At 32.7% G+C, this 62,188-nt stretch overlaps 7 protein-coding genes, 2 long non-coding RNA genes, 1 other non-coding gene and 1 pseudogene across 12 annotated transcripts; 6 read left to right on the forward strand and 5 right to left on the reverse strand.

The window, feature by feature from the left end:
• The first annotated feature begins 7,463 nt into the window (after positions 1 to 7,463).
• On the forward strand, positions 7,464 to 8,095 carry LOC18104494 (germin-like protein 9-3; annotated as a pseudogene).
• Positions 8,096 to 12,203: 4,108 nt separating this feature from the next.
• Positions 12,204 to 13,262, reverse strand: LOC18104495 (protein EPIDERMAL PATTERNING FACTOR 2). Its single transcript, XM_006376270.3, has 3 exons — positions 13,069 to 13,262; positions 12,838 to 12,902; positions 12,204 to 12,721 (listed from the first exon to the last, which is right to left on the reverse strand). Exons 1-3 carry the CDS (start codon positions 13,157 to 13,159, stop codon positions 12,527 to 12,529), a joined length of 351 nt encoding a protein of 116 aa, XP_006376332.1. The 5' UTR covers positions 13,160 to 13,262; the 3' UTR covers positions 12,204 to 12,526.
• A 4,319-nt stretch (positions 13,263 to 17,581) lies between these two features.
• On the forward strand, positions 17,582 to 20,131 carry LOC112323766 (uncharacterized). The gene is made up of 2 exons (XR_002977226.2): positions 17,582 to 17,700; positions 19,769 to 20,131. It is a non-coding gene; the product is annotated as an uncharacterized LOC112323766 (long non-coding RNA).
• On the forward strand, positions 17,690 to 19,574 carry LOC18104496 (transcription termination factor MTERF4, chloroplastic). The gene has a single exon (XM_006376271.3). It carries the CDS (start codon positions 17,787 to 17,789, stop codon positions 19,329 to 19,331), a length of 1,545 nt encoding a protein of 514 aa, XP_006376333.1. The 5' UTR covers positions 17,690 to 17,786; the 3' UTR covers positions 19,332 to 19,574.
• A 175-nt stretch (positions 20,132 to 20,306) lies between the features above and the next one.
• On the reverse strand, positions 20,307 to 20,790 carry LOC127904230 (uncharacterized). The gene is made up of 2 exons (XR_008057163.1): positions 20,698 to 20,790; positions 20,307 to 20,576 (listed from the first exon to the last, which is right to left on the reverse strand). It is a non-coding gene; the product is annotated as an uncharacterized LOC127904230 (long non-coding RNA).
• Positions 20,791 to 24,256: 3,466 nt separating this feature from the next.
• Positions 24,257 to 26,377, reverse strand: LOC18104497 (uncharacterized). Its single transcript, XM_006376272.3, has 5 exons — positions 26,211 to 26,377; positions 26,002 to 26,122; positions 25,812 to 25,915; positions 24,592 to 24,723; positions 24,257 to 24,499 (listed from the first exon to the last, which is right to left on the reverse strand). Exons 1-5 carry the CDS (start codon positions 26,211 to 26,213, stop codon positions 24,473 to 24,475), a joined length of 387 nt encoding a protein of 128 aa, XP_006376334.1. The 5' UTR covers positions 26,214 to 26,377; the 3' UTR covers positions 24,257 to 24,472.
• A 1,529-nt stretch (positions 26,378 to 27,906) lies between these two features.
• On the reverse strand, positions 27,907 to 32,689 carry LOC18104498 (uncharacterized). The gene is made up of 11 exons (XM_006376273.3): positions 32,413 to 32,689; positions 32,259 to 32,330; positions 31,865 to 31,984; positions 31,411 to 31,556; positions 31,181 to 31,328; positions 30,990 to 31,073; positions 30,685 to 30,800; positions 29,613 to 29,671; positions 28,785 to 28,875; positions 28,238 to 28,487; positions 27,907 to 28,026 (listed from the first exon to the last, which is right to left on the reverse strand). The coding sequence occupies exons 1-10, from the start codon at positions 32,519 to 32,521 to the stop codon at positions 28,260 to 28,262; spliced, it is 1,173 nt and encodes a 390-aa protein (XP_006376335.1). The 5' UTR covers positions 32,522 to 32,689; the 3' UTR covers positions 27,907 to 28,026; positions 28,238 to 28,259.
• A 609-nt stretch (positions 32,690 to 33,298) lies between these two features.
• Positions 33,299 to 34,284, forward strand: LOC18104499 (ATP synthase delta chain, chloroplastic). The gene has a single exon (XM_006376274.3). It carries the CDS (start codon positions 33,416 to 33,418, stop codon positions 34,166 to 34,168), a length of 753 nt encoding a protein of 250 aa, XP_006376336.1. The 5' UTR covers positions 33,299 to 33,415; the 3' UTR covers positions 34,169 to 34,284.
• Positions 34,285 to 39,759: 5,475 nt separating this feature from the next.
• LOC18104500 (uncharacterized) lies at positions 39,760 to 44,123 on the forward strand. 3 transcript variants are annotated; one of them, XM_024583683.2, is made up of 7 exons: positions 39,760 to 39,913; positions 40,027 to 40,125; positions 40,572 to 40,704; positions 40,826 to 40,929; positions 42,103 to 42,274; positions 42,393 to 42,533; positions 42,606 to 44,123. In XM_024583683.2, the coding sequence occupies exons 2-7, from the start codon at positions 40,076 to 40,078 to the stop codon at positions 43,779 to 43,781; spliced, it is 1,776 nt and encodes a 591-aa protein (XP_024439451.1). In that variant the 5' UTR covers positions 39,760 to 39,913; positions 40,027 to 40,075; the 3' UTR covers positions 43,782 to 44,123. The 3 variants fall into 3 exon arrangements, with proteins under 3 accessions (XP_024439451.1, XP_052302362.1, XP_052302363.1); XM_052446403.1 differs by lacking the exon at positions 39,760 to 39,913 and having other exon boundaries at positions 39,920 to 40,125; positions 42,606 to 42,636; positions 42,673 to 44,123; XM_052446402.1 differs by having other exon boundaries at positions 39,909 to 40,125.
• A 3,986-nt stretch (positions 44,124 to 48,109) lies between these two features.
• On the forward strand, positions 48,110 to 48,269 carry LOC112323922 (U1 spliceosomal RNA). Its single transcript, XR_002977467.1, has one exon. It is a non-coding gene; the product is annotated as a U1 spliceosomal RNA (small nuclear RNA).
• Positions 48,270 to 48,514: 245 nt separating this feature from the next.
• Positions 48,515 to 56,356, reverse strand: LOC18104501 (somatic embryogenesis receptor kinase 2). The gene is made up of 11 exons (XM_006376276.3): positions 55,801 to 56,356; positions 54,870 to 55,002; positions 54,672 to 54,743; positions 52,808 to 52,951; positions 51,368 to 51,439; positions 51,181 to 51,252; positions 50,986 to 51,098; positions 50,054 to 50,185; positions 49,638 to 49,979; positions 49,146 to 49,540; positions 48,515 to 49,045 (listed from the first exon to the last, which is right to left on the reverse strand). The coding sequence occupies exons 1-11, from the start codon at positions 55,892 to 55,894 to the stop codon at positions 48,731 to 48,733; spliced, it is 1,884 nt and encodes a 627-aa protein (XP_006376338.2). The 5' UTR covers positions 55,895 to 56,356; the 3' UTR covers positions 48,515 to 48,730.
• Between the last annotated feature and the right edge of the window lie 5,832 nt (positions 56,357 to 62,188).

Raw genomic sequence — 62,188 nt, forward strand, 5'->3', positions numbered from 1 at the left:
AAAAAATTACAGAGGGCTAACTCAATAGAATTAAATTGCAAAAAAAAAACAAAGAAAAACTAAGAAAAAAGATTAAAAAAATAAGAAAACACCAGCTTAAAAAAGAAAGAAAAGAAATTAAGTAAACTCGGACGAACCTTCTAAACCTGATATAATCTCTAAAACCTGCAACTTATGAAATCCTAGACCTAGGTGTAATTAAGAAGTTTCACTCTCAATAAATCTAATTTTAAAGGATAAAATCATAGAAAAATATTAATAAAAAAACTTGTAAAAAAAACAATAAAAACAATGAAGATAAAATTTGATAGAAAAAAACCAATGAGGATGAAATTTGTAACAAACAATAATTTAAAAAAATAATTTAAAGTAAAATAAATAGCAATTAAAAGAACGAGGACTAAATTTGAAAAAAAATCATAAAGGGAAATATTGAAAAATATTTGTAATTTAATAGATTATTTATATATTTAAAAATAATAAAGGGTGAAATTAAAAATATATATATAATATTATAAATTATTTATAAATTAAAAAATGATTAAAGACGGCTTTGTCGTTTATAACATGGACATACATTAGAGGCATTTTAGGAGGTTTTTATTACCATTTTTTTTTTAATAAAAAACTCATTTGACACCTTTCCTTTACATGAATTTAACCTTAAAAAAAATAAAAAAAATCTTGGTATGTACTTGGTAATGTTTGTGACTAGATAGAAAAATAGAGAGATAAGAATATATTTTTTTATATTTTATATTTTGAAAGTATATAAATTTATTTTTAAATACATATATATTTTATATCCTTATTTTTATTTCTAAATAAAGATTTATTTTACTATATTTGTCCCTTGTTCCAAATGGCAAAAGAAAAATCACAAAAGCATTGTAGTAAACTGACACGTATGAGATCTTTTCTTAATAATTTTTAATGCTATATGTAAAGTTTTGTTTGTCTCTGTAGTTATGCCGTGTTTTTTTTTAAAAACAATTTACTTTAAATTATTTTTATATATTTTAGATTATTTTAATATATTAATATTAAAAATAAATTTAAAACATAAAAAAATTATTTTAATATATTTACAATAAAAAATACTTTAAAAAAGCGTTATCACAGTATTAAATACTGCGCTTAAGGTGGACACAACCCAGCATCAGCAATTTTGTTCGGACTTTCCAATGATTAAAGTTATTGCTCTGCATGGCGCCGCGTGGCAGAAGGAGGGCATCAGAGTAATTGGAGATGTCAGCTAATCACAAAACTACCCCTTATTCCGTGGAGTAAGGGGAACCTTTTTGTGAGGGATGATTTGGCATGCTGTGATTGCAGGAGAGAGTAGACCATCGAAGGCGGGTCCGTGTATTAAACGTAACGCAATAATTGTCTCTCCATAGTGATTTCACTTAAATTTCAAACTTTCAAAAACAAAAAAATAAAAAAATAAAAAGATAGTGAAATTTCATTATTCATTATCCTTCCTGCTCGACATTCAATTTTTTTTAAAATAAATTATATTTTTTATTAGATTAATGATTCTAAATATGTTATGATTTCTCTTCAAAATTAACTTTTGAAATAATTTTTTAAAATAAATTATATTTTTTATTAGATAACCTATCACACTAAAATAATTATAAAAATATGAAATAATATAAAATATGAGAATGAGTTGTTTGTTATAAAATCTAATGCAATGTTTGTTTTTGCAAGAGTATCGTGATTTTGAAAAATATTTTTTTTTTATCTCAAATTAACTTTTTATATTTTTGAATTGTTTTGTTGTACTGATATCAAAAATAAAATTAAAAAATTAAAAAATGTATTATTTTAAAGTGTTTCTAATAAAAAAAATTTTTAAAAAATACAATGCAAAACATTATCTCATCCTCTATAATGGTAATCAAATTCAACTATTTAATGTAATACTTTTATAGTGAATTAGCTATATAATCTAATTCATAAATACTTGATTATTGGGAAAACTAATTTAATAATTTTTAATATGTTATGAAAAAAAAAAAAGTTTAAACTTTGAATTGCATACCAATCACATTGAAAATTGGCTCCTCTCAACGTAAGATGGCACAAGTGATGATGGGAAATTTTTGTTTTGTTCTTCAAATTTGCAATGTCCATTTATAATTTTACGAGGCTTGTCCCATCGAAGACCCACAAATGTCTCAAAATTTGAGAACATATCCCACAAGAGGCTAAACTTTTATTTTCTTGGTATATTCTCGTTTGTTTTACGTCTATTAGTGTTTCCTATTTTGATTGGCATAATTTGTTTTTACAATGTAAAAGTATTTTTTTTTGCTTTAAATTAAAGTTTTTTTTTATATTTTTAGATTATTTTGGCATAAAAATAAAAAAACATTATTTTGATGTATTTCCAAGCAAAATACATTTTAAAAAACAATAACTAACACAATATCATATGGAAGCATGTAAGCTGATCCAATTTGTTATTTAGTTAGTGTATGAAAATACGATTGAAATAATGTTTTTTTTAAATTTAATTTTTTATATTTTCATATCGTTTTGATGTACCGATGTCAAAATAATTTTTTTAAAAAAATATATATATATATTTTGATATATTTTTAAGTAAAAAATATTTTAAACCACAATTATAACCATATTTCTAAACACCCCGTGGAAGCCTGAAAATCTTTAAACTCGCAGTCTTTTTATGCAAGTTTCAACACAAAGATCTATTAAAGGATAATATAAACATTTGGAGTGGCTAAGAGCAAATGATTGAGCTTCATAATTATAAATACATGGCGTCTTATACATCAATAACACGAAGAGAAATACTCTCTATAATTTTTTCAAATTGGATATATATATATATATATATATATATATATATATATAATATTTGTTTGATATTTGAATTGTCGTTTTCACTTCCAGCTGTGGATTGCCGACTTGGGAATTCGTCCATTTGGAGCAATGCAAAATAATTCTCTCTCATGGAAAATCGAAGAGCATCATCCAAATCATTTTAATGTACAAAATAATAATAATAATAATGAATTTTGGACCTATAAATAAGTTAAACGTGGTCAATTGAATATCATATTCTTATTTGTCAAATGTCAACAAGGATAAGCTCATTTTCTCCTAACCCCGTTTAGAATTGTGTTCAAAAGTGTGTTTCTAAAATATGATTTTTTTAAAAAAAATTTATTTATTTATTTGAATCATTTTAATATGTTAATGTTAAAAATTAAAAAAAAATTATTTTAATATATTTTTAAATATAAAAAAATTTAAAAAACAATTGATTTCATATTCTCAAACAGTCAAATAACATGTCTTTAACTTCTTTTAAGAATCAATGACTTCTTAAACTTGAAAGTGAGAACAACCACCAATGAATCATAATTACAAGATTATTGATAATCTTAATTCTATGGGTATAATTTAACTGGTCAAATTCTAGATTTATTCCTTAAAGATTACTGTAGAGTATGAATTAAGCATAACAGTAAATTAATATGTAAAAATCTTGAAAGAGGAAAAAAATATAGAGATGGGATATTAATTTCCTTGCTAACACAAAGATCCAAAACATTGAGCTGCACAAACGTAATTTGTGAGTAGAAAATGTTATGAGATTTGATCATATTGAAAACTTTGTTCCAAAACTTTTTGGTGGTGGGATTTACTTACAGCCAGATTTTTATTATTGTTTTCTAGTATAATGTGGCCAAACTCATTATTTTGCAGTGTTCGATGGTGTTTGGCTACGCGACTGCGACTGTGTTTTAATTAAAACATAGTTTGCAGCAGTTTGGTAATGAAAAAAAAGTAAGTTATTGTTCATGGATCTCACATGTTTTTTACGTTCGGAACGCAGGTAATGAAAAGCAACGAATTCATGCTTTTCACTCACTATGCATGCTAATTGCACTGTTCACTGAACAGTGCAAGAGAATTGCACTGTTCACAATGAACAGTCCAATTCACTTGCACTGTGTTTGCACTGTTCACGGTTTTTTTTTCTTTTCTTTTTCTCTTCAGTGTGTTAAATTTTTTAACATTTTTTTTTAAAAAAAACACTAGTTTAAAGTGAATTAAATTAACTCGCACTATGATGTGAACAATATTTTTTTCCCCAAAAACTAGTATAGAGTGAATTAAATTCACTCGCACTGTAATATCAATTTTATACCTGATAATATTTTATCTACGCTCAAAAAATTATGAAAATTGTAGTTCTTATCGGATGAATTTTGTACGTAATGGAATTATAAATAGTTTAATGGAATAATAAAAAATATTTTATATAATTTTTTTTTTATTTCTTGTTGTAATAGGAGTAATTAATTCTACAATATTTAAATTTAAAACCATCAATATTAATATATATATTTTTAAAATTATTTTATAACCTCAATTTCAAAAGCATTCTTAACCAAACACATTAAACTATTTTTTCTTCAACCTCAATTTCAACCACAGTTTTATCCAAACACCTATTTTTTCAAACCAACCTCAACTAAAAGTACTTTTTATAAAACAATTTTTTTCAAACCACAACCACAACAGTTACCGCAATACCAAACACACCCGCATCACAAGCTTCACCACCATGCATGGATGGAAATAACTTTTCTCACAATTCTTCCTTTTCCCTCCCATTTTCTTTCCTTCCAAGGAGTAATATTAAACTCGTGGTTTCTATCACACAAGGAATTTAATTAGTGGACAAAGTAAACTTTAAGTTGTGAAAGAAGAACATGGCTACCACCTGCCATACGAGCACTTGAACATGGTAGATTCTTAACCTAATATTTGGTATTTTAGAGAGAGAGGTGTTCTCGAAGAGTAATAGGCAGCCAAGGACATGAAATAAAGAAAACGTTCAAAGTCTTTATCTTTCAGTCGGCACATCTCTGCATAGACCAACATTCATGCATGCTTGGTATCATTCTTGGTTTGAAAATTAGCTAGGTAGCCTCACTTTGAATCGGCTAGCTAGCTGTAAAATAGCTAGCATATATAAAACTCTTCAAAGAAGACAACAACATCCTCTTAAAATTTCGAGATTTGAGATTATGAGAAAAATTAAAGGTGTTTATGAAGTTTTGAATAAGTTTTTTAAAATAAGACACTCTTCAATACTTAAGTTAGTAAATATATGAGTGAAATAAAAAATATATAATAACGAGAATAAACTAATAAAAATAAAGCATCAATGTTATTATTTTTGAAATAAAAAAATAATATAACGGTAATGATGGAAATAGTCTTCTAAGATGAATAGCGAGAAAGATCAAGAAAAAAGAAAGGGGCGTTAGCCACAACAATATGCAACATGTAAAATATTATATGATTAGGAAAGACAAATTCTAACTCTAATTTCTTATAAAATTTAGCTCTGATGCAATGTCAAAAACAAAAATTTTATAACGAATATCTATAATGATTTTATTAATATATCAAGTGAGTATATATATACAATAAGACCTTTGTGATTTACAGGGATAATTTAAAATAACTAGAAGATTCTTCTAGAGATATTATTGAGATGTATTATCCATATATATAAAAGATATATTGAGCATATTCATTGACTTGTTTCAACATTTACATGCCCTAATTTCATAATGGTAATTATTCCTTGAATCCAAAAGAGAGTATTTTTCTTTACATATTTTTCTTTTCATACTATTATTGTATTCTCCACATAATTAAATCTCATGTATAATATTTTGACCTGGTAATTAATTAATTCAAATGACTAATAAATTTAATCAATAGTTTTCCATTAGTCTATCTCCGATTATTCATCATTGGCTCCTGTTTCTTGAGCTTATTTATTTTTTATTTATCAAAGAGCTTGAAATTGAGAAATTAAAAACAAAATTGAGTATCCAAATTTGAATTCATTCCGTTGTATTAAAAAAAATTAAATTTTAGTCAATTTGAATTGTCAATGTTTTTTTTTTCCTGTTCATCCTTGCACAAGTCCACGCTAATCTTCCATGTATCATTCTAATTAGAAATTATCAGACGTCTCCGAAGAGACGAAAAAAGAAAAGAAAAGAAAAGAGAGACGATGTTGAGGGAAATAAAAAAGCTAATTCCTATCTCATTACATGAAAAACGAGTTCCATTTCAAACTCATTCAACGGTGCTATTCTCCATTCCACCCGAAAAGTCTTGGACAAAAAGGATTCAAAGTGCAACGATGTGGAAATTTTCACGCCGGCCGGCCTCTAGGCTCTCGGAATTCTAGCAAAGCAAAATGCAGATCTCCCATGCAATTTCCAGATATTCAAGAACTTGACCTTTCGCTGCCGAATACCCTCTTTTCAACATGCGAGGATGGGAGGGAGGTTCACTCCCGTAAGCCATCTACAAAGCAAAATGTGAAACAAGGCAGGCTCAATGGGAACGGCTGCAGCCCGCTGTTCATCATCCACACGTGACATTTAATAATAGTTGTGTTTTAAAGTATTTTTATATTAAAATAATATATTTTTTAAAAATTATTTTTGATAATAGCAAAATAAAATAATTTAAAAATATAAAAAAATATATTTTTAAAATTTTACACGATATCTATTCAAATCGCAATACTAACGGTGGAGAAACCTCAAGGCAAGCAGCCGGCACTGCTAACAAGAAGATCCAAACTTTGCTGCAGATAGGGTGTCTTTGCCGTCTGTTTAAAGTCAATGGTGGGCAATAATAACGTTTTGAAGAGCTCATGAGGCATTCATATCGTTGGACATATCTGTGTCCAGCGATTGGATTCGCATCCCATCGTTCTTTGAAAATTAAAATCACTTCTGTGTATAGAGAAATAAATCATGACAAGATCCAAAGGTCAAGATGTAATCCATGAAAAAGTGGATCTAAAAGTAGTGCTTGTAACTATCAAGAAAACCCAATTGAAAATAGGAGGTGGACTGTGTGTTTTGCTTCATGGGCTAGGCAGATATAGCATCTACAAGCTTTACTGTTGACCCAAAATGTTCAAGAGAATTTTGTGTTGTTTCCTCCAAAAAACCCAAGGAAGGTGAAGGAGCAGGCCTCGTACAGCTAAGGCCACTCTAAAACACTGGATTGCCTGTCCAAGTGGTTGGCCCAGCGTAGGCCTTCCTTTCTTTTTTCTTTTTGTTGATTCCCTGCAGGCTGCAGCAACAATGTGTGCCGGCATCTAAACAAGTAATACGATAGAGTGGGAAAATGGAAAATCTTTTTTTTTTTTATAATTTTTTTTCTTGACATTTAACTAGCATATCAAACTGCAATGAATAAAGAAAATCAAAGCATTGACTACAATAACAATGGCATTGTAATGCTCATCAACTGAGTTGTTTTTATCCAACTAGTGTCCTCCCAAGAACATCTATATATATATAATAAATCTTTCAAAACCAAGAACATCATCCAAGAACACCATATCAGACTGTAGAAGCTCTGCTCTCTTCATCATGGCCTCAGCTTCTTCCACCCTCGTTTTTTTCTCATTGCTAGTAATCCCATTTGCCGTTGTCCAAATAGCAATGGCGGGAGACCCAGACATTGTTTCAGACTTCTTAATCCCACCAAATGTAACCACATTTGATGGATCATTCTTCACGTTCACTGGCATGCGTGCCCTTGTTGGTGCACAGCCACCTTCAGCTCTCAAGGTCTCGAAAGTAAGCGCAGCTGAGTTCCCTTCTCTTATAGGTCAGAGTGTCTCGTATGCAGTTCTTCAATTCCCGGCTGGCACTACTAATCCACCTCTCACGTTCACCCTCGCTCAGCTGAGCTCCTTTTCCTTGCTGATGGTTCTCTTCAAGTAGGGTTTGTTGACACAACCAACAAGCTCTTCACGCAGACTCTACAAGCTGGAGACATGTTCATATTCCCAAAGGGGCTCGTCCACTTCCAATACAACGCTGATGCTCAGAATACAGCTCTGGCGATTTCTGCTTTTGGAAGTGCTAGTGCAGGGACCGTATCACTTCCTACCACCCTTTTCGCCACGAGCATTGACGATAACATCTTGGCCTTGGCCTTCAAGACTGATGTTGCCACCATTCAAGCTCTCAAGGCTGGTCTTGCACCCAAGATTTGAGGATGGGCTTCATTACCATTCTTTCCTTGTTATTCCTCTTATATATTGTATTGATGATTTGTATTGAATAATCGCCCCAATAGTCCAGGAAGCCGGTGCATGTTCCTTTGTTCTTTGCTATATTATATATATCGTTTGTCTCAATTTCTTGTTTAATTGTAATAATTATTCTCCATAACCCATTTTTTGAATCTTCACTGGAAATGTAAAGTTCGTATCTTAGAAAATATTAACCAAAGACGTAATGATGCTGCTAATGATCACGATATTAACCAGATATCCTTTCTTTAATGCCCATGCATGTCGTTCACTCCTTCACCTCCACAATCACCACTAGTGATTGGAATCGGCAACTTAAATTGGTCCATAACAGTCTCCACCCATTCTTCCTCCACCGTTAACAGTTCCAACATCAATAGACCCGACGACAGCTAAAAAGGAAGAAACAAAATCGGCCCAGCCGTGGTGGAGAGAATCAAATCTAAAGAGGGGAAATTAAACCGATTGTGTTTGGGTGTTTTCTTTTATTTGCATGTAACAGGCAACACCCATCACTGGTATAGGACAGACAAGGAGAAGAAGAGCAGCCCGATCCAGCCAACCATCATCTTCTCTAGCCGCCAGAGCGTCGGTTCATGCCCCACCAGCCACGGCGGCGTCTGATCTCCATGCGCCAGTACTGTTTCAATATTCTCATTATATCTTAGTAGCTATTTTTAATAAGGTACAGAAGTTAAATAAACTCCGATAGTAAAATTATAAGAAAATTAAAATTTAAGTATTTTAAAATATATAGTTTAAATAAAAATTTATGTATAATCAAATATTTTAAAATACATGATTCAAATATAAATTTATATATAATTTTAGTAATTTTTTATTAACTAATAAATAATAAATTTAAAATAAATAATTTACTGATGTGGAAGCAATTCAATTCAAGAACCAACTCAGCAAACCTGACGATTTGAAAAGCATCGGTGCCAAACTTCACTTCATCAAATATAGAGTTGATAGTGGCATTTTTACCAACACCTGTCTTTCGAAGAATCATAATTGTACAAAGCATCTAGGTGGTGGTCCAGTGGTAAGAGCTTGGGATTAAGAGGTTTGCTCCCTCTGTGGTCTCAGGTTCGAGCCCTATGATTGCTCATATGATGGTCATTGGAAGCTTACATGGTCATTAACTTCAAGGCCTATGCTGGCCCGGACATCCATGTTAAACTAAAAAAAAATAATCATAATTGTACAAGAGAAATCAAGGGGTTTCTGTCCGGCAACCTCAAGATGCTCTATCATGGCACTGGCATGATCAAAACCAGCAACACGACCACCATTTCTACCTCGCAGTTGCTCAGCTAATCTCAGTCTGTATAAAACCTGTGCAACAACAACATTATGGGGAGTCTGCCAAAGTCTATGTGCAAGCAGCAAAAATTTGACCCTAATCATCTGAAGTTTTCCACGCGTCTCATCAAACTCTTCTGATTCCCTGTTTGTAGGATTTTCAATCTGTTGGGGTTGCATATGAGAAACAGTTCCATTAGCACGAAGTTGCGGGGTTGCCCTGGGTGCAGGTTTCAATAGTGGTGCAGCACGCCTAAGGCCAGCTGGACGAGAAGGTGAGGAGGCTGCACTCAGAGACTTTGCAGATGAAGATGCAATCTCAGGCGTTGCTGGTGTTAGTCTGCTATTGCTAGGGTTGAGATTTGAGAATCAGAGAATGTGAGATGAAGAGTTAAGAATTTTTGTTAATTTTGTCAAACTTGGTAAATTCGATCCGAGTTTACCGAATTTGACCGATTTTAATCGAGTTAGACCGAGTTTGCTGGTTTTCAAGTGTTTTACTCAATTTCACATGTTATATATAATTTACGAGTCAACTTGCGAATTTGACAACCATAATTTCAGACGCTTTTTAGAAGGTGTTATATAAATTTAGATGATTTTGTGTTTGTTATTGTACAAATTGAATAGGGATAATTGTAAATATGTGTGAGTGATTAGTGAAAAGGATGGTGGGTGTGTGTGTGTGTGTGTGTGTGTGTGTGTGTGTGTGTGTGTGTGAGTGTGTGTGAGTGAGAGAGAGAGAGAGAGAGAGAGAGAGAGAGAGAGAGAGAGATGTTTTTTATTTTTAGCAAATAAAAAAATCCAAAAAATTTTAACCATAAAAAAATTTGCATTATGGCCAAGAAAAAAAAAACTAAAAAAATGTGTCTTTTGCATAATTTATTTTTTTTGGTTAAATATTATGTTCACCAAAAATAAATTATTTTGTTTGTTTTAACATAAAAATATATATTTGTGTTTTTGGTATTGAAATAAAAAAATTATGTTTTTATTTGTATGTTATCAAACCCATTAAAAATTTGACTCAAATAAAATGGTTTATTAGGCCTATATATATATATATATATATATATATATATAAAGAGCCAAAGCAAGCTTTTTCCTGTGCGGGTACAATATTGTTTGTTTGTGATATTTTTGAGTGCAATATCTATTTTAAAATTCAATTCAAGATTGCTTGATAAGTAAATTTATGAAGAGTATTGATTTTTGATATTTACAGTTGTTAATATAAATCATGATATTTATTAATATTAGAGTTAGAAATATCAACCCCAATATTTATTAATATTATAGTTGAAAATATCAGTTTTAATATTTAATGTCAGAGTTAGAATACTATAAGCAAACTATAATACCATAAAATGTTTTAAGAATGATAATATTTTTTTTTCTTTTAGTGTGAACAATCCTATACCAAGATATTAAATATTTGTTTTTTTTTAAAATATCATCGTAATGTCGGTTGTGACAGAACAATTTGTTGAACTGTTAGTGAACCAAGAGGGTTGGAAGCTTATGCCATTACGTGAGAAAAGTACTTCTTTAATGTCAAAACAGTTCTACAACACACACGCGCACACCAAGGTAATTCATGTGGAGATGTTAGAACTTAGAACCAGATCAAGCCAAGATTGTCATGCCAGGATTGAACAGTTCTTTACAAGCAAGAATGTGTTGGAATAATGAATGTTGTTCTGTAAGAGTTAATAATTACTGCCTGATGAGCAGAATTGTTGCAAGGTGAATTATTTTGTCCAGGTTGTGGCATTCAATGCCGTTCTGGAGTGCCCCAGTTCAAATGGAAGAGGCTGACGCGGTTCCTCTCGAGATCCCCAATGAACAGTCTATTCCTAAACTTTTTTTTTTTTTTTAATGTTAGTCCATTTAAGTCCAACAAACGAAAAGCTAGTTAAAGAATCATTTCAATTATTTAAATTATTAAATAAAATTTTTTGATATAATTTATATTATTTTTTAATACATTTCTTCTGTAAAAAAATTTTAAACTTGAAACTTGCACAAACTTATACTATTTTATGTTTAATTTTTATTAAATTAATAAGGATTGTAAGATTCGAACTCGTGACTGCTTGGTCATCAAAGTTCTACTAATATATCAAAAATTAATTATCTTAATCCAATAACTTAAATTATTAGATAAAATTTCATAATATAATTTAAATTACTACAAGGAAGGTGTCTCTTGTGTTTTTCTTGTCGTTTTTAAGAGGATTAATGAAAATCCTAGAATCTTCCCTGTTTAGGGCTGATTACTGCCCAAGAAGTTCAAAATATTCTTGATCCATAAATTCTGTAGAACATATATGAGTAGTAATTTCTCATTCTGTCACCTTTTCTTCCTTCAATATCACTTTCTTTCTTTTTGAATAAAAAAAGATTTGAACTTGAAATTATGAGAGAAAGGGGGGTTGATACGGGTGTTAATTGAAATTTGGATAATGTTTGAGAATGCAGTTGAAATTGTGTTTTTTAAAATTTTAATTTTTTTATTTTAAATTAATTATTTTTTATATTTTTAAATCGTTTTAATGTAATAATATAAAAAATTATTTTAAAAAATAAAAAAATATATATTATTTTAATACATTTTTAAATAAAAAAAATATTTTAAATAGTAATCCCGGCCTCACTTTCAAACGCTATACACGCTAACACTGCTTTGCAATCGCGACAAATTATACATTTGGGTTGCTTAGTATGCATACACAGGTAAACATAGAGAGACGAAAGGAGCAACCAAAACACAATTCCACTAGTCGATTGTTGAGGAGAAAACACATAACAAAATCTGAAATATTCTACCATTCAAGCTAGCAAAACCTCATGATTCCACTATTTACACGTCTTTCTCCTCCTAAATCTTTTCCAACTCCCTTTCGAAATGCACATAGATAACTTCATGGCGTACGTAATTAGGGCCAACACTAGTACTTTACGTCAGAACATCCACGCTCATAAACCAGACCTAGCTAGCTACTAGATTACTACTGGAGTGCTAACGTCCTCCATTAATTATATTAATGAGCTAGCAATAGCTAGTGCATGCTTTTGAAGCAATCATGCTGAAGGCACATGGTAGTATTTCCCTTTACACATGCACCTGTAAACAATAGGACAAGATTCTGCAACGGAGCACTTGAAGCTCACCATCACCCTCTTGCATGGAGTGCAAGGTCCACAGGCATGAGAGCAGTCTGGCAAGCTTGATCCTGTCGGATATAGTTCCATTCCTAGCTCTTCTCTTGCTGCTTCCTACACATATTGTACATTGCCAGAAGATCACACAAATTATAATACCCTTGTTCACCATAAATAAATTTACTTAACAACGTTGACAAGTTAACCTTAAAAACATCCAGAAAACAAACCTTGGGGAAATCATGAGCCTCATCACCATTTGAAGCACCTTCTTTGCTGTAGCTGGACTTGGTATCTACCAAAATAGTTGAAAATAAATATAGAGATCATGCTTGTAATAACTTTCATGTTCCTATCCTACGATGATAGCATTTTGGAAGTGAAAATAAGACTTAAGAGTCATTTTGCTCTGAAACCAATTGAAGATCGAGAGAAGAAATGGTCGATTAAGGTGCACTTACAATGATGAGGCCGGAGGCTTTTACCAACCATGAAAACCATAAAAATAAGCATAAGAAGCAAAGATTTGTGGGCTCCAACTAAGAACTTCATTGCTTCCTTCTGGGAAACTTGATCAAGAAATACTTAAATCCTAAAAAAGGAAAAGAAATGTGAGAGAAGAGATCTTGCAAGAAAGAAGTTGCTGAGTGGAGTTGACAAGTGAGTAGCTGAATATATAAATTTTACAAGGAGGGAAAGGGGTCGGTTTTAAATGTAAATGGAAGTACACCTGATACACTTCACATGATCCACGGCTATCTTAATTATGAAGGTTTCACATGTTTTGGTGAGTTCATGAAAATAAATCAAAACACACACACACACACACACACACACACATCAAAGCTTTAAATGAACATTCAACAGAAGTATATTTAAAATCATAAGTACAGTTTGAATACTGCATTCAATTCTCAACACATGAAACAGCTGCACATCTGGATGGTCAACTAGTATTACTGACCATTGTCTGGATAGTCAACTAATATTGCCGTCCATTTCTTTTTTTATTATGCAAAATGTTCTATAGCTGCATTGGTACTTGCCTAAACACCCACAAAAAAATTGCAAACGGGCCCCAAAGAAGGAAAAAAGAAACTGGGAGGGAAATTCAGCAAAATAGTTGTCATGAATTAGGCCAACAAATCGTTAACATGACAAAATCTCTCTACAAATTAAGCCAAGCAAGTGATTTATTAATGAAATAAAAGCCAATTATTCCTCGTAAGGGTTCAGAAACTACATATCTAGAGGACCAGCATTCATTTATGTGCCTGAGATAGTAACAAGAGATTGACCAGAAAGAGAAGAATTATGGATCTAGGTGGGCAAATCATGACACAACATTCATTTGAATGTGTTCTTTTATGCGCATTTACTATATTTGAGTGAACAATACCACTTGGTACTCTAGCTTTAAATTGGCTAGTTCACGTGTAACAGTAAAAAAATATATAGAAGAGAAGTTCCTATTCCTATTCACAGACGTGAAGGACTACTGTGAAGGCCTGCCATAAACGTGAAGGTCAGGCCTGGGGCTTAAATGAACTTGTTTTACTCTTTTCCCTGCGCCTTCATGGATAATTGTCGTCTCCTTCTTTATTGTTGTTCCCGTGTATCCCATCGTTGCAGCCACACAAGTACTGTGCATGAGGAATGACTGGCTGCTGCTGATAGCATGGGTGTGCTGACATGGTAAAACTGATCCCGTGTAATAAATATTAATAGTAATACTAATATTAAGAATATTAATAATGATGATAATAATAATAATAATCATAATAATATTAATAATAATACTAATATTAAGAATAATACTAATATACTAATACTAATAATAATGTTTAATTTTACATTTTAAATCAAATCTATGATTTCTTTTCAATAACAATAATTTTTTTCTTCAAATTTTTATAATAATTATATTAATAATATTAACAATAATGAAAAAAATAATTTTTATAATATTAATAATAATATTATGTGATGTTAGACCTAGACACAACCCTTTTCAAACCTAAGTAACTTGGGTCTGGCCATGTAACTTGGGTCTAGCCATGCTTGACCCAAGTTCCTTGGACATGACATCATTTTCCAGACCCAAGGTATTTTGGTCTGGAATCCCTGCGAGACCTTAGTTTTCGGGGTGTGGCCATGCCAAACCCAAGTGTAATCTTATTAGCCAGACCCTAAAAAACCTGAACGGACCATTTTGTTCCCAATCATTCTTTCAATGCTAAATATATCATACGAAAAAGATAACCTCACCCCCAACTGCATACCTAGCAAGTTTCTTTGGTAATGACAATCACATCATTACACTGCTCCAATCAACAATGACATGTGTCTTGGTGAACAGTAAAAGGATGAATAGTAAAAACTCCACACCATTTAGCTTTTGTTATAATAATTAATTGAAAATGCATTATCTAGTGAGATAAAATTTAGTGTGAAACCTCCGCGAATGGCACAAGTACCTTGAAGCAAGGCAAGCCATGACCACTTATCATTGTAGATATTTCAAATATATCCTTAAATATTTAAAATCATTATATTGGTTTCTCAAAAATATTTAATTAGATTAGAATTGAATTATTGGTTTCAGTAGTTATCAATAGGATCAAAGATCCTTCCAATAAACCATCTAGGTGATGGCACAGTGGTAAAAACTTGGGACCAAGAGGTTTGCTTTCTCTGTGGTCTCAGGTTCGAGTCCTGTGGTTGCTCATATGATGACCACTGGAGGCTTACATGGTCGTTAACTTCAGGGCCCGTGGGATTTGTCGAGGTGCGCGCAAGCTGACCCGGACACCCATGTTAACTAAAAAAAAAAAGATACTTCCAATAAGGATAGACATTATCGAGTAGCACTTTTTAATAAGAGAAACAGACTTTGAATTTTGTTGAGGTATATTGGAATTAGTTTTTAAACGATTTTGTATCATTAATTCATTGGAAGGAGATAGAAATGAGCAAAACAAGTATGAAGAAAAATATCTCGAAGATCGCTTTTTTTTTTTTTTTTTACAATTCCCTATTATCATATTCATTTTTACTATTCTTTTATACACACACAGATGAAATGAGTCATGGAACAATTTCAGAGATTACAAAGGAAACTTCGAGGATGTTTGGGGGGGGGGGGGGGGGGGGGGGGGGAGGTATGGTTGTTTTTTTTCAAAAAGCTACCACACTTCTTCCTAAAAAGCATGTATTTTTTGCTTTTAGAAAGTATGGTGTGTGCTTTAAAAGAATGGTACCTTAAAAAAAAACCTGACATACCTCCCACCCAAACACTCCCTTCAAACTCATATTTGTCATGGGTTGAAAACGAGAATTAAACTCTATGAGATCTAATCTCTCATAGTTCCATAGTAGCTTAAAGGTAGAGGGGCCAACTATTCTATTCGTAGTAATATAGGGATTAGATTGTTTTTTCATTAATTCCAATTTTATTTGTTAATAAAAATTAAGAAAATAAAAAAATACATTTTTATTTTTTTTATTCAGATAAAAAATTTATTATTTATTAAAAAACTATCATTAAAAAACCATATTATTAATAAGTATCAATTTAATTATCCCATCCCCCAAGTTGATATTCTAGTTCCTCCTCATTTACCATTAAAGATGGAGAGAAATTCTAAAATGAAATTAAAAAATGAACTCATGAAATTATAGAATATCTCATCTACAGTTTTAAATGAGAGAAAGAATTGAGGAATTCTTTTTTCGACTCAGGCTTTTCTACTCTATTCGTTGCTTTTCTTTTTATTACTTTGAAAGAAGCTTCAACCACTTGAATTTTTTATATTTCTTTTCATTTCTCATCAAACAAATTAATAGCATTTTTAAAAAAAAAAAATTAATCCTAGCTATTCTGAGCATTATTGTAAAGAATTTCATTGTTATTATTTAAACAAGAATGAAACGTAATCTTGCGTATTGGTAAAATTAAATATATAATTATTGGGATAATTATTAAATAATACACACTACCAACCTAGTCCTGAAAAATTTCTAAATTATTTAACTTAGAAGGACCAGGACCATGGAGAAAATATGATAATTTTAGACATAGTTTTAAAAACTAACTTGAAGGACCAGAACCATGAAGAAAATATGATAGTTTTAGACATAGTTTTAAAAACTAACTTTGGAGAGAGTCGATTCAAAAAAATATTTTTTTAAATAATGTTGTTTTAAAAAAAAAATTTGAAAAAAGAAAGAGGTAACAGATTGTGTCAGGTCAAGCCCGGGTTGATCAAGTCAAATGTTTTTATATTTGAAAGTATTTTAAGTGTGAATAATTAAATTTTAGATGAAATTTAATCTTTAAAAATTATATAAAAGCAAATCAGAGATTAACCTCTCTTATTTGTTGTTCTAAATAAAAATAATAATATTAAAATAAGTTTATTTAAAATACCTATCCACGCATAGTTTTTTAAAGACTTTTGAATGAATAAATATGAATAGGATAATATGGAAATAAAATAAATTGAATTTTATATTTAAAAACTATAAATTTAACTTATTTATTAATTAAATTTAAATTAAATATTAAAATTGAATTCAATTGGAGTAAAAAATTAATACCAAATAGCTTATAAAAAACTTATCACTAGGAAATGATTTACAATGAAATGTTTTAAGGAATGATTTTAGAAATGTTGGATGGCATTGAAAATAAAATATGTTGTAAGCTCTTTGTTTTATTTTTTAATTCTCAACATTAGAATTTAAATTTGATTTTTTTATTTAATCACATAATTTGTTTGTGTTGTGTGTGCTCGTTATTGATTTCAAGTTTTTTCCTGTTTTATGACTTCAAGCAATAATTAAAATTCAAATTATTTTATGCCATCTCAAAACTTTTACAAGACAACAGCTCAAACGACAGGTCGTTTACTTTCCCCAGAAGCCCATCAAACTTAAAATCCAAACTCTTAGCCCAGAATACACTGGCAGACTGGCTTCCCCCTCCTCCTCCCTTCACAATTCCTCATTTCTCAGTGCACAAACAGCAGCAGCAGCAGCAGCAGCACAACAACAACAATCAAGTTTAAAGCTTTGAACTTCTCTTTAGTAAGGTAATCCTCCCACTCTTCTCGTTTCAATACAAAAATCATCAAAAGAAGCAATTCAAGGACAACCCTGTTCCATTTTATTAATAACTATGAGCTTTTCATTGCTTAGAAGAAGAAAGTTTCTAGTTCTATGCACTAACCCTATTTCCCCACAAAAATTTTACACAAATCCCGCATTAATATCCAAAACCCAACAAAACCCATGTCCCCAAAACCCTCTCACACAAAACCCTCTCGGGGTTTTACAATTTTATGCCCTATTTTCAACACAAGCTTCTAAATTCCATGAATATGAGATGCCTTCAGTTACTTGGGGTGTAGTTCAAGGTAAAAAAGAGAAGCTTGTTAATCGTGTTATAATTTGTGATTATCTTAAGGGTTTAGGGATAATTCCTGATGAATTGGAAAGTTTAGAACTTCCATCAACTGTTGAGGTTATGAAGGAGCGTGTTGAGTTCTTGCAGAGAATGGGATTGACTATTGATGATATTAATGAGTACCCTTTAATGTTAGGTTGTAGTGTGAGGAAAAACATTATACCAGTGTTGGGTTATTTGGAAAAGATTGGTATTAGTAGGTCTAAACTTGGGGAGTTTGTTAAGAGTTATCCACAGGTGTTGCATGCGAGTGTAGTAGTTGAGTTGCAGCCTGTTATTAAGTTTCTTCGGGGGTTGGATGTTGACAAGCTGGATATTGGATATGTTTTGCAGAAGTATCCAGAGCTTCTTGGGTTTAAGCTTGAAGGGACAATGAGTACTTCCGTGGCATATTTAGTTAGCATTGGTGTTAGTCCTAGAGATATTGGACCAATGGTAACGCAATATCCGTACTTATTGGGGATGAGAGTGGGGACTATGATTAAGCCGTTGGTTGATTATTTGGTTTCTTTAGGTCTGCCAAAGAAGATAGTGGCTCGGATGTTGGAGAAAAGGCCATATGTACTTGGATATGATCTTCAAGAGACTGTTAAGCCAAATGTGGATTGTTTGATTAGTTTTGGGATTAGGAGGGAAGTACTCGCTTCCATTGTAGCACAGTATCCACCAATTCTGGGTTTGCCTCTGAAAGCTAAGCTCTCTTCTCAGCAATATTTCTTTAACTTGAAACTGAAGATTGATCCTGAAAGGTTTGCCAGAGTGATAGAGAAAATGCCACAAATTGTTAGCCTTAACCAAAATGTGATTATGAAACCTGTTCAGTTCCTTTTGGAGCGGGCAATCCCATCTGAGGATGTTGCTACGATGGTTATAAAATGCCCACAGTTACTTGCATTGAGAGTTCCACTCATGAAGAACAGCTATTACTTTTTCAAGAGTGAAATGGGAAGGCCATTGAAGGAGCTCGTGGAATTCCCAGAATATTTTACTTATAGCTTGGAATCTAGAATAAAGCCCAGGTACGAGATGCTGAAAAGCAAGGGGATCAGGTCTTCACTTAATTGGTTCCTCAATTGTAGTGATAAAAGATTTGAGGAGAGGTTAGAAGGCGATTATATTGAATCAGAGAGTCTTGGCCCATCATTTTGTATGGGTGGGAAGTTAGAACTACCAGGGTGTGAGATTCTGTCAGATGAGGAAGACGAGATCGATGATGATGAAGATGAAGTACTTTTCAGGCGCACTGTTTCTCTTTAATTTTTTTTTTGTTATGTCAGTGAATCATATTCAAATCAAATCAATGACATGGGTATCAAGTGATGCTAGTGTTTTCCCCCATTATCATTATTTCTGCAGTGTTTCCAGTTTGAATTTTCAACGGGTCAATTTTCTTTTTGTACTGCAATTAGGCTTACAGGAATACTTATGAAATCACGGGGTTTGCTCATATTGTGCCACTCAAACCATGCATCAAATATATTTCTATGCTTCATTGCTCAATGACTAAAAATATTGAATTCTGATTACTGAGTAGGTGAACAGAGTAGGCTGTTGCTGTCATATATGTTTCACTATAGCTGCTTTAATTTTGCCAGCATATTCCTGTATAATATAGCTAATGGTCTTTGGTGATATTATTATGACTATACATTACAATCTTCATTTACTCGTTTATTTGAACCCAAATTGCTTAGTGATGACAGGAAGCTGTACATAAAGCTGCCATGCCATGTGAAGCTTCTGCTTTAATCAGTCATCGTGGCACTTTGTATTCTGAAATTGAATCTGTTTACTTGTGGATGTCATTCGCATTTGGAGATTAGTTGGTATTTCATCTTGCTACCAATTACTTGTTTAATGCTTGCGTTGCATTAGTATTTTAGGGGAAATGCACTTTCCTTTAGGGAAATTTGTACTACTCTGCAATTCGAGGGCAATTGCAAACATGAAAAGTGCATATATTTCGTAGGCTGATGAGTGCAGGTGCAGGCTTGGATGCTCATTTGTTGTTAAGTTGAAGGATTTTCTATGTAAATTTGGTGTTCTTATTTTATTTTTCTGTGCCTATATAGTTAGTTACCTTCTATTTGTGTCAGTTGCTTTCCATGATCAAGAATGTTATCCGCAAATTTTTTCACTTGTGATATGGTCATTTTAATCAAATAACTCGCTTACATCTCTTGCTTGATTGAGATGTTCATCCGATGTTTTTCATGACAAATACCTAATATCTTCATAGTAATAGGTTCTGGTGATTATTAATTTATTGCATTAAGTTGGTGCGCAAGCGCGCACACAGAGACCAGTTTGATTCCATTAGGCATGAGATCAACAGAGGTGAGCACAAGCACAGGTGACACTGTCAAGGCATTCGTGGCCATAGAGTGTAATGTACTGCTTTGCAACACAGAGATCCATGCATGTTTCAAAACTGCAATCTGGTTCGGGCAGCACAAATTCGTCGCGACAAATCTCTTCCTGTCTCTTTATGGATGAGCCCCTCTGTAAAATGTCAAAGAAAAAATGGCTACATATGTCAGCTTTGCTAAGATGAAAAATCCTAGTGACCTAAATTGTTCAATGTTTGAAGTTTAAAGTATGTGTTAAGGCAGCTGCAGGAGACCTGAAACAAAAGCATGCACAAGCAGAACCCCGACGACGAAAGAAATGGTCTTCCTCATCATCAAAGTGATGGTCACAGACTGCTTAATCCCTTTAAAGCAGGAATGCAATTTATAAGAACACATTATGAGCAAATTTATTGAAGCCGTCTAATTAATTGCAAGTGTTCAATGCAATCTGAATGGGGTGATGATCAAGTCCCACAAGACACTTCTTTTGCTGCATAAGACCATAAATCACAAACTTGTGTTCGAATTGCTGTAAGACACAAATCCCATTATTTTTTTGTTTAATTATTTGTAATATTGTAATTGTTAAGATTTTTTAAGGTTAAGTTGATTTTTAAATTAGAAAAGTATTTTAGGCCATGTTTGTTTGCTGGAAAGTAGTTTTTTTTTTTAAAGTGAATTCCGGAAAAGTGAATTATTTTCTGATGTTTGATAGTGTAATGGAAAATAAGTTGGAAAATACTTTCCAGTGTTTGGTTATGTTATGGAAAATGAGCTGGAAAATAACTTATTAATGTTTTATTTTTTTAAAATTTATTAAAATAATGAGGAACAAATCTTACAAATTGAAAAGTTGAATGAGAATAAAATTGAAAAAAAAATATAATTTCATAAATTATCTCAAATAAAATAAATAATAATCAAAATAATAGAGATCAAATCTAAAAAATAAAAAAAATTGAAAGATAAAGAAATTAAAATAATAATAATTAATATTTCATAAATTATTTCAAATAAAATAAGTAACAATCAAAAGAATGAGGACCAAATTTGATAAATAAAAAATTTCAATTAAAAAATAATAAGGGAAAAGCAAATAATAATTATAAAAATGAGGATCAAAATTAATATAAAAATTAAATTCTAAGGGATGAATTGAAAAACAAATATTCAAAACAATATATATATATATATATATATATATATATATATATATATATATATATATATATATATCAATCAAAAGTTTGAGGATCAAATTTGATATAATCAGCAAATAATATGACATTTCTAAATTTTTCACAACTTCCAGAAAGTGTTTTCCGCCCAAAATAAGAAAAACACTTTCCTGAAAACCAAGTCAAATTTACATTTGACTAGAAAGTGTTTTTCGTTGATCGGAAAGTGTTTTCCGTTGACCAACTTTTTTAATGACAAACAAACATAGAAAAGTTTGAAAAGTGATTTTTTAAAAAACAAACTCGATCTTAGTTGTAATTTTAGGATTTCATTTAGCTTTTGTGCACTGTAAAATTAGGTTTTATAGTTTTTTATTTAAGAAAAGGTTACAAGAGACTTCTTGCATATAATTGAAGAGGTGTTGTGTAGAGGTGCCTTTCATCTTAGGTGTTACAAGCACGACGATGTCTAAGTCATCAAGTACATAAGAAGAAATCCCCGAGTTGTCAAATAGGACCTCAACCATTTCTTTCTTTATAGTTTCTATTAGTATATTCTTGTGCATTTCACTGAGAGTTGATTTAAAAAAAAAAATATTAAGAGCATAGAAATTTTTTTAATAATATTATTAAATTTAATCAAGTACTTCAATCTTAAAACTTGTTAATTTGACTCCTTACTCGGCTCGAGTTTTGAATTAAACCGTGTGGGAAATGATCCAAAATGAATTATTTAATTTAATGGGTTCAAAGACAATTTAAATAATCGGTAAAAATATTGCATAGTTTTTTAAAAAAACTTTAAGACAATAATTGTTTTTATATTAAGACGATGCCAGATTAGATCGATCTTGATCACCTTACAACCTGAGTTATGAAATTTAATAGGTTTAATAAATTTATTGTTTTTGTAAATTATTTTTGTTTAATTTTATAATAATGCTAGATGTTTTTAAAATCGAGCATCAACCTAAAAAAAATTATTTAAGATCATGATAACATTATAGAAAGTAAAAAAAATAAACCATGAATTCTATTTCTCAATCAATCTAATATTGAATAAGAGTGAAATAAAAAAAACTATTAGAAAAATTAAAGGACCAGAAATTAAAAAAAAAACATTTTAGGTTTGATGGGTGAACCCACTAAACCCGTGAATTGGGTAACCGGGTCAACACGTCAAACCCGCAAACCGGATAATGGACTTCATTGGAATTAATAACTTATTTTTTTCCTTCTAAAGTATTGTTTATTTAACTACATGATAACAAAAATAGACAATTGTAAAATCAAGCGTCAAACAAATACTGTGACTTTTTTTAAAAACTATGATAACCTTATAGAAAGTGAAACAAAATAAATTATGAAACTTAATTCTCAATTAGTCTAAAATTAATGAAATCGAAAAAAATAAATTTATAACAAACAAAAAAAGAAAAGAAAAGTTAAACTCGTATAGACCCTTGGACTTTCTAAAATTTAGTAACATGTTTTTTTCCAAACTATTTTTTTAATTATATAATAAAAATAAAAATAGACAATCATATAATCGAGTTCAATTAGAAAAAAAAAATACCGTGCTAAACCCATAAACCGGGACAACCAGAGTTACCTTACTAAACTCACAAAACGGTTCATCGACTCCACAAAGTTTATTAAACTAGTTTTTTTTAAAAAAAAATTATTTAACTAAATTTTTTAAAAAATATATGTTGGGTGGTAGGATTTTTTTTCGATATCGAACCCGTGGACATGGCTAAAGAGGTGCCTTTCATCTTAGGTGGACATGGCTAAAGAGGTGCTTTTCATCTTAGGTGTTGTGTAGAGCTGAAGGTGGTATTGAGACGTCATTAATTTGAGTGATTAGGAGTTTCACAGGAAGTCGTAAATGTTGTAGTAACTTTGTGGTGGGCACAAATGCGACGAGAGAGAAGTCCTCAAAGATTGACCTCGTGGCATAACCAATGTCAGAATTATTCATTCAAACTCATGTAGGCATCATGCTTCTGTGAAGAAACTTACTTAATTCACAGTCTAATTTTGATAAAATCCCATTCTTCAATGAGAGTTTCTTGACGAAAGAATTCATTAGATGGTGGAAACTTATCTTTAATTGAAAAAAAATCTCTAGCTGTCAAAAGTTAACGTTTGCAACGTGCAAACCTAGTTATGATAGTAAAAACTGGTGGTAAATCTGAGATTTTCATCGTGACATTGCAAGAAAGTATTTCAAGAATAAAGGAGCAGTTTCCTGTTTAATCTCTTCGTATAATATAGATAGCAACATGGTATACGACCATGAACATAAATCAATCAGTCTATGAGAGCTCATTAAAAAAAATGAAGGGCAGAAGCAAGAGAACATGAACAAACACGAATTCATGTCTCAGCGTGATTTGAAGCCATCGCACATTTGACCATTGAGATCAAGATTGAAGAACAAATGGACCCTAACTCGAATTCACCAAATAGCTCTCAGAGCAATACTTTCTATCAGAATTACCTCTCAGTTTGAACATTTTTGGTGCGCAATTGGATACCACATTTTACTTTCCAAACCAAATATCCTCACATGACAAATGCCACATTTCGTAATATTAGTATTTGGCTTTCATGGCACAAACCATTCACTGTAAAAAACTCCATGACAAGATTTAAACCACAACAAACAAACTACTCATATTGAACATTATATAATTGGTCCCAAGTCACAGAGTGAAAAAAACACAAGATAACAGGCCCTTAAAAAAGTCAAAAACATTATTTGTTCATGGCAACAGGGCACAACTTCATCAGTCAAAGCCTCCAAAGTAGCAAACCACCAATGGTCCAAGAGGCCCATCACACCGAAATTGCATTCCGTACTATTTCAGATCAAAAGTTTCTCAATGGCATCCTGAATTTTAAAAGGGAGAGAAAAGAATTATGAGCTGAATTCAACAAGGTTAACACTACATGAATTCCAGAAACGTACACAAGGCAAAATACCTTGAGTTGTTGAATTTGGGTTTTCAATTGACTCCCCTCATTTGTCGTCACAGAACAAGCAATAACAGGCCTTGTGACACCACATGCTCGGCCAAGTGCTTGCTTTGAAGGTACAAATACATAGGGCACATTCTGCCAATTCAAAAAAAAAAAAAAAGTTAGTTTGCTCTGTGCCTCCACAAAGTCAATTACAAAATGAATAGAAAAGGAGCACAGGCAAAAAACAACATTAATTTCATGCCTTTGACATAAAGAGTAATCTAGGATAATTCCCAAGCATCCTTTCATAGTTGAAAAAGAAAAGAGTTGAAATCCAATCTCTAATATCACAAGTCAATGAACCAAGCTCTGTGAAGTCAACTTCTACTTTAATCATGTGACAAAGAGAACTAAGTCATGTACATACTTCTTTCAAGGTAGAATTGTAGGGTATTTATGAAGGATTTCACGTAGCATGGAACTTGGGTTATAGTCAGCTTATGCTTGAGGTGGGTTCTAGCATGGTGTTACATGTGATTTTGGGCAGGGATGATGCTATTACAAACAGCTATCCTTTCTTATGCAGTATAAGACTCCTAGCAAATGCTGCACATTTATTGTGAAGCTAATTCAGTAGCAGACTGGCTAGCAGCTTTTGTATATGACTTGCAGTTAGACATTACAATTCTAAAGATGTCTTAGCTTTATGTGGAGTGATATAAGTTGGTTTATGTTCCCCCACTTAAGTACCAGCTAGTACTTTGCTTTATATATCCTTTGTAACCAGAAAAGAAAGAAAGTTGTGTGAAATTCTATAAATAAGTACGACCTAAACTTGGGAGTTTAGAATAGGAGTTTCAAGCCTGCGTAAGAAATTCAAAGGCAGAATAGCTTGGTCTTAAAAAAAGTTACAAAACCATAATCCAATCCAATGAAATTCATTCATCCTAAATCAAATTTATTCAGATTACTGAATTGAAGTCGGTATGATTGAAGACGAGTATATATGTGAACTTGTCATATATAACCAATAAAGGCATCCAGAACTAAATTAGTGACAAAACCAGTTGTATAGCAATAACCAGAAAAAATAAAAACAAAAAACCAAATAAATAAGCATAAATCCCTAAAACTACATTCTCTTAATATTGTCACAAATACAACAAACCAATCCACAACACGACAGAAACTCAAACAAAAAAACCATCAACAAAAAGTAAAAAGAAAAAAGAAAAGATAACCTTGTCTTCAGCAAGCAAAGGAAGATGGAGAAGGATCTCAAGTGGTTCAGTATCAGCAGCCATCACAACAAACTCAGAGATACCTCTGTTAAGTGTCTTAGTAGCTGAAAATCAAAACTTTATTAAAACCCCATATTTTATATTAGCCAAAAAAAAAAACACATTAACTGCTCCTTTTGACAAAACTAACCTTCATTGGCTCCTTTCTTGAGTTGCTTGTAGTTAGCAGCTTGTTGAACAAGGTCCAGTATTGTTATTGACAACTGGGCATCTGCAAGCGGGTATGCTTTTGGATTCACTGCCTCTACTGTCTGCAAAACCAAAAAACCAAAGTGAAACCTTTCATAGAAAACAAAACTAAATCCTATGCGCTGCTAAGGAGAAAGAGAGAGAGGATACCATTTTTAGGTTTAGGGTTTCTCAATCAAGGATGGAGACTTTCTCTGCTTTTGGTGAATGTAAAGCACGGAGGAGGCTAGGGTTTTTCTTTGGGGGTTTTCGTAGTTCTATTTATGAGAAGTAGAGGCGGTACAGGGTGCTGTATTAAATTGGGGAAACCTCTTATTTAGTCCTTGATGTATACATTTACTCTTATTCAAGTCCCAAAATAAAGATATTTTTCAATTCAGCTCATACTTCTCAATCTGTCCCAATCTGTTAATATTTCCATCTGGATTGCATATTTTATGCAATAAAAGGACTTATTTTTAAATATAATTTACATAAAAACTAAAATCGATTGACAGGAAGATCCAATTGAGAAACATCTAAGAGTTTTTGGACCTAATTGATAAAAATATTTATTTTAGAGTCAATTGAGATCTGGGTAATACGTTAGGGGTAATTTGAGGTTTCTTCTGTATATAATGTCTTTGTCGATGTGGCTAAATCTAGACCATTAGTTTTCAGAGAATAGCCTTGGCCGTTGGATTGTTAAGTTAATGAAACAGCGACAAGTTCTCTAATTTGACTTTTTTTCCCCCAAGATTAATGATAGCATTGCGGAATTGAAGTGTTGGGAAAAGAGTTTGCCATTGGTTTGATTTATGCAAGAGCGTGTTTGTTTCTAGGTTGGAAAAGTGTATTAAAAAAATATTAAATTTTTTATTTTATTTTATTTTTGGTGTTTTTAAATTGTTTTAACGTTAAAAATAAAAAAAATTATTTTAATATATTTTTAGATTAAAGGTAAACATCCAGTAATTAAAATTTTAAGAAAATTGATGAAGGATTAAATCTTAATTTTATGAAAAAGATTCCCAAAGCTAAAAGATATGCTTTTGAAATCAGAAAAAAATATATTTAATTTTAATTGATATATGAATAGATCTTTTATAATTGATTAAAAAAATTATATAAAACATGAGTGAAGAAATTGGTGATTATTTACCATAACTTATGATTAATTAGCTATTGTAGTCGATATTAGTTTTAAACTATTTTTTTAATTTTGTTGTCACATGATTTATTGAACCTCTTTTTTCAAAATGTATTTTTTATTTTTACTTTAGGCTTGATTTTTTTTTTCTGAAAAATGAGTTTTTTGCATTCTTCCAATATATATTTTTTATTCTTCAACTTATATTTAAAGATTTGGAGTTTTAAGGGCATTGTAGTTATAGATATGTTTGGTAAAAACACCAAAAAAATATTAATTTAAAACAAATAAAAAAATAAAATATAATAATTTTTAAAAAATACACTTTAAAAACACAAAAACATCAATATTTTTTTATTTCAATAATGAATCCACGGCTAAAAATAAAATATACATCACCAAAATTATAAATTTACTATTTTTGCTCATGTTTTTTTTTTTTAGAGGATTATACCGCCAAAATTATAAATTTACTATTTTTGCTCATGTTTTTTTTTTTTAGAGGATTATACCGCCAAAATTATAAATTTACTATTTTTGCTCATGTTTTTTTTTTTTTTAGAGGATTATACCGCACAACAAGCAGCATAAAAGTATAAGCAAAAAACAAACACCCTAAATAACCCATATTTTGACTTCTCAACTTTTCTTTTTTTTATTTTTTTTCTTTTAAAAAAACGAAACTAGGATTTGATACATAACTAAAGTCTATTATCCTTTTCTTTCTCTAGGGAATGCTCTAACAATTAAAATCTAGAATTCCCATTAAAACTTGAAAGAGTGGGGCAAGGATTTAAAATTTGGAAGAGGATTATCCTCAATTTTACAATCCAAGGCCTTATATTTTTTTTTTTTTTTGATTTACGTGGGGTGTCCGGGCCAGCTTACGCGCACCACGACTATTCCCCACGGCCCACTGGACATCCTGCAAGCCCAGGAGCAGGTAAGGCACCGCGGGGGTGACAGGCGTGCACATAGAGGGTCGAACCCGGGACGGGGGCGGAACAAGTCACACGGTTGACCACAGCAGCTAGACCCTCAAGTGCGCCTTATATTGATACTACCATGGCTTACTTAAACTCTGCAATCTCAAACACTCTTGCGGTTCCATCACTTGAACCCGAGACAAGATAATCTTGATTAGCAGATATAGACAGGGATTGAACGGCATCAGCGTGGCCACTAAATATTCTTATGCAATCACCAGAGAGACTATCCCACAGTCTTACTTTCCCATCCACACAACCTGTAGCCACGTATCTTGATGCACCAAGCCATGCCAGACATGTAACTCCATCCTGTCCAGAAGTTCAATTTGTGAGATATGGAATCTTGATGCCATTGTAACAAGCCAAAACATCATTAGACGATAACTAAAATGTTGATCAATTACAACTGCTGCATACGTGAAGTGCTGGCTTTTGTTAATTCATCGTCTTATTCTCTCAACTTTATGTTTCTAGGGCTAATTGCAACTTTGATCTTTATGAGCTGAGAAATTATGATTTATTCGGAGGGCTTCTACATGAAACTGGTCATCAATTGAGATATGCCGGATAATACTAAAATGAAACAAAAACAAAACTCAAACGGACCTTGTGTTCACATGAGGCACGGGGCAAAGAATGCTGCAGGTCCCAGATGATAAGCTTTTGATCCAAGCCTCCTGTAGCAGCCCAAGGGGAGCTGCCATGCACATGGTATACAATACAAGAGTGTTAAACTAGGTTACACGAGATTTCACAGAATTTGATTATCTTTTTTATTCCCCCGCCTGCCTTCTTTTATGATGGGAGAAGCTTAAGATTATCGGAAGTTGACTCTTAAATATGCAAAACACAACTTAGAAACAATGGTCAGTCCAAATCCGGAAACTTCAAGAAAAAGCAGGCGCGTCTCAATTTGAAGATAATCTTCCAGATAAAAACAGAGACTATTACTTGTACAAGTTGGTCACCAAAGCAAATGTTATTCTCTTTAGAAAGCCTGGCAACATACAATCAACTTTTTTTCTAGTGCACCAAAGCCTTGCTAATGTCTGCGTATGTACTTCCTAGTTTCACTAAATAATTGTTTTTGCTAACATTAAAGTACGTACGATTTCTCCTAGTTCCTACCACATGATTTCCTGTTGTCACACCCACAAAAAGAGAGAGAGAGAGAGAGAGAGAGAGAGACAAACAAACACTGAGAACTTGTTTGGTATGGCAGACACAACACCATTTCCAAAAAATTAGAAATATTTTTTTCTTGCTTCAAATTAAATTTTTTTTAGTGTTTTTTTATCGTATTGATGTGCTGATATCAAAAATAAGTTTTAAAACATGAAAAAAATATTATTTTAATACATTTTAAGCGAAAAGCACTTTGAAAAGCAACATTTACCATACTCCTAAACAGGCATTGAGAAAGATTGTTTCTACCTTGGTGCAAGCCCGACACATTCAACGGAATCCGAGTGAGAAACTAGAGAACTAACCACCTGTTACAGGGAAAAAGTCTATTAAAGAGGCTACCAGTCTGATCAAATCATATAAGCAAACATGTGGAAAGCAATTGCATTGGCAGGTATATCCAAACATTACAAAAAAAAAATGCAACAGAAAATGTCCCAGATTATGACAACATAAAAAGAGGATAGAAATTGAAAATCCATCCAAATGCTGATAGAAACACCAGAACCAAGATATCCCTGATTCCAAATCCTCTGGGCTAAAAGGTAGCTAAAGTTATGCCAGATATGCCATATGACAGGGTAAGCATAACCCACAATTCAATAGTGCCCATAGCAGAATGAAGATTTAAACCAAGATTTTAGCTCTATTCAACCCCACACCTTAGCTTTATTCAGACCTTTCCAATAAATCTAAAGAAGAATAGAACTTGAGCACATATTAACCACACAACTTGCTTAATTGCTTCAAACTTGAAAGAATCTCAATAAAAAGACCCAAGGCAAGATCTTCTAAGAACAGATGAATTTCTGGGAAATTGTACTAGCATTCAGCTTCCAGACATTAACCTCTCTGGTGCCAAAGACAACTTTTAAGAATGTCGGCCCTTTTGTCAAAGATTGGATAACTATTGCTTCTTCATTCATTCAATAACTTAATTTTAATCCAACATGCTGAATTTCATATGACAGAATAAAGAATCCTTAAATGCTAAAACATAAAACCCCCCATGCTAAAGCTTGCTAATATTTCAGTAGTTGCTGAAGTGAAGTTTCAATATTAAATCCATCTTTAAATTTTATTGGAGATTATGTTTTCTATCATTCCTCCCACTATAGCACAGAAGGCTTTCCAGATACCTCAATAAAGACCCGGAAAAAAGGCTTAAAAGGAGCATGCCAATGCACAACATGTCAAAGAACCAAAGACACTGACGGCAAAGGTAAACAGTTAAATAGGTCACAACCAAGTTATCTAGCCAAAATTGAGAACAATAACTAAAATAAACCACAACATTATGAAGTGCAAGAAGAAAACAAACCCTGCCAGTAGTAATGTTCACGATGTGGACGGAGTTGTCCTTTGAACCAGTAATAGCAAGAGTAGAATCTGAGCTCAATGCCAAGCACGTCAGTCCATCAGTGTGATATGGATGACCTGAAGAGCAGAGTTGTCAGCAATGCCAAACAACCCCCCCCAAAGCAAGCTCCTTTAATTTTTATGTAGTTATTTTTAAGGTAAGGTAGAATTTGAATACGTCCTTTATTGATGTCAACTATATTTATGTAATGACCAGATAAATAAGCTTATTCAAAACATGAAACGGAGCAGGATATAAATGAATACCTCTCACAACATGTATGTTTTCACCACTTTTAGGATTCCATATCCTCAAGGATGCATCATCAGAACCAGTACAGATTGTTTTACCTGAAGCAGGCAGATAGGGAGAAAAAAGATGAAAGAAATAGATCCAATGCAAGCTAAATCTAAAGGTCTTCAGAAAAAAAATAACAATATAAGGAGTTGTTTAATACCATCAGGAGTAAAATCACCACAGGTAACACTTGCTTCATGTCCTGCAAATGAATTAAGATAGGCACCTTTGTCAGCATTCCACATCCAAACAGTTTTGTCCTCGGAACCAGCCAACACCAGATGCCCTTTTGGATGCCATCTGACCCACTGAGAAACCACAAAGTTGATACCCAGACTCAGACATAAAACAGAATAAATCGGTGCAAGTAAATTCAGTAAGCAAATTCACCTCAATGCCCTCATCAGGACCTTCGAGTACACATTTAAGGTTTCCCGACGAAGCATCCCAAATTTGGACAATCCCATCAAACCCTCCAGATGCAAGCAACTGTCCATCACTACTAAATGTTAAACTAGACACAGATTCCTTATGACCTGTCAAAAAATTTCTAAAACGTTAACCTAGAAGGACACAATATCAAAATCACCCACATATAATAACCACAGAAAAAGACCTCGCTTCATTGACAGGCACTATAGCACGTATCAAGACCAACAAGTACAAAAATCTTAAAGCCCTTTTTTTTTCAATGAATTAGAGATCATCATTAATTAAAAAATAAAAAGCAGGTTACTCAATCGTGCTACAAAGAAACAGAAATAAACTAATAACAATAAAAAACAAATCCATGAATGGAGCAGTTACTAAATAGAAAAGATTCCAACGGCTACAAAGATCATACCTTTGAGCTCAGCAGCCCAATCTCCAAGACCAATCTTCCAAAGAAACCCTTTGTCATCTCCTCCACCAGTCGCCACTAGCAAAGGGTCTGCTGGACTGCAGGCAACTGTATAGAGTTCACCTACATACAAAAAAAAAAAAAACAGAAACAACGATACTTCATTACTTTCCTTAATCCAACAAATTAAAACAGAATAAATACATTTTTAGCTATTATTTCATAATCGTTTAGTTGATTACAAAAAAGAATTAATTACTTTTTCGTTTTTAGTTTCATTTAATTCGTATACTTCTCTAAATCCAAATAATAGAATTGGGTTTCTTTTTTATTTTGAAAATTAATTAATTTCATTATAAAAAGAGATGGAGACTTCAAAGGGAAAAAAAAAACCTACTGGTATGACCGGTAAATATGTGCATAGAATCATCCGTGTCGTCGTTGTCGTCGTCATCCGCATCAGGAAGGTCTACAAATTCGTGAATTATTTATCAATCCAATATAAAATAACAATAACTTGATTAATAAAATAATGATAATTTAATCAATACCTTCTTCATCGACGGTGACTTCGTGGATGATATCGGAATCATCAAGGAAAACTTCGCCTTGATCGTCTTCGTCGTCGTCGTCGTTAAATGATCGATTTGGACCGTTCATTTTTCGCCTTTTTTAATTATTTATTTTAATTTCCGTGTATGGCGATGCCTTAGCGTTTGCTAGAGAGGAGAAGAATGAGAGGTTTTAGCTAGGGTTTTGCTCTTGTATCTGTAACTGCAGTTGCTCATTGAAATGGCGCGTGCAGCTACAGCAATCATGTGTTTCTGTTTTTTTTTCCCTTGATTTTCACACGTGTGTGGGTTAGTTCTTTAATCTTTTGAGTGATGTCTAATTGTCGCCTTGTTTTTTATTTATCTTGAAAAAGAAGAAATATTCCATGGCTTTTTTGGAATATAAATGCCAAAATTATAGATTTTCTCTGATATTTAGAGCTTGAAAATCCCAAACAAATATGTATTTTGAATATAAACAAAAATTCAAATCCAAAATTTGTAGAAAAATAGCCATTTTAATCAAATTAAAGAGATAAATCTAAAAATTTAATACATGTTAGTTCAAAACATCTACGAATTTAGATGATATAAAATGATTATTGATTTTTTTATTAAAATAACATATTTAAATTTAATTAATCTCATTAAAAATTTCTCATATAGACATCTCTCTTTTTGTTTCAAATAAAAAAAATCGTTGGTTAATATATATATAATCCACAAGTGACACATTATTATTATTATTATTATTATTATTATTATTATTATTAAAGTCACGCCACAGAAAATAAATAGGTCACTCAATCTCTATTAGCCCATCAGCGTGATCCACACGTCAAACTCCATTATCCTCTGTGTACGCAGATAAGTGGCTTATTCTCTACCTAAGAAGATAACCCCCGCTGCTTCCACCACCCCCCATTCCACTCTCAAACCCCCCCATTCTCTCCAAAAACAATCTCCGCCCCTCTCCTCTATCTCTCCGCCACTGTTAATTACCATGGCATCAGCACTCCAAAATGCCGCCGTTTCACTCCAATCCAAAATCCCACCATCAGCCAGGCTGCCAACAAACTTCACCTCCCCGAAACCTCTCAACCTCTCCTTCTCCGCCACTTTCCCTTCCCTCAACCTCTCCACCACAACCACCCTCCGCCTCCGTGGTGGCTCGGCCTTGGGGACCAAAATGTCAGCAGCAGCAGCGGGAAGTTACGCTGCAGCGCTAGCTGACGTGGCAAAATCCAACAACACATTAGATGCTACCTCGTCTGACATGGGCAAAGTAGACAAACTTTTTTCAGACACAGCAGTCTATGACTTCTTTGCTAACCCGACAGTAGACACAGAAAAGAAACGACAAATGGTTGATGAGTTTGCCAAGTCCTCACCTCTCCAACCCCATACAGTAAACTTCGTTAATATACTTATAGATGCAAAGAGGATTGATTTGGTTAAAGATATAGTGAAAGAATTTGAGATGGTTTACAATAGCTTGACAGATACAGAGCTTGCTGTGGTGAGTTCAGTGGTGCCTTTGGAGTCGCAACATTTGGCACAGATAGCAAAACAAGTGCAGAAACTGACAGGAGCTAAGAATGTAAGGGTTAAGCCAGTGATTGACCCCAGTTTGGTTGCTGGGTTTACTGTAAGGTATGGAAATTCAGGGTCCAAGTTGATTGATATGAGTGTGAAGAAACAGTTGGAGGAGATTGCTGCTCAGCTTGATTTAAGTGATATTGAACTTGCTGCTTAATTTTTGGACCTTTTTTTTTGTTTTGTTAATTCTTTTGTGGTAAATTATGTGGGGAGGGGGTTGGATTTAATTGTTGTGGCATGGATTTTGGAATAGAGTTGCTATTTGGAATTGTATTTCAATGTCTCTGTATCTTTTTATGCTTTTTTTTTTTTTTTGAATAATTGGAGGGTATTTTTTGATGTTTTGAGCAGAGGATTTGAATCGTATTTATGAAAATAGACGGTCAATTTAGTGATCTATCTGTGTTGAGTTTATTTTGAATATGATTTTTTTTATCTAAAACGATATTTCTTTTAGTTTTTTTATTAAAAACTTAAACAATAAAAAAATGGATTAATCTACTTATTTGTGAATTAATTATGGTGGATCTTATAACTATAATTTAAATTTGAATACCTAGCTTTAAATGCATATTAATAGAAATTGTGTTTTAAAATATTTTCCGGTGAGAAATAAATTAAAATAATATTATTTTTATTTGTAAATTTTTTTTATATCAGTATATCAAAACTATTAAAAATCACAAAAAAAAATAAAATAATTCAACCGCAATGCCAAAAGACCCTAAATCTTTAATGCTTTTTAGTATGTGTTTGGCAATTGTAGAAGTTTTTGCATTTATTTTTTAAAAAATATAAGTTAAAAAAAACTATAAATTATAAATTTTTCTTATCCAAAATTTCAAAAGATAATTTGTGATTGTATGTTTAAAAAACACTATAAATAACTTTTTAATATTAAGTTACTGTGTATGATATATTTTTTTTTAAATTATTGTTTATATTAGCATATCATAGTTATTAAAAAAATAAAAAAATTATTAATTTAATTTTTTTTAATTACATTTTCGAAACTATTCAAAAGTAGGTATAAATCACAATTTCAAATAGTTAAATATGTTTGATCAAGAGTGTATTGTGGCGCAATATAACTCTTAAAAAACATGAAATTCATGTTTTATATAAGGTGTGTTACGTGGCGCATCTCGCATACAAATATATTCTTATAATAAATTTTAATACTGAGGGTTGTTTGGGCAGCTAGAGCATCTAAATGTGTAAAAATATAATTTTATTTTTTTTATATAAAAAAAAAACCTTATACATGGATACTACAGAGAATTAAAGTAAATGGATAGTGAAAGATTGGATGGAGCATGCAGCCCATGCTCCACCATGCGAGGGAAGTTATCGCGCTCTACTTGAAAGTATAAATTCCTCCGTTATCAGAATACCATCATTGTTGGAGGGGTTGAAAGCGGCCCGAGAAGGGCTTTTATGAGAGGCGTCGCATGCTGACGGACAAATAACCGTATCAATTCGATGATCTTCTTTTTATTTTGTTTGTTATTGGAATAGCTGTTATGATTATAATTTTAAAAAAAATATTTTTATAAAAAATATTTTTAGTTGAAATTGGTTTGAAAAAATATATATTTGGTTAAAACTGTGATTGAAATTGAGGTTGAACAAAAAATAATTTAATGTGTTTGGTTGAAAAAATGATTTTCAAATTGAGATTATAAAAGTAATTAAAAAATATATATAAAAATATTGATGATTTTTAATTTAAATATTATAGATTTAACTACTACTATTATATCATGAAATAAATAATATTTTATATAAAATATTTTTTATTGTTCCATTAAACTATCTACAATTCCATTACGTACAAAATTCATCCGACAAGAACTACAATTTTCATGATTTTTTGAACGTGCAATAAAATTAGGTAAAATATTATTAAGAATAAAATTGAGATTATAGTACAAGTAAATTTAATTCACCTTAAACTAATTTTTAAAAAAAACAAAAAAAATTATTGTTCACGTTCACGTGAACAGTGCGAGTGAAATCAATTCACTGCACTGGTTTTTTGAAAGAAAAAAACTGTTCACGTGAACAGTGCGAGTAAATTAAAATTCACTGCACTGGTTTTTCGAAAGAAAAAAAAAACTGTTCACTTTAATGAACAGTGCGACAGTGGAGCATGACTCCACTGTTCAGTGATTCCTCCCCCACGAGAAGCAGTAAAATTGTGCTTCTGCAAAACCTGCGGCATAACCATATTTTTGGTGAATCCTACCAGCATAAACCTTGTTTTTTCTTTAACCAAACGGTAATATCTATGGCTGCGGGTGAACCTCATCCACAACCACATTACCAAAGGGCCTCTCTCTCTCTCTCTCTTGTGTTCTCACACTGATTCTAAAATAGCAAGGTGGCTGTCATTTTGTTTATAAAATCTCTCATCAACCAAACACTTTAAAACAAAAACAAACCTTAAAATCTCTCAAGACTTCCACTCGCTTTTTTCCCTCTCTTTGACAGCTCCCAAACCCAAAATGCATTAACAAGAAACACCCACATGAAAATCCTGTCTCCCCCACTCCACTTTTGACTTGAAAATTGTGACCCAAAACCTAAAATTTAAACCCTTTAAAATGCAAAGAAAACATATAGGCCAGATGGGTTCTGTGCCGTGAAGGTAGAGAAAACACGAAAACATGACAACTAGCTCATTATATTCACCTACACCACCACCATATTAATGTGATTTTTGTTTTCTAATCCCACCATTAACTTTCGATCATTACTACATAAACCAATATCAATATCATTAATCATCATTATTTTATTATTAATATAATCATTATTTTATCATCATTTTCTCATAATTTTATGCCATCACCTCGCTTTTATAATCATTAACGCTATTATTATCACCTTATTATTAAATAGCTATCATTTTATCACTATCAGCACTAGCACGACAACTATTGTCATATGATAATCTATAACCATAATATAAGAGGATTTTAAAAAAGTTTTAAATTTGGATAAAAAATCCAACTAAATCCTTCTTTTCTTCTCAAAATTATAAACCAAATTGAATAAGAGAAGAACTCATTTTAGTTTTATATTTGTTAAAATGATTAAGTTCACTTTAAATTAAAGAGCTTTTAGTTGGGCTATTTTGATTTAATAGTTCTTTAGTTTATACTAAGTTTTTTTTTATTTAATTCAATTTGGTAAATTGAACCAAATTTTCTTCAAAATTTCCTAGTTGAATTGTTTCAAGTCGGTTTTTATCCATATTTCTGAATAATCGGTTAATTTGCTCGCCCATAACACCAAAGTCCTTGAATGAAATCCATCCTTTTGAAGTCATTCAAGGAAACTACGAAAGGATTGGTGTTGTTGTCAATAACTTTGTATGTGATTGCATTTAAGTTTGGAGATGCAACTGGTTCTGTTTTGGGATGTCCAATTTCTCCACCATGCAGCTGAAACGTCTAATGTTAGGCAGGGAGGATTGCTACCTTAGTTCTATTTCGTGTTGTATTTGTTACCGTGATAAATGTTGCGTTTTAAAATATATTTTATTTAAAAATATATTAAAATAATATTTTTTTATTTTTTTAAAAATTTATTTTAGATATAATATATAAAAACAATCCAAGAATTAAAAAAAATGATATAAGATAAAATCAAAATCAAAATATTTAAAAAACACAGTTAGTACAAATTAACTCCCTAATTCACCCTTGTTAGGTGACACCTTCTTGGAACCAGCTGAATTAAAAAGGAGTTGTGAATCTCAGCACAATGACCATAGACCTTGTTTGATGGCTGCATATGCTCTTTGTTTTTTGTTTTTTCTTTTTAATTGTAAGAGTTTGGATCAATTTATATATATTTCAATTAATCTTTTAAATTCTAAAATTAAATATTAAATAAATTTTTAATAACTCAAAAATTTATATAGTAATCAAACTAATAATTTTTACGTAGCAAGTAGCAAATTCATAGCCTCCAGCTGCATATGCTCTTTGTTGTTATCACGAAAATTTTTTCTTTTAAAAAAAAACAAAATGACATTGTTTTAGTAAAAAAAATAAACAAAAGTCAATGGGTTGTAACCGGGTTTTTGACCGGGTCGTTGAGTCAACCCGCCCGGTCAGCTAGGTCACACCGAGTTTTTTCTTTTCATGTTTTTTCTTCAATCAGGCCCCGTTCCAGTCCCGGGTCGACCCGCGCGGGCCGGGCCGGATTTTAAAACTATAGTAATAATATATAAAATTAGTACGAAATGAAATGAAGTATGGTATTTTGAAGAGTGCATGTATTATTATACTCCAAAGCATTTCTAAGAAAATCCATGGAGTTCGGCTAGATTATGGGTTTTTGTGAGATTGTGGGTTTACGATTGGAGATGGTGGCTGTAAAGGGTAAAACAAAAAAAAGAGTATAAAATTTAGGATATAAATAGTAATTTTTAAAAGTAGAACATGTAATCCTGATATGTACTACACTGTAATATAACAGGGGTTATTAATTTTCCCTTTGTAATTATATACACATTTCATATAAGAAATAATTCCAGTGAAATTATATAAATTTTTACAAAATTTTAGGACTTTACATAACGTCAAGTAAAAGGTTATATAAGTTCAATTTACCAATAAGTTATGTGGTAATCTACGAACATGTTTGGAAGTGTAATTACGGTTATTTTTTAAAATGTTTTTCGTGTCGGAATGTATCAAAATAATATTTTTTATTTTTTAAAAATTATTTTTAAGATCAGCGCATCAAAACGATCCAAAACATATAAAAAAAATTAATTTTTAACAAAAAAAATGAATTTTTGTGGAACGCGGTTTGCACCGCGTTCCCAAACGGTGAAAAATTATCAAATATTTGATAATATATATATTATATTTTAAATTAGGGTACCTATATCACTCTTTTTATATATTTTTTTAAAATATTATCAAATATTTGATTTTTCTTTTATTTTAGTTTTCTTAAAAGATATTTCATAATTATTTTTTGAATGTCCAAGTTTTTGTTCTTGAAAAGTAGTTTATAATCATAATTTATTTTTTTATATTATTATCATCATCATCATGTAAATCTTAATTATATTATAAATGAATTATTGAATTTCTATTTTGATTTCAATGTCATTCTAAATAAATCTTATAATCAGTAAAATTAAGAAATAAAACAGAACTCATATTAGATATTCATAATGGCAGCATATTTTTTTTTTTTTAAGATTATGGTGTTCATATCATGATTTAACATATACATTAACAAATGGATTGTTCATAATGTATAATAATATTAATTATAAGATGAGCTAGTCAATTGATTAAAGTTAAAAATCGAAAAAGTTCAAGGACTTAATAATATTATTTACTATATTTTTATTTCCTAGTGTCATTACATGGCCCACTGAATTAGGGCTTAGATACATAATGCAAAAAATTTCTATTATGAGTACTTGACCGACGAGGCAGCTTCACCGGAAGCACTTAAAGCCGTGTTTGGTCCCACATGAAGAGGATATTTAATGTCTTTTTTTTAAATATTTTTTATTTAAAAATATATTAAAATAATATATATTTTTTATTTTTTTTATAATTATTTTTTATATTAATACATCAATATAAAAATATTAATTATAAAAAAAATTAAATTTTACCCAAACCCTTTTAAAACATAATATCAAACAAGGGCGAAACATCGATAATATCTTTTTTCTCCGGCAATAATTAAGGGGTTGTTTGGAAAAGTTACAGATGTGTTTTAAAAATATGTTTTATTAAAAAAAAAAGAATCATAGAAATCTTACATCTTAAGCAAAAACTAAATAAAAAACGACAGAACTCATTTGTGTATATATATAATAATAATTAAACTAGTTGTCTTCTCTTTTCCAGCGGAGCAGGTATTTTGTTAATTGTTTGATGATTCCTTATCCCCTACCTTTTCTTCCTTTTGAAATTCAAGATTTCTTTTCTTCTTTTGCTATATTATCTAACAGAAACAATTTCTCTACAGTTATAATTATTGATCTGATCTCTGTTATTCTTATTCAAAATAAGAAATCATGTCGATGATCGATTCCTTCTTCAACAAAGGCTTTAAAGCCGCTAAATGGTAATTGATTTCTATCTTCCTCTACTTTGTTTTTCTCTTTTTTGGATTTGGAATTCTGGGTTTTGTTTGGTTTCTGAGAAAATGACGATATTAGTAATAAAAAAATTCAAAATTTAACCGTGATGAAATTCAATGTACAATCTATTTTGAATTTGTTGTTCTTTGGATAAATTAAAGAAATATGGACTGCACAAAATTTTTCTTTTTTCATATTTTACTGGTTATTAGCAAAAAAAAAAAAGTTATCAATTAAGGATTTGGGTATTTGTCTCTTGTGCTGTAGATATTTTGTTTATTAAAAAGTAAATAGAATTCATCGAGAATTTGGAGTGTTCGTACTTTTTTTGAGTTATGTTTTGATTAAATGCTATCATTACTTATTGTTTTTGGGGTTTAAAGTTTTGATGAGGATTGTTGTTTTTTCAACTTGTTTTGCTTGTACACAGTAAAACCCTGTTGAAGTTGACGATACCTAGGATAAAGTTGTTGAGGAACAGGAGAGATATTCAGATGAAGCATATGCGTCGAGACATTGCTAAGCTTCTTGAAACTGGTCAAGAAGCTACTGCTCGCATTCGGGTTTGCTACTTTCTTATTAATATCATCTTTTATAGTATGAACTAGCTTTGCCTGTTTTTAGTCTTTTTAAGGTACCTGCAGAAGGAATGATCTTACGGTGTTGTTGATATTTCCATTTCAGGTAGAACACATAATAAGAGAGGAGAATATGATGGCTGCTCAAGAGATCATTGAATTATTCAGTGAGCTTATTTCTGTGCGCCTTCCGATTATTGAAACACAAAGGTTATTCCTCGCATTACATTATCTGGCTTGCACTATGTTTATTTCTCCCGGTTTGTTAATTCACTTTCCCTTTGGATTCTTGTCTTATGTATGGCGCCTTTTGCAATTAGTGACCGGAAACTAATAGGGACAAATTTAGATAGTTTGTTTTCGTTAATATTTCATGTGCTGAACTAGAGATATATTTCCATCTGCACATGAATTTTATAGGTTTGTTAACAGTGCATCATAGCTATGAAAGTTTTGTAGGTATTATTGCTTGTGTTTTCTTCAAGTAGCAGGCTTAAAAAAAACTACTGACCTTCCCTGAAAACCAGAGAACCAAAAGGCTGAGGAAATGGAAGGTGGAAGAAGTAGTCAATGAACAAACTACTGATATTCATATCTATACATGCAAAAAGACTAGAGAAGCACAAACTTGGGATGGTTTTTAATGTTTTAACCTTTCTTAAGTTTTAACATACTACATCATAATGATGGATGTTTTTTTAGTCCTCTGGGCTGCCCTGCTCTAACTCTGGAGAGTCGCCATTTCTTGGTCTAGGAAGAAATCGTGATTACTTTCCAGACTTGTTTTGGCTAGAGCAGTGCCAGTCAATGATCTTTTATATTTTTTCTTTACCTTAGAAACTCTAGGCCTTTGTCTAAATGTGGCATTTGACATAATTGTTTAAGATTAAGATTGTGAACTCTTAAAGGTGAGAATCGGGTCAAACCTGCAAGATGAAAAATTAGGAGGTTCATTGGTGACTGTTATCTTATAGTTGCTATGACATGTTAATTGTGAACTGGCAGAGGCATCATGGTCGTGGGATGTCTTAAAATCAGTCAATACTATGATAGGTTTGCAGACAGTAAAGTTACTAAGTGCCTCTTATAAATCCCCAAGTTGGATCTAATCTAACCAGTTATCTGCTTCATATAGGAGTTCTAATGTAGCTGGGGAATCAATTTGTTTATGTTTCCTATTCTGTCAATATTTCTTTATGGTTATACAATTTCATGAATGCCAACATCTGTGTGTCGCTCTGCTATTTTATTTGCTTAATCCAGCATGTAATAAATTTATACCTATGTGAAATGAGTTGAAGAATCTCCGTAGCTACTTGGAGCTAAGAACTCCACTCATTTTCTTAGATTGTATTTTTCAAATGTCATTTTTTCCTTTTTCAGGGAATGTCCTCTAGACTTGAAAGAAGCAATATCCAGTATTTGTTTTGCGGCTCCAAGATGTGCGGATCTACCTGAGCTACTGCAGGTTCAAATCCTATTTGCTTCCAAATATGGAAAGGAATTTGTAGCTGCTGCAACTGAGCTTATGCCATCTTGTGGTGTTAATCGTCAGGTTTTTTGGATTTCTATCTTATGCCTCGATTTATTTCTCGCAACAAGTTCCTTTTGCTTATGTTTATGCTTATGCCTCTTTTCTTCTGACATTTTTCCTATAAATTGAAATCCTGCAGTTAATAGAACTCTTATCAGTTCGTGCACCTTCACCTGAAAAAAAACTGAAGCTTCTGAAGGAAATTGCTGAAGAGCATGAGTTAGACTGGGACCCAGCTGCATCTGAAACTGAGCTCTTAAAAAAGCACGAAGACTTGTTGGTAAGTAGTTTGGTGCAACTGCTTCGATTCTTGTTATCTTTCCATGTCTTATGTGTGTTCGCTCTTTGTCAGAATGGTCCGACACATATCACTGATCCAACACCTGTTGCTGGTCCAACACATATCACTGATCCAACACCTGTTGCTGGTCCAACACATATCACTATGTTGCCTCTTCCAAAAGAGAAGCATGATGAAGTACTGAATGCTCCTGATCATGCTGAGCATGAGCAGCCTGATTCCGATACAGATTTCGACCCATTAGATTTTCCTGAAGTTCCTAAGATCTCACCTTGGCGAAGTGCAAATTCTGCCTTGGCACCAGAAATAGCTCCACCTGCACAAGCTGCTCTACACCCTGACATCGATCATGAGTCATCAAATCACTCCGTGACTCACAAAGATCTATCACAAGAACCTCATTTTGAACATGGTGATGTGATTGAAAAAAAGTCAGTGGCTACCAGGGATGAAATTTCGAGCACTGCAGTAGGTGACAGGGAAGAAAAACAGTTTCTTCCTTTCATTTCCCCCCCTTCACTATCTTCTGAATCATTTTCAGCAATACCAAGCACTTCACCACCCTCTGCATCAAGGACCGAAAGTGAGGCCAATTTGGATCTGCAGAATGTTTCAGCTGCTGTGCAGGGCACTGTGGAGACTGCTAAACATGCAGCAATACCAAGCACTTCACCACCCTCTGTAAGGAGGACCAGAACCGAGGCTAATGTGGATCTTCAGGATGTTTTAGCGGCAGCACATGCTGCTGCCGAGTCTGCTGAACGTGCGGCGGCGGCGGCTCGCTCAGCAGCAACTCTTGCCCAGGCAAGGATTAGTGAGCTAACCAAGAAAAACAGTGAGAAGTTCCCTGAGGATGATAACCCGTTTTTTGTGGATACTTCCGGTCATTCAGCCTCTACTGAAATGCCACACTTTGTTCACCAACAATCTTTTGGTGACCCAGGTAGTGTTCCCAACTATGAAGACTCCCATCGACCTCATGAAGACCACCAGGCATCAGAGTTGTTGGATATTCCTTCCTTTGAGAAACTCAAAGTGGATTATGATTCTCCTCCTGGTAATCATGTTGCTGAGCAAGGGCCTGTTAGTCACCAGCCACAGAGATTGCCTTCAATGGACGATGAGCCATACTTCTCATACCCAAATTTGTTCACATCACAAAACTCAAATCTCGGATCTGGTGCACAATCTGCTAGAGATCATTCTCGTTCCACCAATGACCTTTAAGTTGAGTCCTGTGCGTTGGTTATGTGGGAACCTTTAAGTTGAGTCCTGTGCATTGGTTATGTGGTGAGTTGATTGACTGCTACGTAGTTTATCGATGCAAATATGGTATGAGCCATTTTTATTGTTATTTGTAGAGTGTGAGATTATTAGTCGTAGTGGTGTTAATTCCCTAGAGTCGTTTCTGCAATCATGTCCAATGAGGTTTATAATAAGGAAATTTCAATTACTTGATGTAGTTGAGAAGCCATCTCAGACAAGTTGATATATTTTGTGTTGGTCAAGTTTAGGATTCATGTACAGAAACCGTATTATGTTGCAGGTAATGAATTCATATTTCCTTGAGTTTTGACATTCAATTTTGAGAATGTCATCCAGTAAAGAGTGCAAAGATGTAACAAAACCTTGTGCCTGTGTTCATTGGTTTTGCAGATTATTTTTTCCTTTTTTTATCTGAGTTTATTTTATGGCTGTCATAAATATTGAGCTACGTGCAAAATCTACCAAGGAAGCAATGTCATCAATGATTAGGTGAATATATATATATATATATTCTGGGGATTAAAACGAAGGAGATAAAGCATCCATTTTCATTATTGATTTGCAATTATTTGGCAAAGTATGATTTATCCAGACAAAATACAGAAGTTTCTAAATATGGAACTTATCTTGATTTTTTTTTCTTACACTTACTATGCAACCACACGCATTGTCATAATCTTATTTTTGAAATTTTAAAAATAATATATAAACAATAAAAAAAAAATGAATGAATAAAAAATATTTGAGAACTGAGTTAAGACAACACAAATTTGAAGTTTGAGGATTGAATTATAATTTGAGAGTCAATTTAGTAAAAAATTAAAAGAATTTAAAGTTTGAAAATTTATTTGAACTTGGAATTGTTTAATTAATGAAATCAGGGATCCAATTGTTAAATGTCAGAAGTTCAGAGGCCAAATTGAAAATATTCATTTCGGGTGAAAACGGTGTCGTTTTCAACGCACACTGTTCATCATCTCATCATCCTGAAGACCGATTCAACAAGGAGAAATGACACCAAAATCGAACCACGTCTCCTGCCCAGTCCTGCAAGAGCAAGACTGTCGACGACTTCATTTACAGGAAGAAATGGCACCAAACCCGGACCACGTCTCCTGCCCATGATCCCATTTCCAGATCGATTAACAGTCCTGCAAGAACAGGACTGTTAACGACTTCACTCTCTCTGGCCTTATTAAAGGCCAGAGAAAGACAAGCAGGGGGCAGACTAAAAAGGAAAGAATAGACAGAGAGTATATAGAAAGAAAAGGTAGTTAGAACCCAGGAAAGAACTAGAGCAACAAAAGCAGACAACCAAAGTGAAAGAAACTAGTAGAGAGAGAGGGAGACGGAAAGTAAAAGTACAGAGGAGAGACAGAGAGAAAACAAGAAAGCAGAGAACCAAGAACGAGCGAACAAAAAAAGCAAGAAAACTAGAGAGAACAGAAAAACCTAGTAACACGCAGACAGACAGAGAAGGAAAACAGAAGCGTTGTCAAGAGCACGCCATTACCATCGTCTTCACAGTCTTCAGCAACCAGGTAAGGTTTTTTTTTTTATTATTATTTTATCTCTTCCCGCTTTGCCTCCTTCATTTTAAGTCACATTGCATTGTTCAAGTGAATTTTAATTCACTGAACACTGTAGCAACACACGTGAATCAGCGCACGCGTGCTACTTTGCCCAGCCAGGTCACTGGCTTGGGCAAGTGACTGAACCAGGCCGGCTGCGTCCATCACATTTATTTATAGGTATTTCACCGTATACTTAATGTATGAATTTTTTTATTGTGAAATGCAAATCTGGTGCATGATATTTTTTTTTGAGAAAAATAAACAAACAAAAAAACATGCATGCATTGATTTAAATTTATTTTATTGGTTTATTCACTGATGTCAGAGTCAGTAATATCATATGTTTTGTTTTTTTTTGCTACGTAATATTTATCAACGTCAGAGTTTGAAGTATCCGTAGCTGAATATTTACTAACATCAGAGTCAGGAATATGATAATCAAACCATCATAGCATAAACCAACAAACTTTTAGCAATTTAAGACAAAATCAGCAATGCAGTCTGTCTTATACAGGACATTTAAGGGGTGATAATATCTTTCTCTTTACGTAACCAGTCTCGTATCATAGAATCTTTGTAGATCAGTTAGGATTTCTAGTGACCATAATACTAAATGATGATTTTTTAAACCAGACTTTTTCTATTTTAAAAACAAGATGCTAAAAATCTTTTCATTTCATTGAATTTTTTAAAACAACCATGATTAAAAATTTAAAACCACCATGATATCGGTTGCGAGACGCATCACAGATTAATTTTTTAGATAAAAGCATTGAAATTAAATCAAGTGCTGATCATTTGGATAATCGTCCATGAAATGCAGGTGATGTAAATTGAAAAGACATAAATTATGCATCCTCCACATCATAACAAAAAAAAAAAAAAACAATGGTTCGAATTTTGGTTTGTTTATACCATTTGCATGATTATGGAAAAGAATGTTAGTAACCAGTGCTCAAAGTCCTTAAAAATCAAAAGATTATTACTTCTAAATTAGTATAATAGACATGTAATATGGATAATAAAAAACTAGTTAATTCAAGTTAACTTGTAAAATTTATGATCCTGATTATAAAATTGGAATAATCTAATAAAAAAATTTAAAGAAAATCGCAAAGCTATTTTCTTAGAAAAAACTAATGTTGAACGATGAAAAGAAAAAAAAGAGGATGTTGACCTTGTTAACTTCTTAAACCCATAACTTGAGTCATTAGACCGAAAACACTATACATGGAAAAATCATAAAACTTAATTTTCAACAAATCAAATGCCAAATGATGAAACCGAGGAAAAAAAATCAATTACACATAAGGATCTAAAATAGAAAATAGCAAATAAAATAAAAGGAATCAAAATAAAAAATAAATTAGAGAGAGAGAGAAAGAACAAATTTTTGATTGGAGGGTTAAATTGAAAAGAAAAATAAATTTAACAAAAGGACAAAAAAATAAAAAGGACCAAATTATATAAAAAAAACAATACACCATAAACTTGGATTGAATGATGAAATTAAAAACCATCAAAATTTTTACAAAAGAACCAAGGAAAAAAAAAATAGAAATCTAAAGAAGAACTGGAAAAAAAAATTATACATGACAAATTAGAATTAAAGGATTAAATTGAAAACAAATAAAATTTTAACTAAAGGGTCAAAAACAAAAAATAGAAATTAAAAAAAATAAGGGTTGAAGTTGAAATATTGATAACAAAGAGAACCGACATGTATTTTTCAGGGTAGAAGAGAGAGAGAGAAAAAGGTCGACTGACAACAAACTGTCATGTCGCTGTCGACACGCACCGCATTAGAAGAAAGAAGACATGGCGATGCATCTAAATACACAACGAATGAGCATTTTATACCGTTGGGAGGCTCCACACTTGCCACCTAAAGTGCGCGGGTGCCCCTCCCACGTGCTGGTGCGTGTATGCCAACAATTTTTTTGAATTAATTAATTTTTAATTGAATTATAAACCAAAATGCCCTTGATTATCACAATAATTACAAGAAAAAAAAAACATGAAAGAAAAGACCAAAAGGCTCTTCGACCTATGATTTATTTATTTTATTCAAAGAGTATACTTATCAATTTACTCTACATGAATAAATAAAAAGATATTTATACACCTTTTTACTAGTTTTATAATTTTTTTATTTTAAAGGCGGTCAAGTCATTTTATTGTGCTTAAAAATAAAAAATACAATTATACCCCTGTATAATCCTTTTATAATTAATGCACCATGTGAAAAAGACTAAACACCCCCAACACAAAGGCAATTAGATTTTTTTTGGAAAAACAAGAATGTCAATGAACAGTGAAATCAATCTAGATACATGATGTTTTTACCTCCAGCTTTAGCATTTTTATATAAATTCTATATTTCTATGGAAATAAATAATTGGTTGGTTGAATTATCTCTACTTTATATTATCTAGCATAAAAATACAATAATTATCGAAATTTGGAGTTTTTTTCTTTCAAAATAGCACAATTAAAAAGAGGGTAAAATAATAGTTAAAAACTTAATTAGAAAAATAAAATAGTTTAGTCGCTAAACTGTTTGGAAGGAGGCAGGGCACATGTGGGGGTATTTAAGTCTTCTGCTTCGCACGAGGAAGTGATGTCGCGAGGTAGTCTAAAATCCCACATCGAGGAAAAACAAGAAGGGACATAAGGCATGCGGGTATAAATTAGAAGGCCTCGGCAACGATTCCCATACTTACCTGGACGGGATCAATGGGTGATCCTGAAGGCCCATGGTCTAGGTCTGTGACCTCCATTGCACACAGGAGGGGTGCTGGCCTAAGGTCTCCCCAAGAGGGAGAGCCTACGTCAAAATTTGTGGCAGAGGGGGCTGCGCGAGTCGCGGCCCCTATCCGATTCTAGTTCAAAATATACTTCACTTATCCTTAACTCGATACAAGATAAGTTTCATAGTACAAGAAACCTCGGCAAGCATATGTTAATCTGTACACTGTTCAAATAGCTCAGCAATTCGAAAGAGGACGCGTGGGTTCAGCATAAAGATAATCCATGGAATCGATTGCCTCATCAACAATGATTAATTTGAAAAACTCGCTACTCAGGTCTACCATGGCATGAACTTGCAGGCAGTCGACAAGATTGAACTGCATAGGCTGCATCTAAATCTCATTGACTCCAAATGTCGGCAGATGACAAATTGCAGTTCAACAAAGCGACTTGTATGCACAAAAAGGTAATGAATAGAATAATGCATACTGGACTTACACGAGCTTAAAATCAGGATACATTCATCAAATCAGAAGAAAAAAAAAAGGGGGGGGAAGTATTCTTTCTCTTGTAACTGTGCCAGGGTCACCTCGGACCAGATAATTCGACTGCATGTAGATTTTCTGTGGAGTCAACAATCCAGTCAGAATTAGGATGAGGAGCTAATTCCACCTCCTGACGTAGAACTTCAACCTTTTGCCACTCATCCCATCTCTCTGCCAAACCATCACCTTCAAGCATTCTCACCACATCCGACATCTTAGGCCGCTCCATTGGGGAGCCTTGAGTGCAGAGCAGGGCAACCTGGATTAGTTGCTCCACCTCAGCTTCCACATATTTGTTTTGGAGATCAGGATCGACTAGCATTTCTAGCTTTTTCTCCTTGAGAAGTCCTTTTACCTGAGACAGTATCAAGTGCATCAGGTACATTAACAGACACAACTACACAATACCTCGACAAAAACATAAATAAAATAAGAGCACAGTGAAATGCGCATACCCAATCAAGTAACATGACATCGTCATCATTTGCCAGCCGGGCAAGGTCAAAAGCCCTCTGTCCAGTAATTAGCTCCAGAAGCATGATTCCATACCCAAAAACATCAGTTTTCTCAGATGATTTACCAGTAGATAGGTACTCTGGAGCAATGTGTCCTATTGTACCACGGACAGCAGTGGTGACATGAGTATCCTTGTAGTCCATCAATTTTGCCAGCCCAAAATCCCCAACAACAGCCTCGAATTCCTCGTCCAACAAAATATTTGCAGCTTTAACATCCCGATGAATAATCTTTGGGTCACAATGATCATGCAAATAAGATAAACCCCTTGCAGATCCCAACGCAATTCGCTTTCGCGTTGGCCAATCTAGAGGAGGCTGTGAAGGTGGGCGTTCTACAAACATACATCCATGGAATGGTTAAGACAACGCTATAATTGTGCCAAGGCAGTTAAAATATCAAAGATAAATGCCAATGATAGCAAGCTTTACCCCTCAAACATGATGCAACACTTCCATTAGCCATGTAGGGATAAACAAGCAGTCTTTCAGTTGGTGTCATGCAAAAGCCACGTAACCGGAGGAGATTCCGATGCACAGCCATGCTTATCATCTCTACTTCTGTTTGAAACTGTAGCTCCCCTCCAGGCGTACGCTCTTCTTTAAGTCTTTTTACAGCCACCAGCGAGCCATCTGCTAGACGTCCTTTGTAAACCTTACCAAACCCTCCTCTACCCAGAATATTTTTGTTGCTAAAGGTATCCGTTGCAACTTGTAATTCTCTCAGAGAAAACCTTTTAAGCTGTCCTAGATGAACTTCAGGATCCTCTTCAGCTGCAAGGGAATATAAACATACTTAATCAAACCATCCTAAAAGTCTAAAATCTGTTTTCAGTTAATACACTAACCAGGCACATCAAAGAAGAACTCTTGAGGTTTCCTCCGACGCCACCAAGCAAATGCCAATGCTGGGGCAGCAAACAGTAAGGCTGCACCAGCTGCAACTCCTCCAGCAATTGCTCCAGTGGCACTATACCCTCCTGAAGTTACATGCAAAAAAATGCCCAAAATTAGCACAGGATATCAAATTCTAGACAAACTATTCACTTGTAAACCGAATATTAATCAAAAGTTAATCAAGTCAGACAATACATTTCATTTTCACTGATTATTAACAATAACATTAAGAAATGGTAGTTCTGCCTATGGCAGGTGAAACCTTGATGCCTTTGCAGACAAAAGAGATGAAGCTTCCAACTGGTTTTCCATTACATAATTGCCCACAAAAAGAAAACTAAATCAAGGAAAGTGAAAAACAAGAGATAAAAAATCATGGTTTCTTTAGGTGATGGAATTGGCAGTGTACATGTTTTAGACAACAATATCCATATCAGACTATAAATTTCTTAAAATATCACTGCATTAATCAAATGGGTTTTATAACCACAATTAAATCAATTTCAATTAATTTAAAACCTACAAGTTAAAATGTGTAGCATTATATTTTTGTGTAAGTAATGTTATATCACGTATTAAATATTCCGGCCAGTGTGCACAACACGAGAAATGAACAGGAAAAATAAAAAAAACCTTCATATTGATACAGACCATGCAGACACAAAATTCAGGAGTATTTTTAGCAGTATGCATAACTTGGACCACGCAACAGCTCACATTGACCATGCAATGCTAGAACAATGAACTTTGAGCATAAAAATCCCAGGTCCAGTTCACATGCCAAAAATGATGACCAACCACGCTGAAGGGTTAAGAAAAAACTACAATGGGAGAGCATGCTCTACACTTTTTAAGTTCAAACTAAAAACAAACGGCAGATTACCTGGTGAAGAAATTGGAGGTGGTGGGACAAATGGAGGAGGGGGAGAAAATGGAGGAGACCCTGGGCAGGGATGACCAGTAACTGGTCCACACAGATCCAAGTTGTTAGCAAAACTGAAAGGGAAAACGAAGCTTTTCAGAAGAGATTTCAAAACCAGTCTATTATAGACAGGTAATGCTCTGATGATAATCAAACCTTATGGGAGTGAATAGTGAAAAGGAACCATTATCTGGAACCACTCCAGAGAGGCGGTTGTTTGAAAGATCCCTGCATTTCAAAATGAAAAAAATAAGTAAAAATCTTAGTCTTGTATCGCAAATGATTACTTTGAAAGAGCAAGACATAATTCTTCATGACAGGTAGAAAATAACTTGGCACTCACAGTACTTGAAGAGCTGAGATATTAGTCAATGACATTGGAATTGGCCCCGTCAAACTATTGTTATTAAGCCGACTATCCTTGCACCAAACACGCCAAAATAAATAAATAAACAAGATCTAAAATCAATCAAGAGAAGCAACTCACATTGGCATCATAAACATATACCATAAAAGTCTATTTAAGGCTCCGTTTGTTTGCAGGAAAGTTGTTTCCTTTTGGAAAGTGAATTCCGGGGAAAGTGAATTCCTGGAAAGTGAATTCCGGGAAAGTATTTTCCGATGTTTGGTAGTGTTATGGAAAATGAACTGGAAAACACTTTCCAGTGTTTGGTTATGTTATGGAAAATGAACTGGAAAATAATTTATTAATGAATTAATTTTTTTTTCAAGTTTATCTAATATATATTAAATATTTAATATAAATATTTAATCACTTACAATAAAAGAATGAAATCTAAAAAGTATAATGATGAATGTTTTTATTATATCTTATATTCATACATAGCTTATTTTATAAAATATAACTATATATGTCATATCATATTATAGAGAAATAAGCTTGTGAAATATTTTTTAAGTTAAATATATGTTTTTTCAATTTTAAAAGCTTAAAATAAGTTTTTTTTTTTCATATGAAGAAAGCCAAATTAGTTTATGGTAAGAGTTATATATTACATTAGATTAACAACTATTTTAATTTTAATTTTTCGTCACTGGGAACCAATTAAATTTAATTTAGAAACAAAAATGTCTTGTAATTACAATAAAATGATTTATAAAATCCTTATGTTTGGATGCTGGGCCACCCACCCCCCTAAAAAAACAAAGAAATCATTAAAAGTCATAAAACGTTCACATGTTTTGTGAACAAAGGAAAGGAAAGTGTTTTCCTTAAAATAAGGAAAGGAAAACACTTTCCTGGCTTAAAGTGTATTATCTTCCTTTGACTGGAATTTGGATTCCTTTGACTAGTTTTCCTTATAGTTGTCAAACATGGGAAAGTGGGGAAAATGGTTTCCAGGAAAATGAATTCCTGGAAACAAACAAGGCATTAGGTCAAGGATATAAAAGCCATGTGAAATAATGAATTTGCACGATTGATTGGGCATGCAAGTGCAGATGCAGGTTAACAGCACTTGTGTGCATGTCTAACATGAAGCAACTGCAATTTTTCATTTGATGACTCCTTAGATATGGCTACAGCTCAGAGATTCTGGCAGTTCAATAGAACCAAGAGCCAACTAATAACTTCATTTTGTTTTCTTTTGCAGTGTAATAGCTCAAATGACCATTCAATCAAACATTAGTCATCCTACAACAATGTACACATAACAAAAAGCATGACTAGTAATGGATAGGAATAAAGAATAGATGGGATATAATGACAATTTGGAAACTACACAATAAACATTGAGACTGACTATTATAGGAGCATACTTACAGGAATCGCAATTTTGACAGCTTGCCCAAAGTGTCTGGAATGGGACCAGTAAAACTATTCAAGTAAAGATCCAAGCTCACCAGGGTAGTCAAATTTCCAAGATCACCAGGAATTGGTCCGCTTATGTTATTACTGTAGAGTTCCCTGTAGCAAACAATTTGGCTTGGTGAATCATGCAAGGAAAAATTAAAGATAAGGAAAGATGCATCGACGACAGATTCATGAAACAAGATTTAACAAACTGCTACGGGTCATTTTGCATAACTAGATCAAGCAGGATATCCTTTTTCATCTGTTCAAGACAAAATACATCATTGCTAAATTTGCTTGCAACAGTTTCCAAATAGCTATTTTGCGCCTTTTACCAAACAATTCTCCAGGTCTTGATCCACATGAGATGATGTTATATTACACTATCTAATTTACATACACCCAACTATAACATCGAGGCATGGAGCCAATGCAAGATCTAGGATGAATATCACAATGTAGCCATTTAATCTTGTTCTGCTAGATCAAGCAGCAGAAACAGTGCCACAAGGTTTTGATACATCTTCTAAACAAATTTTCAGTCGTGGAATACATTTGGCCACATTCAATCTCACTGACCAAAGCTAAAAGCACACAGTTTCATGCCAGAAAAGCATTAAATCCTTTTCCTGAGACCTTAGCACATACTATTGAGACTTTCCTATGCTCAAAGATGAGCATCAGTACATGTAAGATTGTTCCGTGAAAATGTCAAGGGGCCCTAGCTAGGTACAATGCTAAGATTTTTGGGATTGTAGCCATGGAGAAACAGGGCTTGAGTCTTGGGAACAAGCGCTTCCAGCAAAATGCTAAGATAGTCTCCAAATTCTTCCTCCCAGGATACCACTTCAGTGGAACAATACCCATGAAATGCCTTCTTTTTTTCTTCTTTATAACAAGATAGCATTTCACTCATTGTGAATGGAGTTATAATTAAGTGATGGGTGATCCAATACACAGAACAGGGGCTCAGAACATAAAACATTTCTTACTTTCTGCTGACTTGCAATAGGAAATACGAGTTTCACTCAACCAGACAGCTGACTACATGTGCGTTAGATTTAGTTAGACCACTGGAAATGCTAACATAGTTGGAAATATCCAATTCTTTCACAGTTCATTGTTCTGTCTCATGGGCTCCATAGTTTTAGTGAAAAATCTTTGGTTGCAACAGTCTGTCAAGAGAGCACCATCATCTGCATGGTTGGAAGTGAGAAAAATATCTGCCAACATAAACAATCTAGATAATATTTCCAAAATCGTTTCCCACTTGGAAGAGTATTGAGAGCAATATCTCATGCTGCTCTCTTTTTTTTGTCATCACATCTCCCATCCTTATAATGTAACCTCTTTAGGAGAACTAGCCCCGGCAGAGAATGCCGTCAACCCTTTCCAATTGACCTATGAACTTTCATCCAACCCATACGTCTGACATGAACTAGATCCTTTTCTACCCCAGTGAGGATATAATAACACAACATCTTCGAGAGCAAATGAAGCACTTGCTACTAATGTCATTCAAGAATCTTTTTTTAACTCGGAAAAGAATTGCTAAACTGTTCAACATGGAAATACATCTACACTTAAATGTATATGCACTAATTCCAAAATCATATTTTTCCAGAAAGAAGAAATAAACTTTTTGATGATTTCAGAAAAATATATTTCTGGGGAATCAACATTATTCATTTTGACAAAGAAATGAATGCTTGAGAACATTTATTTGTGTCTCCAAATGCAACTGGATCTGTAATATTGCACTTCAAAATCAGGGCAAGAGCAAGAGAACTGGTGCAGTGCACAAATGTATTCAAAATCAGAGAGCAGGACTTACAAGTATTGCAAGTTCTTAAGCAGGCCAAGCTGTGGAACAAGCTGACCAGATAAAGCAGCATTTCCAAGATCACTGTGCAATTAAGAAGAAATATCACAGCCTTGTAATCCTCAGGAATGCTTAAGTAAGCTAATACGTTTGTAACAAGTTACATCATAAGCTTGTTCTTGAGGAACACCAAAAGGGCAAGAAGCTTACACTCTTATAACACTATTATCATTGTTACAGGTGACATGAAACCACGTGCATGGGTTGACAAGGGTAGGATCCCAACTCTGCAGGACATTGTTTGGATCATTCAAATTGCTCCTCAGGCTATGCAAAGCATCACCTGTTTTCAAGCAAGCAAACCAGTTAAGTTAGGGGTTGACAACTGATAACAATACACTAGTTAAGGCACATTATATACAGAGATAAGTCAATGAGGTATAGGAACAATGAGGCTGACCCTTGCTTCAGGGCATTTCATCTATAAACATGAAAGAAGAAGAAAAAAGAGATTTTTTTTCTCAAAAAAGAAGAAGAAAGCGCAGGGTTTAAGGCAGAAATGCACAAAATGTGCAAGACAGGAATCATCTCACAGTAACCATCCATTCATTATCTAATGTATATGGAAGGATATACATCCACAACAAAATGTATCTCCAAGCAAGTACAGATTCTTAAAGCATTTGATACATCCCTCTAGAGATATGAATTTTAAAGTGGAGAACAAAAAGGCAATGTCTCAATAGGCAAATTCTCAGGTACACATAAAGCCATCTCAACTATCATCTTAATTCTAAAAAGTAACGAACAGTAAAAACTAACATAGAATCTTTAACTCTTGAGCTAAAAGATCAACAACCTTTACCTCAAATTTACATCACACATTCAAATTCACCATCAAAAGCAATAAATTGAAGAATTCAATGAGATCACCAGTACCCATTATCAAAGTACTTTACTCGACCACAGAAACTCATCCTTCACTCACCAAACAATTAATGAAAGCAAAAACAAAAACCCATTTTCACAAATCACCAATATAGCAAAAAAAACCGGGATCAAACTCAAATTTTCCAAAAAAGAAAAAACCTACAAAACTACAGTACCAAAAAACCAATAAATGCGCGCAGAAACAACACACCTTCCATATTACCCAAAACCAGCCATACTGGATGCAGCAGCAACGCCAAGATCAACAACCACACAAAAAGAAAGTTCCCAACTTTCCTCTCCATAACCCCCCAAAGCTCTTGAATTTAATCTCTCAAGCTCCTCAGATCCAAACAACAACAAACCAAAACCCAACTCACCATTACATAGGCAACCAAAAATTAAAAAATAAGACCCACAAAACCCCTAACATTCCATTTTCTCTTTCATCTCCGTGACAACAACAAAAACACTAACAACCCCACCATTTTTCTCCCTCTAAAAACTAACCTGATCTCTCACACCCCATTATACCTCACTTCAAAAAGGTCACAACTTTATGACAAGACCACAAAACCCACCACAAAAAAACACAACAACAATTACCAAGTCGAAAAATTTCAAAGCATTTTCGGTTCACTACCACTTCACTTTCTTTTTCGTAATAATAGTAACTAAAAATGAAAGGAAAAAAAAAAAAGGAAGCTCTCCTTTTCAGCTTAATGAGTGAAAGTGTGCGCTTATCTATGTTTATTTATTACACCTTTTTTTCTTCTCTTTTTTTAATGGTTTCCTCTTAAGAGGAGAGAGATGTAGCGTTGCCCGGACAGGGAGCTGAAGGTACCCGTTGCCCGAACGCAGTCAAAAACAGCATTCGCGCTATATCGTGGAAAGTGACGTGACCCCCAAAAACACCGTTTTTCTGTCAATACATTTTCTTGGGGTAAGGTATAAATTTGTCCTTGTGCTATTAAACTGGTAAGGCTTTGGTCCTTAAACAAGAAATTAATTATGTTTTAAGGACATATAATTCTACTAATTTCTAATTACCTTTGCATCAGTCATCATAATTACTTGATTTGTTAGCCCATCAACCTCAATGGTTTTATCCCCATCATAAATTTCAATACCTTAACCTTAATCAGATTGTAAAACCTTTGATCAAGTAAATTGGCCCTCAGAAATTTAATTTATAAGAGTAAACAAGATTTTCAAAGCAAGCAACATTAATCATGCAAGGGTTTAGAGCAACTGTAAAATTGAATCCCTTTCACCTAATCAAGATTATTATACATTAATGAACAAATTCATCAACATCAACACCAACACATGCGCATGATCAATAAACATAAATCCAAACATGAGTATTGTCGTTGGAAAAGAAAAGGTATGATTTTGTACTCCAAACATCTATGAAGCGGGATGCGTCTATGTACATCCACAGACTCGATTGATGAAATGTTTTGTCGAGGGACCAAACATTCGGTGCCTTAATAATTGGGGGATAGATCTACACTTTTGTATAATGTTTTGGTTTGGACATGTCAATATTCGGTCCAAAGGGTGTGATAAAGGCATGAGAGATCTATCTTTGGTATAATAGCGATGTGTGCCCGTGTGTGTGTTTTATTTAAATAAAAAACAAAGCGTCTTCATTTCCGTTTGAAGGGGTATATTTATTTTTTTAAGAAACCGGCCCGTTCTATAACGGAAGAAGTCTACTGATTGAACAGAACAGCCTGTGTACGCCTTTGTGTTCCTGATTAATTTCTTTTTATTAATTTGAATATTTAAGTCAGTTTATAGATATTTTAACTAATTTTACGAGTCTTGAAGTTAATGATCAATGATCATAAATTTTGTAAAACTTGAACTAGTAACTTTTTAAAAAAACCTAAAACCTGATCAATTAAGTAAAACATTGTGATTTTTTTTTTTTTAGCTGAGCAAGAAGAAGATACAGAAGTAGGGTTATGAAGAGGATGTCGGCCTACAAGGGAATTCTCAGCACTGTACTTGGATCTTCTGTTCTTTTAAATTTGTGGGGGCAATATGCCCTAACAATAACAATAATAATAAAAAAGGATGGATCTTCACTTCAAAAACCTAATGGTAAAAAACCCAGCAATCAGAACTTCGAAGACTGGCCCCTTGAGGAAAAAAGGTCAGTAGCTTTTTCTCTTGTTTAATTTGGGAAAGAAACGAGCCTCATGGACGTGTAATTCCATACCACTGCACGTGTTCACCTATTTGTTTTTTAAAAAAAGTTTAGGTATTAGAAAGTGATAAAAATGAAGTATGAATTAAGGTTTCTTTTATCATGTTTTGTAATATAATTATAATTGTCATACCCCTAGTTAGAACATAACATCATGATAACCTTTCGTGAACGAGTTAAGAGGTCTTTGATTGGATAAAGAGTTGCTACATAATATTATGATTACTAGAAACTCTAATTGATCTTTAAAGATTCTAGAAAAAGAATTGGTTGCCTAAAACAAATATATTAACACCTCTAATATGTCTTATCTAAGATAAGATGCATTATTTTTATTTGTGGTTGTTATAATCTGATGATGTTTTAAATCCTATTATTCTATTTTGACAAGATTGCTATGATGAACAGACCTTAGTTTCTTAAGTCAAGAACTTGGTCTAAAAAATATATAAAAAAAACAAGTCTATTCATAGTTTATACACTACAAATGAACCACAACTAGAAATCCAAAGAGTCAGTGATTTTCATTTTCTATCTTTTCTCTTTTCTATTTTGGATGTCCATAACTCTTGTACCATGAGACATGGGTTGAAATATCTCTAATTATTGTTGAGGCTTCTTTTAGAATAAACTTTGATTTTTTTGCTATTGTATCATTTCGAATAATATTTTAGATACAAAAACTCATTGTAATTTTTATTCTTATATTAAAAGTGAATGAATTGTATTATTTCTAATAATTTTTTGGATATTGAGCTTTAACAAATTTTTATTGAGCTTAGTCTTTTGTAAATTTTTTTTAACAAACTTAAAAATTAGATGCAATACCAAACCAAATTGAATTACATGAAACCCGACACAATGCCAATACCTTTAAATTTTCACACTACAATATATGCAAATTAATTCATCAAGGTTTTCTACTTGGAAACAAATTGAATAATTCATGCATTAGAATTACTCAATATCAGACCTACTGTCACGGGGCGCTCGTGGCATCGAGCAATGATGAGTCGGCCTTCTGAGATGATGTGTTAAAAAGAGGGTTTGAGTATAATTATAAAGTTATATTCATTTAAAGTATAATTAAGTCATTACTTCTAATTAAATCCTTTAATTGGACCAAAATTAATTATTAAACATAATAAAATTTTCAATTTGGCCAATGATTAGATTAAATTGGCCTATTAAAAATCTAATTATATTATTGGGCTTAATTTTTATGTAGATTTATCCAAAAATCATTTAATTTGACCTAAAATCCACATTGTTTCTTCATTTTTGGTACAAAAGGGTCTGATTAGGCTTCTAATTTGTCAAAACAAATTCAGTTTGATTTTTTTTATATATTTGGTACCTCCTCAACCTGCTTTTATCAAAATATCAGTATTCTTGCTATTATTATTATTTTTTATTTTTTTTTAAAAGGATAAATTTCGAAAAGTAACCTAAAAATAAATTATAACACCTACTATTTAGATATAAAATAAGATTTTCTTAACTTACAATACCTGTAACCCAATATCTTTAAATGGAAAATTTCCAACAGACTTAGAACTTAATTTTTCAAAAGACCTTTTGAACAATAATCTATGGAAAAATCTCAATAAAAACAACAACAACCAAAGGATTCTGCAAAGCATTATTCAATGTTAGAAAATAATATAAATCATATTCTGAAATTTTACCTAACAACTTAAGCTATTTGGTTGAGATGATTTTTTGATATGGTATCAGAGTCTTGATCATCAAGTGGTTACGAGTTCGAATCTCATCATCTTCATTTAATTGATAAAAATTAAGCACAAGATAGTGTAAGCATGTGCAAGTTTCAAGTTCAAAAGGCTGAACCTTATCTAATAGCTTAAACTATTGGGTTGAGATGATTCTTTGACAATAAAAAAATTAATCCTCTCATGTGCAGCAACAAACCAATATCGAAGTGTTGTGAATATTATTGCTGTAAAAGATGCACAATCCTGGAACCCTCAGCTCGGATAATAGCAATCCAAGTCTATCTTGTGGGTCAGCTCATACTCGTTCTTCTTCTACCTTCCATAAAACCAGTCGAACATAAAACTTTGATCCCCACTGTTGACAATGATCAGAGAAGAGGAAGAAGACAATATGTACGTAGATTTTTCAAAAGAAAAAAAAAATCAAAGTAAAAGAAGAAGAGATTTCTAATACCTGAATAACAATAGTTTAAATTAACGTACTGAGATTTCTAACGAGAACAATAATTTTGTAAGTGAGATTCTCCATTGACAGATAAGTTGAATTAATACCTTAATAACAACCCATTTAGGTGGTGGTCTAGTGATAAAAGTTTGGGACCAAGAGGTTTGCTCCCTCTGTGGTCTCAGGTTCGAGCCCTGTGGTTGCTCATATGATGGCCACTGGAGGCTTACATGGTCGTTAACTTCAGGGCCCGTGAGATTAGTCGAGGTGCGCACAAGCTGGCCCGGACACCCACGTTAAACTAAAAAAAAAAAATACCTAAATAACAAGTTATATCATCTGACATCTCCTCCCAGGAGTAGGTAAGGGTAGATTCATCTGTGTCATGTCTCTTTAATAATATTTCTTACCCTATGCACACCCAACTTACCTTCACAATTCACAAGTGATCAACCTGTTTGTGCCATGCATGCTGTTTATTGATTATAGTCTGCTGATAATAAGTTTTCTTTCAAATATTGGGCAGATAATCTCGTATGTTTAGTTGAAAAAACTAACTAGTTGGAAACCATCTTTCAATATTTTATCATAAATTAATTAAAAAATAACTAAATATTTTGAGTTATTAAATTTACTTGGTCGTTCGTGAACATTGACATTAAATTTGTTTTCTATATATGACATCCTATTTTTATAATACAATTATAACTCGTAAGCTGACCTTGTAATATTCTTGGAGAATAATGTTGTTTAGCTGACCTTGTGACCTTGGAGAATAAGTATCCTTTTGCCAAAATATAACTCGTAAGCTGCAAACGAAGAATCTTGGACTATATATTAGGATTTCTTGTAAAATAATAATAAAAAAACCACTTGCTTAGTAAGCCAATACTATCCTTGTTGAATATGGAAGATCTGAAACACATAGTGTCTAGATATAAAAAAATCCTGAAAATTCATAAATTAAAGGAAAAATAATTTTAAACTAACAAGAAAAATAATGTAATTCCTATATAGTAGCTTCTGATTTTTATTACAAGATCTTCTTAAAATTTGATTGGAATTTGATTGGAATGAAATTTTAATTTTATATAAAAAAAGATCTCTGAAATTTTCTTATAAATTTCAATCGATTTAATGATTAAATTGGAAATTATAATTGTTAGCGTAAACTTTCACATTGAAAAATAACATAAACATAAAACCATCTCTTTAATTTTAATTTTTTTTTGTTATTAACTTTACATTTGACTCAATTAACACCTCTAAAATGCATCTTTTCGATGTAATGGCTGCTTCTCAAGTGATTTCTTGCTTGCAATCGAGTTCTTTAGATGAGTCATGGCGAGGAACTATTTTTGCTGAGATTCTGAAACATTTGTTTAATGCCCTGGGAGGTATTTTCTGTGTTCATGTGAGGAGAAACGGGAACACGGTAGCTCATGATGTCCTGGCCCGTAGCATAGAAGGAGGTATATACATATGGCTCATGCTGCCACCAGATTGTCTTTATAAAGTGATTGTTTGTTAATTATGTTGTAGGTAACTCAATGTTAATAGGTTGAGACTAAAAAATTTGTTTTTTTATAATTTTAATTTTGAATTATATAATTAATAATATAATAGTTATTAAAAATTTATATAATTATTAACTTTAAAATTTATAAAATTAGTGAAGATATATATAAATTAATTCAAAAAATAAATTTAATATAAAAAAAAGTGATCCTTTCTGTGGGGATTCTATTAAAAAATGAACTCATCAGCAATTGAGTATTGTATGAATGCTTCGATGAGCTAAGAAACTTTAATGTTTCTGAACCTGCCGACTCCATCATTCCCAAGATAATCATTAGGTTACTCTTTGACATTCATGGTAACATGGTACCTCTGGTCTTCCTTTCTGGAGGTCGGCATTCTCTCTCTCCTGACTTAAATACAGGGTGCATGTCTTTTACATACGAATGAAATTGTTCTTCTGATTTATTTTTGTTTTACAATGCCCTTAGCACCGCAAGAAAACATCACTGCACAGTAAAGTTTTTATCTATTATTCTAATCACCCTTCTGCCGTTGCTCTTGATTTTTAGCATCACTTATTCCAAGTATATGGTTACATGCAATGTTGAAATGTAATTCTTGATATTAAAAGAAGAGGAACTCCACAAATCACACTCGAATTGCAAGAACTGTTCTACCA

The sequence above is a fragment of the Populus trichocarpa genome, chromosome 13 (assembly GCF_000002775.5).
Source record: "Populus trichocarpa isolate Nisqually-1 chromosome 13, P.trichocarpa_v4.1, whole genome shotgun sequence".
NCBI classification, from domain to species: domain Eukaryota; kingdom Viridiplantae; phylum Streptophyta; class Magnoliopsida; order Malpighiales; family Salicaceae; genus Populus; species Populus trichocarpa.

Bases quoted from the DNA above. Each gene is read 5' to 3' on its own strand.
- LOC18104497 (XM_006376272.3), bottom strand. The intron at 24,724-25,811 runs GTTATCTTTTCT...TTGAATTGGCAG, and splicing joins CTTTGCTTGCTGAAGACAAG to AATGTGCCCTATGTATTTGT. The intron at 24,500-24,591 runs GTATTTTGCCTT...TTTAAAATTCAG, and splicing joins CCCAAATTCAACAACTCAAG to GATGCCATTGAGAAACTTTT.
- LOC18104499 (XM_006376274.3), top strand. From the start codon at position 33,416: ATGGCATCAGCACTCCAAAATGCCGCCGTTTCACTCCAATCCAAAATC.
- LOC18104501 (XM_006376276.3), bottom strand. From the start codon at position 55,894: ATGGAGAGGAAAGTTGGGAACTTTCTTTTTGTGTGGTTGTTGATCTTG. The intron at 55,003-55,800 runs GTGTGTTGTTTC...GCTTGAAAACAG, and splicing joins GGTTTTGGGTAATATGGAAG to GTGATGCTTTGCATAGCCTG. The intron at 51,253-51,367 runs GTGAGTGCCAAG...TTTGAAATGCAG, and splicing joins ATCTCAGCTCTTCAAGTACT to GGATCTTTCAAACAACCGCC.
- LOC18104495 (XM_006376270.3), bottom strand. From the start codon at position 13,159: ATGAAGTTCTTAGTTGGAGCCCACAAATCTTTGCTTCTTATGCTTATT. The intron at 12,903-13,068 runs GTAAGTGCACCT...CTATTTTGGTAG, and splicing joins AAGCCTCCGGCCTCATCATT to ATACCAAGTCCAGCTACAGC. The intron at 12,722-12,837 runs GTTTGTTTTCTG...CAATATGTGTAG, and splicing joins AGGCTCATGATTTCCCCAAG to GAAGCAGCAAGAGAAGAGCT.
- LOC18104500 (XM_024583683.2), top strand. From the start codon at position 40,076: ATGTCGATGATCGATTCCTTCTTCAACAAAGGCTTTAAAGCCGCTAAA. The intron at 40,930-42,102 runs GTTATTCCTCGC...TTCCTTTTTCAG, and splicing joins CCGATTATTGAAACACAAAG to GGAATGTCCTCTAGACTTGA. The intron at 42,275-42,392 runs GTTTTTTGGATT...GAAATCCTGCAG, and splicing joins CTTGTGGTGTTAATCGTCAG to TTAATAGAACTCTTATCAGT.
- LOC18104496 (XM_006376271.3), top strand. From the start codon at position 17,787: ATGAGCTTTTCATTGCTTAGAAGAAGAAAGTTTCTAGTTCTATGCACT.
- LOC18104498 (XM_006376273.3), bottom strand. From the start codon at position 32,521: ATGAACGGTCCAAATCGATCATTTAACGACGACGACGACGAAGACGAT. The intron at 29,672-30,684 runs GTTTGTTTTCTT...TCCCTGTAACAG, and splicing joins TGAACATTACTACTGGCAGG to GTGGTTAGTTCTCTAGTTTC. The intron at 28,876-29,612 runs GTAGAAACAATC...TGTGCATGGCAG, and splicing joins TGTGTCGGGCTTGCACCAAG to CTCCCCTTGGGCTGCTACAG.